Here is a 68700-nt window from a genome sequence, read left to right on the forward strand (position 1 = left end):
CTCCGGCCTATCGACATGTACTCCACGCAGCATCCACGTGCCAAAACCTGGTGGTCACTCTCTGTCGACGCCTGGTGCTGCCACGTGCCCCTCTCCAGCGATACCGCTTCCATGTGGAGCAAAGGTATGGCGGTCGAGCAGAACACCGGTCGGGAGGTGAATCAGCCGGGCAAACTCGAATGCCTCTAAGTAAAAAAGGTCAGCACAAGGTTACATGGACGGCCGGTACCGACCGCCTTCTCGCTGCAGCGCTCTGGCAAAGGAACTGTACTGAATGATGCGGAGAACAAACTAGGTCGGTCAGGATATATCCTACCATATATATATAGATTTTGAATCCAGTGAGACCACCCCCATCAGGTGAGATCATGAGATCCCATCTCATCCATTGATAAAGTTTCAATTGATGGATAGGATTGAAAGTCAAACAACAATTAAATAAGGATAGATTTGAAAGACAAAGACGAAAGAGTAATTGTATTATGGTTTTTAATTTTGGTTATATTTAAAATAGAATCTTACCAGAATATTAGGGAACCTATCAATAATAATATTTAATTATATTTTGTACATTAGTAATTTTAAATTATTGGGAATTTTACGGTGGTGTGTGCGTGGGTGTGGAATGGTGTGTGCGCTTTACTGTAACATGGCTCGTACACCATGGCGTGCTGGTTTTTTTTCATAAAATTATGCATTTCGTGATACAGGCATGTACATTTTGGTTTGTGTGTTACTAGTTTCGGGCGTGTGCGAAACGTATCCAAAAGAAAACAAAAATATACGAATCTAATTTGGGTATCGGCGTTTGAATTTCGAGTAGATAATCAGTGCGTAGTAGATATATTATTGGGCTTGTTGTGTTTTTTTTTTTTTTTTTTTTTTTTAAATTGTGGAAAATTTTACGGTGGTGTGTGCGCGGGTGTGGAATGTCGTGTGCGATTTCTGTAACAGGCCATGGCAAAATATAAAATGCACACACCATTCCACACCCACGTACACACCACCGTAAAATTCTCCATAATTTAAAATTTCAGATGTACAAAATATAATAATTATTACTATTGATAGAGTCCCTAATAATTTAAAATATCAATTTCCATTCATAATCTCCCTAATATAATGCTTAAGATTCCAACTGAATTATATCCATAATTAAACATATATCTACAATTACTATTTTATCCTTTTGATTTCAATATATCATTAATTACTTTCACAATCTCTTATAATCTCAACCATTCATGGAAAATGAATCAATGAATATAGTGAGATCTCATGATCTCATCTAGTATAGGGGTTGCACTAGATTCGAATCCTATATATAGCTTCCTAAATCTACTGAAGCGAGGAATACTAGGATCAAATGCAAGGTGCTGCCTGGTGAAAAATATTGTTAAATTTCAGTCATTAATCTAGTAAAGATCAGCACCCCAGAGTAAAGGAAAATTTTTTACAAAAAATGCGATGTCATTTTGATAATTTGTTGTGTTTTTGCATTCTATTCAAATCCTTAAAATCATAATAATATGCACTCAAAGGCATAGCAATGTGCACATGAAATGATAAAATGTGCAATTGAAGATAAAATATTATGCACACAGGCACAACATTATGTACTCCAAGGCAGAACTACATTTAGTAGGTTCTATAACATTTTGTACCATATTTCATTCTCAAAACATTATAATAAATATGTTTTTTGTATATTTGTTTCATTAGCCAAAAATATGCAATGGATTGCTAAAAATTATGCACTAGAACTCTAGAAGGCATAAAGTTGTTCACTACAAAGCATAACAATATGCAATGGAATTGTGTTTTTGCATTCTATTCAAATCTTTGAAGGAACAACAATGTGCATTGGAAGACAAAACAGTATGCACTCGAATGCATAACAATGTACACTCGAAGGTCAAAAATTGGAATGGAATTCTTTGTGAAAATTAAAAATTAGTTGTCCCAAACAATATGATCTATTGGTCAGCTTCCAACTCAAAGGCTAAGAAGTGTAGAATTCTTTTACCTAGGAGTTCATTCCCAAAACAATATAATAAATATATTCTATGTAGATTCGTTTCATTAGTCAGATAATATGCATTGGAAGGCATAAAATTAATTGTGCACTTGAAGGCACAATATTGTGCAATGGAAGGCATAATTTTAGAACCATAATTTTTGGACTAAGGTTCACAATACAATTTAAACCCTGCTCCGTGATATAACAATAGATTTAATTCCAGCTATGTCCCCCGAGTATGGTGATTTTCCACAATTAGTGCTCGACTTTTAATTTTGACAATTTAACCACCTGACTATCAAAATCTTTCCAATTGTGGTCTTTCCGTCAAATCCTGGTTAAGTGGGTGTTAATTTGAAGGGTAAAAGCGTCATTTCCCCTAATGATGATATATTTCACCTTCATTCCCGTCTGAATTATTATGTCCATGCCGGAAACGCTGCATTTCTTGACGAGAAATCCCGGGGAACATGGCCGGCATCCCTTCCTCTTTACTATCGTCGTTCCTTCCATCTTCTACCTCTTCTCCGGCGACACGACCATGGACCTCCGTCACTTTCCTCCTCCCTCCTCACGCCCTCGCTTCTCCCTCCCTCTTCCATCTTCTCTTCGTCGACGGGTCAGCAAGCAGACCACATGGACTGCGTTGCTGGGCGGTAATGACAGTAGATGGTGGCGATCGTCTGTAATGGTTGCTATCCGGTGTAACGGCGCGGTGGTGGAGACCACAGGCGGGATTTTTCATTCTTGGATGTTCATCAACTTCAGCATCACCTACTGCAAGTAAGTGCATTTTGCATTCTTGTCATGACTCAAGTTTGGATTTTTATTGTTTTTTTTTTCATTTGTTTTACGTATGTATGCAGAAGTGGTATGTGGGGTTGTTACGAATGTTGTCGCTGCTCTTTTCAAATGGTTAGTGTCGCTACAATCTGAGATGGAACCAGGTGAGAAGAGAAGCCTTTTAAGAATTTCCCCTTTTGTCTGTTTGTTCTGTGTAGCAGTCATTAAAGATCTGGTTTCCCTTGCCTTTCAAAGCTTTTTCCAGGAATAAATTTGAGAAAGGATACAATATTGAAACTATCTTTGATGAAAACAAATTGGGAGTTGAGTCATACTCTGTGGAGGATTCGTCGGCCGGAGAGGTCTTCATTTTAGATTTTGAAAACAACAACATTTACAAGATCACAACACTATAGAATTTGTTTATACACTTTACGGATGTGTAGCCATATAAGTTGTTTACGCCTATTTCTCCGCTTTGGTCCTCTTTTATATATATATATATATATATATATATATATATATATATATATATATATAAGGGAAGGGATCAGGTGCGGGTGCTGTTTCCCGTGCGGTTGTGCGGGTGGACGCATTAAGCATTACACTGGCGCACTTTAAGTACCACTACACACGCAAATTAAACACACAAACAAAATACATTCAGAACACAAACTCATGCACCTTAAGCACAAAAGTCACGCATCTTAAGCACACCCCTCACGCACCTTAAGCACAAAACTCACGCACCTTAAGCACAAAAACACACGCACCTTAAGTTTTAACAACTCACATTAAGTACACACTCACGCACATTAAGTAAAAAACTCACGCACCTTAAGCACAAGACTCACGCACCTTAAGCACAAAACTCACGCACATTAAGCACAAAACTCATGCACTTTAAAGTTTCAACAACAACTTACATTAAGTACACACTCACGCACATTAAGCACAAAACTCACGAACATTAAGCACACGACTCACGCACCTTAAATACAAAACTCACGCACATTAAATATTACACACTCACTTACATTAAGCACAAACCTCACGAACCTTAAGCACAATACTTACGTACATTAAGTACAAAACTCGCACACATAAATCACCCGCACAACCGCACGGGAAACCTTCACCCGCACTGGAACTTAAACCTATATATATATATATATATATATATATATATATATATATATATATATATATATATATATATATATATACACACACACACACACACACACACACACACTTGCCTGTAAAGGCCAGGAATCATTGGGCTCTCCGAGTCTCCAGAGACGGAGAGCCAAATTTCTGTAACTTTCTCTTTACAAATCACAAAGATCATAAATTTAGTTTATTTTCCGATTGCTTTCTTCTGTTTTTTTTGGGGGATTGTCAATTGAACATGGCCGTTGAGAATGCCACTCCGAAAGATGCAGGCGATAATGATGATTTTGAGGAACTGGTGTTACAGAGAGGGGGTTGTTGTTTCTAGCTTCCGTGTTTCGGCCGGCGCCTTGGAGCGTATCCCGACGTCGGAGAGCCATAAAGAGGATTGGTTGGCCAAGATTACGAGTTCACTAAGGGAAAGTACAGTTTTACCCCTAAAATAGACGTCCACTTAACCATGCATTGACAGAAGGACCTCAATTGGAAAGAATTTGACAATCAGATGGTTAAATTGTTCAAATTAAAAGTTGAGGACCAATTTTGAAAAATCATCATACTCGGAGGACTATTGTTGGAATTAACTCTATAACAATACTAACCTTGAGCTTGAGAGTAACTGAATGACTTCACAGTTTCGAGTGACTTTTTAAAGGGAGAAAACTACTCAGGTCCAATCTTATTGGGAAAAATCTATTAAATATTGTAAATTTATTAAATTTATTTTATTCAACTTAAATAAAAAAAAAATATTGTACTTGAACATAAATTTAACTAAATAACCATTGATTCACAGGAAAGCCAGCAACCACTACATGAATGTGCTTTCTATAATTCTATGTGAAGCTCACTATGAGACGACCTTTGTCGATAAAGGACTACAAAGAGGTAAATCAGTTTGAATTTCTCATAACTGACGGCTCAAACCAAGCTTGCCAATAGACAACTCCTCCCATGGAGAATCGAACTTCGAAACTTGTGATTACCAAACCAATTTGACCTAGGTTAACTAAATAACATTAATTTCATGGTCGGTGTCATTTTAGTAAATATTGTTAGAATATTTATTATTAATATTTTACTATAATGTATATATGATCCAGTAATAGGTCATATTGTGAATTTGTGATAGCTAGATAACTAGAATTTGAGTTGTACTAAGGCTTTGTGTTTCCTAATCCCTCCAACTGGTCAGAATATATGACTTAAATACACACACAAACACAAACATTCATCTGCTGGCTTATGTGTTCCTGCCAATTGTATTATCTATTAATTCTATTATCTACCCCAAGTGAATTTTTAAATTTATATCTTTTGCCATAATTAAATATTCTTACTAAATCCCGGAACGGTCATGAACTCAAGTAATTCTTTTGTGAGTTTTTGGACAGCAAGATGTTAATATATAAAACATGAATGTATACATAGTCTAACTATTCATTTAGACTTTTAATTAAAGATTTTACACATTCAACTATTAACTTAGACTTTTAGTTAAGACAAAATACTTCTTTTAATTGGCACTTGATACTTGGTAGTATTGCAAATGCAGGATTCATAGAACTAGTTTGCATAGTTTCTTAATGATTCATACAACATTAAAATACAATTTCTTTTATTTTTTTAACATTTCGCAATTAATTTGCTTATGAACAAATGTCTACTTTGTTGGGAGAATCACTTAAGCCTATTGACATTTCTTCATAATGAACTCACACGGCTTGGAAATTTAATTCACGTATGTCGGATTTGTACTCGAGAATATCACCATTGCCTTCAAGCATGCTAACAACGGTAGACATAGATGGCCTAAAGACTGGTGAAGAATTAGTACATAGCAAAGCTACTTCGAGCATTCTGAGTGCTTGTTCTTTGTCAAAATCGGAACCCAATCTTGGATCTATTAGCTCCATTAGGTTTCCTTTTTCTTGAAGAACAAGTGCCTAAAAGTTTTGTATAAATACAACAAAGCACAGGCAAAGTATAAGAATAGGCCACTTAATTTGAAAGGTATGCAATCTATGAATTATGATGAGTTTGGTAGTATATTTGTATCTCACCCAATCAAGGAGGCAAACGTAGTCATCGGGGCGGAATTTCATGTTGTTCTTCCCAGCAACAATTTCTAGCGCCACCACTCCGAAACTATAGACATCAGCTTTGAATGTTAAGTAGCCCCACAATGCATATTCAGGAGCCGTGTATCCTCTACAGCGGAATAAAAGAAGAGTAAATGTTTCTTTCAACCATAAGCTGATTTGGAATACAAAATGGATGACACATTGTAATAACATCTTACATTGTCCCAGCAACTCTTGTACTGATGTGTGACTTCTCATCATCGTCAAGTTTAGCTAAACCAAAGTCAGAAATTTTTGGATTGAGTTCCTTGTCAAGAAGCACATTGGCGGTTTTAATGTCTCTATGAACAACTTTTATTGTTGATTCTTCATGCAGGAAAGCTAATCCTTTTGCAATACCGACACAAATTCTTTGTCTAGTAGCCCAATCTATTTTCAGTTGTCGATCTTCTGGACCTGTAATTAACTCTTTACTCAGAATACTTATGTTTATCTTGATAAAATAAACTAAATCATCATGTTTCTAGTAGCATACCTTATATATACATATGGAAATTAAAATTAATGTCTTTGTTTAGATTGTTGGCTGATATTTTTTATTGTGACTAGCAGCTGAAATAATTAAGATTCGAAATTTAATTTACCAAAAAGAGCATTGGCAAGGCTATTGTTTTCCATGTACTGGTACACCAGCAGCAACGGCTTTCTTTCTACACAACACCCATAAAGTTTCACAAGGTTGGGGTGCTGCAAACATGAAATCATGCCTATTTCATTCAAAAATTCACGGTATCCTTGTCTTGATTTAGATGAGAGTTGTTTCACACTAAGCGAGTTGTTCATTAGATACCTAATTAAGAAGCGAGTAATATTGAATTCATCATTAAAAAAAGGGAAATTGTAAAAAAATGCCTCTATAATATGCCAATTATCAATGTCACCCCTGAATTATTAGTGGTGTAAATATTGTCCCTCAATTATCAAAATGGTGCATATATAGCCCTTCCCGTAACGGACTTGTGGTTCCCCATCGCTGGTACTTCGAATCGAGGGAGGGAAAAAACAACTAAATTAATATTTACTCCAACTTAACGGTGTCGTACACTAACGGGGAACTTGTCCGTTACGGGAGGGGCTATATGTGCACCGTTTTGATAATTGAGGGGCAACATTTACACCACTCATAATTCAGGGGTAACATTGATATAAACAAAATGTTAACTCACAGTTCTCTCAAGCTTGTCGATACAGAAATATTTTGAGGTATGGGTCCTTCAAAACCACTTGCTTGAAGCTCTCTGCCAATCATATATATATATATATATATATATATATATATATATATATATGCTTGTCAATCATAAATGATTTCAATTTTAAAGTGTTAGATTCGAACGCTTACAGGATTTGAAGGTTTTTCAAACTCGGAAAGCTAGGCAGTTTCCCAGTGAAGTTATTATTGCTGAGCCTACTGCATTGATGAACACGACAGGTGAGCTTAAAGTGTAGAAGAAACACGAAAAGAGCTTAGGAATATGGATGATGATTCCCTTACAGTTCTATCAGTTCTGTGAGAGCATTAAATTCTTTTGGCAATTCACCTGTGAGATAATTACCACTAAGAATGCTACAGAAAGAATCAGACAAGTGAGAATTAAACAAAAAATATAAATTCAGCCCATATATGATGAGAAAGATTGTTTTATTTAATTTGATTAACAAAGGCTTACAAGTGTTGTAAGTTGACAAGCTTCCCAAGCTCAGGTGGAACACTTCCAGTGAACATATTGTTCTCCAAGCTTCTGAAAGTTTATTTAGTTTGATGTTAGAACAAAACACAAGCAATAAGTTCCCATAATAAAAAGTTAAACGAAAGTTTAATTTAGTTGTGTAAATAGAGTGATAGGAGCAAGAGAACATACAAATATGTAAGAGATGTTATATTTCCCAAGTATTTTGGAATTGGTCCAGACAATCGATTCACAGTAAGAGATCTGCAAATTTTCACTTCTTTAGCATGGACAAGCAGATAGATGGCTTAAATTTATATAGCTTAGGTTATAATACACAACACAACTTACATAAATTCCAGTTTCATAGAAGCCCATTCAGGGGGGATTGTACCACTTAAGTAGTTGCGGGCGAGATCACTGCACAAAATACAACTAATAATCAAGCAAAGGATATCAACAAGAGGTGATTATTGCATAAATGTAGAAAGTGAGTGTTGGCACATTGTCTTGAGAAATGGTAACTTCACCAAGGCAGGAGGGAGGACACCTTGCAGATCCTGTCCTTTCAAATTTCTGTTTACACAACCATATAGAGAGACTATTAGAAACATGCGGGATGTGCTGTCCCGAAATTGGATAATCCAATATAATAATAGTAAGGTGTACATTGAATAAATTTGGTCTTAACGAATAAGTCGGTGGTTACCAAGTCAACAATATGACCAAGCGATTCTCATACTTAAATAGTCACGAGTTCTTTAATTCATCAATCTCATTCTTTTATTGTTTTTCTCACCATAATAACTTTTATATAAAAATAATAATAATAATTTTAATGTAGTAAATTAATACTTTTAAAATAAAGCATATTGCTTTTATTTTTTGGAAGAAAGGCATATTGCTTTTATATTACTTCCTATGTCTACTATTCATTGGTCAAACAATTATTTCTTTTTTTGCTTAATTTCATTAGTATTTTCTTATAATTTTTAAATTTGATGTTTTGTGTCTAATAGTACTTTTAATGTAGTTTCTAAATATATAAATTTTATATATGAATTCTAAATATTATTAAAAATTGAACTGTAAATAACTTCAATTAAACTTTATTATTGGAATCATACACATAAAACGAAACAGAAAAAAAAAAATCAAAACTAATGCTCATCCAATAATGCGTCGTTATATGGTTTAACGACGGATTTGGCCTGTTTAGCAACGGAAATTGTCCGTCGCTATTTTCGTGTTTTTTTGTAGTGATGGTGGATCAAGCTTCTGCCTTAATTGCTCTTTTAAAACAACCCAACTCAATTTGTTGGTCGAGCTCATATCCATTTCTTAGACATCTCACATATTAAGATGTATAAGATGATCATGTTTTTTTGTGTTCATTTAATTATTAATTCATTCGAAAAGAACTTTTTGTATTTGAACATTTGCATCAAAGGATTCATGGCAATATGAATACCTAGATAAGATTCGACCTCCCATCAAACATGTATATTATGGACTAAGATCCCGGCCGGGTCCATACGACAATTTGGACCCGCTGAGTAAAATGGATATTTTTCTTTGAGTACTATTGACCAATTGTTATATAGTGCACCAGGGCGCACAATGCCAAACATTATGCCGTGTAACCATGTGCACCATGCATAGTGCATACGGTTGCGAACGACGGTGTTTCACTATGGTGGAGTAACGGTGTCGTTAGTGACACCGTTTAACTCCACCAATCAAAAAAAATAAAAATTTTAAACTCCAATCGACGGGATTTTCACCATTTTTAGTGTGAATATATAATTCACTAATTCTGGATATATAGTTCACTAATTATAGATATATAGTTCATTAGATTTTGATACATAGTTTACTAATTCTAGATTTATAATTCATTAATTCTGAATATATAGTTCACTAATTCTGAATTTATAGTTCATTAATTCTGAATATATAGTTCATTCATTTTGTGTAGAATACACAGACGCAGCGAACTGTCATAAGCCAAAACAGAATACCAGTTAGTTACCTGTGTGGATATATAGTTCACTAATTCTGGATATATAGTTCATTAATTCTGGATATATAGCACAACATAACGCCGTTAACGGCAATCGAAAATATTTTATGATTATGCCGAACGCGTCGTTTTTAATCAAAACGCCGCCGTTTTTGCAACCGTGTGCACCAAGCATGGTGCACAAGGTTGCACGGCATAATTTGCCGCACAATGCATTGTGCGCCCTAAAAATCTCATTTTCCGTATGTATATAATTGTATAGTGTAGAATACACATAAACTCCTAACATAATACACATAATCTATCATAATACATAATACACATAAACTCTTAATATAATACACATAAACTCTTAACATAATTCACATAAACTTTTAATATAATACACATAAACTGTTAACATAATACACATAAACTCTCAGGGCGCACAATGCATTGTTCATCCTGGTGCACGATATACTTTGCCACTATTGACTCTGTTACATGTAGTATCTATTCATATACTTTCTCAACCAACTGAAGCCCAACCCATGACCTCCCATCAGGGAGAGTCACTTCATGCCACTTGACCACAAGGTCTTTGGCGAGTAAAATGGATTTAAAATGTCAAAATATATGAAACAATTTATAACTTTCATCTTCTATGTTTTTTTTTCAACTTGAACTTATTATCCTTGATGGTTTTATTGGAATCGGGTCCACCATAAACTGAGTATAGAGGTACAGAACAGGGAGAGGCCCAAAGAATTGGCTAGTAATAATAATGTTAGTGACAAGAGTCAAACCTAAGAGATAGGGTTGAGAGCGTATACCAGAGACCGCTAAGCTAAGGTGCTTGTAGTGCCAAAGACATGATGTCCCAAGAAGAGACAAGGCACTCCTATTTATAGTAGAACCCCCTATCACTGCACTATCCACGTGTACGGCTCTTGTTCCGCCTTCCTCACCATCCTCCACGTGTCCCACATCCACATGCCCACGCACCATGCCGCAACCCCCCCCCCCCCCCCTTTCTCTCTCACCACCAGCGCACCGAGGGCGCTGGACACGTGCTGACTGGGGGAAGCCAGCGCCATAACCGGTGGCCTCCTCCGACCGGCCACCTATCAACGACGGCACTTGCTTCCTTGCGCCGAGCGCTAGGGGGGGCGCCTGGGCGCAAGCTTCCTTATTAATAACGATATTTTGGATTCTAAGTACATAAGTTTAAAGTTTAAGGTGCATGAATTTAATTCTTAAGTTGCACAACTTTTTCCTTATGAATAACGACTTCTAAACTTGCATAACTTTTTTTCTTATAAATAATGCCTTTTTTGGATTCTAGGTGTATAAGTTTAAAGGTTAAGGCTTTTTTCTTATAAATAACGACTTTTTGAATTCTAGGTGCATAAGTTTAAAGATTAAATGCATTACTTTCCAGCTTAAGGTGCACATCAATTCTTTGATATATTCCCAATTCTTGAACACATACTTATGACCTCGGTCCATGCTACAACATGCACCCAGGTCCATATATAATACAATTTGCCTCAATCAACATATTAATAACTTTTTGAACATTAACAAGACATATACAAGAATAAACACTGCACATCTAACTCCATTCTTAACTATAACAATAGATTTCATAGTTATGAAACTTTAAACTAATTACAAACAACCAAGTACCTTGTGGTCCAATGATACCAAGTTGAACTCTTAAGTGAGAGGTTATAAGTTTGAAACAAAACAGTTACCAAAGACACTTCAAATAATAATAATTAACTGTTACATGATCCACCCCAAACTCACAGTTACCAAAGACACTTCAAATAATAAACTGTTACATGATCCACCCCAAACTCCTCTACCTGGTGCCATCCCTCCCTAATTGCTTTTTATACGGTTTTTAATAAGTGATAGTTATGTTCAATTTTGGATAGATGACAATATTTTGAGGCAAACTAAAAAGGAAAGTAAGACACATAAAATGGGACGGAGGGAGTAGTATATTGAGATATGAAGTTGGGTAGAAGGAATAGCTTACATCCTTAGCACATGGCAAATACCAGCAGGAAAGTTACAATCGCAAGTGAGATTATTAGTGTATAGAGGTGTATCTAAGCTTTGTGGTGCCAACCAGTTGGAGTTGTTGCCACAAGGATTTAGGCTAAAATCCCAATCCTTCTTCCCCACTTGATTAGCTATTTCCGGCAATTTATATCTTACACCACGGTGCGCGTTGCACTATGCGCCCAGATGCAAAACGACGCCGTTTTAATTATTTTTTTAAAAAAAATTTCCCGTCCCAGTGAATAGCAGTAGTTTTTTCTTAAAAAAAAGGGAGAAGTGTCAAATAGACCCATCTACTATTGCGAGGTGCTCAATTCACCCCACGAACTAAAATATAGTGTAATCAGCCACACTTACCAGCCAAATTTGTTCAATTAGCCTTTTTCGCAGGTTACCACCCCATTTGTGATGACGTGTCCCAGTTACACTTAGGTGGCTTGTTTACATGGCAAAAAAAAAAAAAAAAAAAAAAAAAAAAAACTCATCAATCAAGCCTGAAATTTAGGCAGAAATCTTCAATTTGCCTTCGACACCATTCAAGAAATTGGAGAAGCCATTGACGACCTGGTTATTACTTCTTCGAGCACCAGAGTACTCCATTCCTCACCTTTGATTGACACAATCGACATTCCTTCGAATTTCCTCACAATCACCTCATATTCGCCTACAATAATCCTCGATTTTCCTATCTCGCTCACTTGATTTCCAGAAATTGATTGTCGATCGTGGAAAATCTGCCTTGCATGTGGCCTATTCTGTCTTAGATCGAGATATGTATATTGATGTTAATAGCCTTGGCAAACCCTAGAAGATTGGGGGAGAAATGGTAACCTGATGGAGGAATCAGAAATAGAGTATTGTTGCTCAACTGCTGGTTGTCGATGGTGGGGGTGATGACTGTGAGACGAACAAGCGGTGGCGGCCTTCCGGGGCGGTGAGTAAGCTCTTCTAGAAGCGTCGGCCATTGGAATCCATGGGAAACTTCGAACGGCGAATGGCGAACGGTAAACGAGGAATCGGAACCTGCGGCCAACCGGTGGTTGGCGTTAATATCCTAGGCTATATCAATTACCAATTTCACACAGCAGCACAAATTTTCCAAAATGAGTTGGGAATACAGAAGGAACAAAAACACCAAATCAGAGAGAGTAAACACCATGAATTTACTGAATTCAAATGGGCAAAGATCAAATCAACAAAATCTGCAGGCACGTGATTTTGAGGTTTTAGAAGAGAAATGCAAATCCCCCACTACTGAGAATGGGGAATTAAGCAATTCGAGTCCAATCGCGCGATGTCTCTGCTGACTTCCGATCGCCCAATTCGAGCGACGTCAGTGAAGGTGAAAACGGAGCAATTATGGTGGGTGCGTTGATGATGAAGACGGTGGACGGTGGACGGTGGTGGAGGTTGACTGGGATGAAGGCAGGGGTGGTGGAGGTTGATTGGGACAAAGGCATTGCCATGTCATTAAATGTATTTCCAGGTCAACCTAGGTGGATGGGCAACCGGATACTAACTTGGAAAAAAAGCTAATTCAACAATTTTAAGAAGTTAACATGGCTAATTACACTATATTCTAGTTCGTGGGGAGAATTGAACACTTCACAATAATAGATGGATCTATTTGACACTTCTCCCTAAAAAAAAAAACCCGATGTTCAAGAATGTACATAATGTTATACTAGAATACACATAATGTTATACATGAATGTACATAATTATATAACAAAATATACATACTCTTTTTAAAAGATAATACACATAATCTAACATAATACATAATAAACATAAACTTTTAACATAATACACATCAACTCTTAACATAATACACACAAATTTTCTGATTCGGATGTACATAATTGTATAAAAAGAATGTACATAATTGTATAAAAAATACACATAACTGTATGAACCAATACACATAACGTTGTGAACAAATACACATAACGTTGTGAACAAATACACATAATCTCAGCAACTTCCTACCGCGCCTCCCAACACTACCCAAAACGACGTCGTTTTGGGAGACGCGCGGCGCACAGTGCTATGTGCGCCGTGGTGTAGGATATAACGATTGGCTATTTCCTTAAGTGCAATTACTTCCATATACATTCAACAAAAGCTACTTGTTAATAAATATGTAATTTGCATGTAATTTCATAATCACCCAGAAAACAACAGAGAGATGAGGCTCACATTCATCTTGAGGAAGATGCCCACTCTGCGCTTCAAGAAATATTGGATAGGAGAAGGAGAGTATAATTGGTACGAGGATTGTGAACATGGAGGCTGACATTGTTGAACTCTGGGGAAGATCAGTTGCAGTGTTTTTTTAATAGACTGAATTGTCAATGAATAATTTTTATAGACTCTGTGTGTGTCATTATGAGTGTTGTACAATAGTACAATGAATCATTTCATAACATGTCCCTCATTGGTCAAAGGAAAATGTTATATATACCTCTATTTTTATTCATAACTTTTACTCATATACACAAAATCTTGATCTAAACACTTGTCTTGGGACTCATATGAAAAAGTAATCTATCATAGCACCTCATATCAGGAGCAAGATTTGGAAGTACATGTAGTAAAATTTTTGCTCAAATAGATCACTTAACTACACATAAATATACAATTAGATCATCAACTCAAAAAAGATACAATTAAATTCATAAACCACATAAAATTGTGCAATTAAATCCAAATTGACATGTTTGACCGGTCATTGCTGATGTGACGGTTACTTTATTTAAAAATAATAATTTTTTTAAAAAAATTTACATTTAAATTATATATATAAAAAAATCTGATGCAAAGGGAATTGTTATACCATAGACCAGGGTTCATATTATATTGTGAACCCTGGTCCAAAAATTGTGTCCGCATTAACACATTTTGTACCTGTAAACAAATTGAAGGCACATCGTCTAGGGTTGTTAACGAACGGAACATAAACGAACGAAGGTTGTTCGTATTCGTTTGTTAAGGTTTTTTGGGTGTTTGTGTTCGTGTTCGTTTGCTAAGGTTTTTTAAAATCCTGTTCGTGTTCGTTTGTTAAGCGTTCATTAGTGTTTGTTAACATTCGCGAACACGTTCACGAACATGTTCGTTAACATTAAGTCATTAACAAACATGTTCACGAACATTTTCGTTAACATTAACAAACACGTTCACGAACATGTATGTTAACAAGCACGTTCACGAACATGTTCATTAATATTTGCGAACATGTTCGTTCACATTCGTGAATTCTTAATAACCAAACATATAAACATGTTCATGATCACAATTTGTTCGTGAACAATAAATAATCTATGTTTACTAAAAATAATCAAACAAGTAACACAACTACAAAGAGAATACAAACAAAATATTAAACGAACACTAAACGAGCTTGTTCACGAACATTATTAAACGAACACAAACGAGCTTGTTCACGATCTCTTAGCAAACGAGCTTGCAACTGTTCAGACTCTGTTCATTTATCAACCGTGTTCTAAATTTTGTTTGTTAATAATGTTCGTTTACTAAATGAACATAAACGAACGTTTACCGAACACAAACACGAGTAGTTTATCAAAAGTTTTGTTCGCTAACATATTTGAGCATTATTCCAAAATAAAATAAAATCAATATTGACAAAAAGTCAATGCCCCACACTGGGGTTCAAAACTAAAACCTCTCATTTGAAGGGCCACAATTATGCCGTTCAACCACAAGGCCTTTGACTTATAAATAGTACTTTATTTCCTTATATTTGTATACAGTACGTAACAGCCTCAACTGCCTTTGAATAAGCTCTGAAACCCATTATCATATCAAACATTTTAACACTACTATACGCTATAAGTTATTACTAGTAGCAAATGAGCAATTTTATCTTTGTATATTTGCATAATAGTCAGCATCATGTTTCGATTGTCAGATATTAGACTTGACCTTCCAATCTTTTACCCAACACAAATTTTATTATTTTAAAATTAATTAAATCTAAATCGTTGAGCAAGGGTGCATCGTGGAATCATAAAATCAAACTCATATTTCTTTGGAACACGCAATTATTATTTTTTAGCATCTTTAAAAGTTCAAAATTTTGGATGGTTTTTTCAGTGCCAAGTACGATAGACACTGAAAAGAGAGGCAAATTATATTATGCACCGCGGTGCATAATCGATTATGCACCGCGCGTCTTTTTTTTTTTTTTTTAAATGAAAATAAACAATGTTAGTTTCCGTCGTTTCGCACCCTTTTGCAAAAAGTAACTCTGTTATTCAGTGTCATTTTGTATACTGCAGTTTCAGTTTAACACAACTACAGTTTCATTTCGATATAACTATAGTTTCATTCGATATTTATAGACTCAAATATGTGAAAATGTTATTTAATTTTATTTTATATACACTATAGTTTCATTAAAACACAACTACATGATCATTTTGATATAATTACAGCTTCATTGTACAATATACACTCAAATATGTGAAATGTTATTCAGTTTCATTTTACACTGCAGTTTCATTTCACTATAACTACAGTATCATTTTGATATAACTGCAGTGTCGGTTTAGATATAATATAGTGTCAGTTGGTGTTTAATACACCAAACAAGCGGACTCCGTTAACTCTAACGGCGGGCCGTTTCTTTACTTAAAGAAATGGCGCCGTTTTTTACCGCGGTGCACATGCACCGCGGTCTATAATATAACGACCGGAAAAGAGAAGAGCAAAATTGAGGAAAAAATTTGACGAAAAATAAAAAAGCAAAAAATAAAAAAGTTATTTTAACTTTGCGCGTCCAACTTGCGTGTGCATTGCTGGCTTGTGTGGACCAAGTTGTATGGACTATATTTTGTATACTGTAAAATAATGTAAATTCAATACAAAAATAATGTACATTCAGTACAAAAATAATGTACATTGTATTCAGGGGATGTACATTATTTTTGTACTGAGTATACATTATATTGTATAATGTACATATAATACAAAAATAATATACATTTAGTATATTAAAAATGTACTTTTTGTTATGGTCCATATAACATTGTGTCACAGTCACCTAGCAACTCTTGATTGGACTCCATAAAATATCTTTGTAGAATAATATGGAAAATACTTGGTGTACTCTCATTTTAAACTCTCAACTTGTACTTCATCTCACATGTTCTTAATGTAGACGTTTTTCTGTGAACACACATGATAAAAATAAGAGTAATACTACATATACTCCCATATTGTACTCCATTTTTTACTCCATGCTTACATGTCATCTTTTGATTCATTCAAAGTAAGGTGGACCACAGTTTTTATTACTTTGTTTTCATCTTCCTCCAATAAAATTAAGACATGTGGCGAAAATTTTACTCCCTTAGTACATATATCATTTTCCTAAAAGTAACCAATCATGATTTGTCACATCAAGAAATATAAATGAGGGAGTAAAATTTTGGTCACCTGTTCAAGGCACGAAAATAGAGAGCAAAAGTTGAGTGATAAGATGGTGGTCATGGTCATCATTACTATGGCAGAGGTATTGTACTTGGGGTACAAAATGGTAACAGCATTCATTATATGAGAGTACAGTGTAGTAATGTAGCATGGCCGTATGACAATGACAAATCCATCAATCGATTGACAACAAAAAAAAATGAAGTTTCTTTTTTTTTTTTTTTTTTGAAGAAAAATGAAGTTTCTCTTTCTTATTATTAATCAGTAAACCAACAACCGCTCCCATAAAATCATAAATGTCTCATTTGGTCACCCCACTTGCTCAAAACTCGACAACCAAACAATAATGGCATGTTTGGTTCATCGTAATTTGGTTGTAGTTGAGTTTTTTTTTCTTTTTTTTTTTGAAAGCCAACTAATAAATAATTGTATTAATAAAGCAAAGTTGCAATAGTGTCAGGTGGGATTAAATCTCATGTCATAACCTGATCCTGAGTAAAAGCTAACGAAGCTAAAGCATGTGCATGTAAATTAAACGGCCTAGAAACATAACTTAACGAACAATAAGTAAATGAAGTCATCAGCGACCTACAATGGTCGACTGCAAGTCCAGCATATGACATAATAGTTGTTGATCCCTGGCATACGGCATTCCGTAGTTGCAAACAATCTGTGAGTAGATCCACATCAACCGTATTCCTTCCGATGAGCCATGATAGAGCCTCCTTACAAGTCATGGCCTCCGCCATAAAAGGTGAGAAGCAGGTTGGTAGAATTCCGTTTCGCGCCGCTATGAACGATCCATCCGGCGAGAGTAGGACCACTCCATAGGACGCCTCCCCCGTAGCATGACGGAAGCTTGCGTCGACAAAACACCTTGGCTTGGCGTGATGGGCATTCTCCGATCCGTGTGGTGCCGGCAGCGCGGGGTGGTGATTGGAGTGGCGGTATGACCCCATTGCCGCGGATGCTTTCCTCCACAGGCCGGCGGGACGTAGCAAAGATTTCTCCCACACGGCTGAGTTGCGACTCTGCCACAAGTGATAAAGAACCGCCACCAAAGTACCACTCTGTTCCTCTGTCAAAATTGCAAGCACGGCTGTTAGCCAGGCAAGAAAAGAATTGGTAATAATATTTGTGATAGGTAGGCCTGTAATATTCCAAACTAATTTAGAATAATCACAAGTAATAAGTGCATGCATAACATCCTCATTCATTACACCACACTTCTGGCATATAGGATCAATATCCACCCTTTTAACAATTAATTTAGCAGTGGTAGAGAGGATGTCACAAATTGCTCTCCACAGAAAAGTCCTCCACTTTGGTGGCACCTTAATTTTCCATATACTAGTCAACTTATCAAATTCTCCTGGCACATGGTCATAATTACCCATAATACTCCTGTAGACATTCTTTACTGAATAAATTCCATTTGGGTCCCCAAGCCAATACCACGAGTCATCATAACCAGGACTTACAGGGATCCTAAGTATACGATTGACATCCTTCGAAATAAATAAATCAGACAAAATATAGGGATCCCACATATTAGTATGCTCATCAATTAAGCCTGCCACTTTCGCATGTCTCAATTCCTCAGGCATATCAGTTTGAATGAGAGGGCTAGGATCATCTGGCAACCACGGGTATCTCCAAATTAAAGTTGTTTGACCATCTCCAATCCGTCTACGTACTCCTGCAACAACCATATCATGAGCCGCCATAATACTCCTCCAAGCATAACTTGGACTACTGCCGATTTTAGCATCAATAAATGAGGTAGCAGGATAATATCGGGCTTTATAAATTGATGCAACCAGAGAGGTGGGATTTGTAAGAAAGCGCCATGCCTGCTTCCCTAACATTGCCAAATTAAAGTTCCTGAGATCCTTAAATCCCAGACCACCATACTTCTTAGGGATACATAATTTATCCCAGGCTTTCCAGTGAATTCCCCTCTCTCCTCCATTTCCCCACCAATACCTGTTCATAGTCCTCTGAATTGACAAACAGACCGTGTCAGGTAGTAATAAAACACCCATTGAAAAAGTTGGCATTGACTGCGCCACACTCTTTAATAGGATCTCCTTACCTGCCTGTGATAGTAACTTCTTATTCCACGAGCCAATTCTTTGTTTTATTCTATCCTCAGTATAGGAGAACACCATTCTCTTATTCCTCCCAATAAAAGAGGGCAGCCCCAAATATTTCCCAAAATTGGGTGCCTGATCCACCTGCAAACACGCAGCCACTACATCCATGTCCTCCTCCCTGGTGTTCTTACTAAAACAGATACTGGATTTATGATAGTTTACCTTTTGCCCCGACAACTCCTCATATCTTTGTAGGCACTCCTTAACCACCGTTGCCTCCTGATTGTTTGCTTTAAAGAACAACATGCTGTCATCTGCAAAAAAACAAATGCGAAACCGGGGGCACCCCGCGCCACCCTACACCCATGTATAGAGCCAGTTATCTGAGCCTTCTGTAATAACATAGACAAACCTTCTGCACAAATAATGAATAAATACGGGGAAAGCGGATCACCCTGTCTAAGACCACGGGACGGTACCAACCTGCCACTATGAGCACCGTTAACCATAATATTATACTGCACTGTAGTAACACAATGCATGATCAGATTAATCCATCTTTCGTCAAACCCCATAACCTCCAACATTCTCCGCAGGAACCGTCATTCCATTCTATCATACGCTTTAGCCATGTCTAACTTTAATGACCACACCTTGTCCGACCACACTGCTTCCTATTCAAGTAATGTCCCACTTCCGCAGCAATAAGAATATTATCAGTAATTAATCTACCAGGAATAAAAACACTCTGAGATTCAGAGATAATGTCCCCCATCAGTGGTTTCATCCTGTTAGCTATTACCTTTGCCATAATTCTATACAACACATTACTTAAAGCAATTGGTCTCATATCAGCCACAGTCTCAGGCACATTCTTTTTGGGGATTAAAATTACATTAGTATCGTTCAATCCATCGGGGAAGATGCCAGTATTCAAACAATCTATGATAAACTCAAATACATCCCCTCCTACTATATCCCAAAACTGCGGATAGAACCCCGGGTTCAAACCATCCGGCCCCGGTGCCTTATCAGGGAACATCGCAAATAATGCACTTTTAACCTCATCAGACTCATAGGGACGCAATAAAGCATTATTTTGATCATTCGTTGCACGGGGAATAAACTCATCAAACATGGGATCCTCACACACAGAATCAGAAGAGGCAAAAATAACATCATAATAATCCAAAATAACTCTCTTCATATCATCCCCCTCCACCCAACCACCAGCATCATCTTTAATCTAGATAGATAATTTTTACGCTTACGAGCAGAGGCATATCTGTGGTAAAATTTTGTGTTCGCATCCGCACCACGGAGCCAATGTTGTTTGGCCCGCTGCCTCCAAAACACATCTTCCTGGACCTCTACCTGAGTTAGCATGGCTTCAAGCCGTCGAAACACAGCCAGGGAAGCCGAGTCCCTTCGGTGTCTCAACGCATCCTGCTCGCGCCTCAACTCCTTTATGCGGTCCCCAAATTTACTCCAGTGTTCCACACCCCACCGCATAAGCCTACCACCACAATATTGTTGACAATTCAACAAACCCCTGTCCTTTCCATCCTGCCAGGCAGATTCAACCACCTCCCTGCAACCATCATCATGAATCCAGGCCATTTCAAACCTAAATCCCCTCGGTCCCACTTGCCTGCGTACCATTGAATTGTAATTCTATGGAAGTTACAATTACGCCATTTGGTTGGAAGGAATTGCAATTCCTTCCAATTGTTGAATTAGAATTCATACCCCACCCCAATAATTCGGTGGTCAAAGGGAGAAAAAAATGATTGTGAAGACCTTTTTGCCCTCACCTTTGCGCAGCAGCTGGAGGCTAAATTATTTTGCTCAGTACGCAAGTTGCTTAACCTTTCATGCTGCAGTGGGTAAATTATTGTGTGGACCATGGTACACACAATGTTATGTGGACCATAACAAAAAGTACATTTTAATATACTAAATGTACATTATACAATATAATGTACACTCAGAACAAAAATAATGTACATCTCCTGAATACAATTTACATTATTTTTGTACTGAATGTACATTATTTTACAATAGACAAAATATGGTCCACACAACTTGTGTGGACCATGGTCCACACAATAATGATATCATTCTTAAATCTAACTCTCTCAATTTTATTCTCTCTAATATTACGGACTTTGATAAGTTATACTCCATCCGTCTCATTTCAATTTTTCATAATATTAAGTTTAGTATTAGTATACAGAATTTATATATTTAGAAATTACGGTTCATTTCTCAACCTACTAAAGTACAAAGAGTTGGTAACGCCTCCACTGAGGCTTGAACTCATAACCTTCCATATGGGAGTCCAATCGTGGTGCTGAAAGTGTTAATTTGACCCATAAATAGTAAGTATGACAGATAAAATGAGACATAGAAAGTATTTTTTATGTGGGTCTCAATAAGTGTCATGACTTTGTATGTGTGAGTAAAAAATGAGAATACACAGCACTTTCCTTTTAAAATCTCATTGTTTGATTAAAAGAAGTTTTTGCATTAATTTATACGGAGTACTTTTTAAGGTGTCTTCCCTCAAGATTGATGAAATAGGATTGGGTATTATAGATTGGAATATAGGATTGTCTATCACTAGAATACCACATTAATTAGTTGATTCTAGATATCATTTTTTTTTTCAAATTAAAATCAGACACCCTAACCAGCTGCCCAGTGTACCTAAATCCTTGAAGGAAATTGCTTTGTGAGTAGTCTGCACTCTGAGATGTTGGCCCTTCATATACTTGGGAGCAATACCAGTGCAGGATTCATAGAACTAGTTTGTACAATTTGCATAGTTTCTTAATGACTCATACAACTTTGACATATAATTTTTCGCTATTAATTTTCTTATGAAGAAAAGTTTATGAGAGAATCACTTGAACCGATTGGCATTTCATTGTAACAATCGCTCATTGCTTGAAAATTGAATTCATGTTGGTCGGAATTGTACTCAAGAATATCATCACGACCTTCAAGCATGTTGACTATTGCAGACATGGATGGCCTAAGGGCTGGTGAAGGATTAGTACAAAGCAAAGCCACTTTGATCATTCTGAGCGCTTCTTCTTTGTCCAAATCAGAACCCAATCTTGGATCTATTAACTCCATTAGGTTTCCATGTTTTTGAAGAGCAAGTGCCTGAAAATTGTGCATTAAATACCACGTAACACAACAGAATATAAGAATAGGTCACTTAGTTTGACATATATGTTTGCAATCCATGAATATAGTATTGGCATCTCACCCAATCAAGGAGGCAAGCGTAGTTCTCGTTAGGACGAAACTTCATGTTGTTCTTCCCGACAACAATTTCCAGTGTCACTACCCCGAAACTATAGACATCAGCTTTAAATGTTAAGTAGCCCCACAATGCATATTCAGGAGCTGTGTATCCCCTATCAAGAAAAATTAAAAGAGTAACGAACTACATTATCTTTCTTGAAGGATTCAATGCAAAAGGGCATAGAAAGAAGCCGGGAGATTCAAAATTTTGCCAGGAGTGATCAATTCAATCAATTAAAATGCAACTTTCACAACAGCAATAATGAAATTTTTAGAAACAAATTAAAGTTGTTTATGCATGTTGTAATAGGAAATTTGGGATATGAGTAAAAAATGAGGGGAAGGAGAAGACAGAGCTATAGTGTTAGGTTATAAAACTTACATTGTCCCAACAACTCTTGTGCTGACGTTTGTATTCCCGTCATCCTCAAGTTTAGCTAGACCAAAGTCAGAAATTTTTGGATTAAGGTCTTTGTCGAGAAGCACATTAGTGGCTTTAATGTCTCGATGAACAACTTTTACTACCGACTCTTCATGCAGAAAAGCTAAACCTTTTGCAATACCGATGCAAATTCTTTGTCGAGTTGGCCAATCTATATTTAGTTGACACTTTTCTGAACCTGTAATTAAATATTAACTTAGAATACTTAAAGGAAGATTATTATGTCTTATTGCCTTATGTCTTTTATTGACAAGTGGCTGAAATAATTAAGATTTAAAAATTTACCAAAAAGAGCATGGGCAAGGCTGTTGTTTTCCAAGTACTCATACACCAGCAACAACTGCTTCCACTCAATACAACACCCATAAAGTTTCACAAGATTAGGGTGCTGCAAACAAGAAATCATACTTATTTCATTCAAAAATTCACGGTGTCCTTGACTTGATTTGGATGAGAGTTGTTTCACGGCAATAACTGTACCATCCAATAATGTACCCTAGTTTTATACACAAGGAAAGATCCAACTTCATCAACATAATAAGCATCTATAGTAAGTGTGAAGGTAACTGATTATGAATATTCATATTTCTCGATACCTTGTAGACAGGCCCAAAACCACCTTCCCCAATCTTATTTGCAGCATCAAAATTGTTTGTGGCGGCTTTAATTTGTCTGAAGGTAAATAGGCCAGTTTGTAGATCAAGGCCTCGTAGTTCTGTACCAAGAGAATTACTTTTAAAGTACTGCATAAAAAAATATTTTGGGATGAATCATTTGCAAAGAACAAGCAAATATTACCCTTTTCCCGTGAGGTCTTGTTTCTAATGTAGAACTTCCACCAAGATAGACTGAGAATTACGAAAATAAGAGATAAAGAAGAAGCTACTGCAACTAAACTGAGAATTAAAGTCTTCATATTTTTGGGAGGCTCGAAATCTGCAGTTTTGTAGAAAAGGCATGAGAGTGAGTAAGAGTTAGATATCTTTAATTTCTCTGAAACTATATAGAACAATGAAAAATAAATCTACAAAATTGGCTAATAGTAGCAAAAAATATTACCAGATTCGACAGAAATGGCAGATATTAAAGGGCCATATGTTCCTTTACTTGGGGACGACGTTGTTCCTTTTCCAGCATACTCAAAGCGCACTTCTAGAGTTTTATCTCTGACAACTGCTCGAAATTGTTTAATCAAGGCTTTATCAACTCCTTGTGCTTCAGTTTCAATATTAAAATCCTTTAATTTCCTCTCGCCCTGTAGCCAATAAATCACTATGGTCAAATCCTCATCACCTAACCATTGGAGTCTATTTAAACTACAAAATTCTCGATTGACCTGTATATAAACATCAAATACGCGTCTTCCCAGACTTTGAAAAGATCTATTATCTCTCATAACTATCTCTGCAAAATGAAGTTTCACAGTATAGTTTCCATTTGCTAAACAACGTCCATAATAAGTCAAGGATAAAGGGGACAAGCGAGCTGTCTGGTAGATTTGAGAGTCTTTTTCCTTGATGACAGATGTATTTGTCGTTGTATAGTCAGATAGTCCTATGGTTTTATCCCAAAAATATCCGGTATTACTGGTTACCCAGTTCTCTCTATTGGAAACAAATTTTGCAAAGCCTGTAGAATCTTGATCTGCATCATAAGTAGTGTCACCAATCACAACATTGCCTCCACCACAATTGATGTGAAATGAATACCAATCTGCAGATTAAAAAAAAAAAAAAAGGCTTAAAAGTATACAGAGATATACAGAGAAAAGGCTTCTCATTGCTTATCACTTACCTTTCGTGCAATTTTTTAGACACTCGTCAATTTTTCTATACAAAGCCAAAAGTGGGATAAAGTTAGAAGTCTTTGGAGACTAAATTAACATTAAGAGTTTCACTATATTCATGGTTTGTTAGAGGATATATGTTAAAAAACTTACTCATTTTCTCCTCCATTATAGCTTTTGAACAAGTTTCTGATAGGAAAATGAGAAAACTAAATTAATCATGTTTGAAAGAACACTTAGGAGAGTACGTAGATGCATATTATAAGAGGCCAGAATCTTACAAGGCTTCCCGGTTGCAAATAGTTGTCGACGCCGAGTTCTCCTTAAAAGTATTGAAAGAAAGATCCGTGTAACTGCACACCATCTTTTCAATTATGTTAGTTATATAGCTAACTTCATATTCAGATATCTAATATTTAAGACTGAACTTACTATCTGGAATCTCGATTTAGAACCCATTGAGGTATTTGTCCACTAAGCGAGTTGTTCATTAGATACCTAGAACAGGTAGCACAAAATTCAACTTAGTAGTTTAGAGTGAGACACACAATTAACCAAATCCAAATATGAGACAAAATAACTAGAATCCTGATTAGCTTTCTATTAGAACAAAATGCCCAAATAGAAAGGAAGTTTCTTATGCATATTTGTTACTCACATGTACTGCAGTTTATCGAGACCCTGAAGGCCATCAATCCCTCCTTCCAGATTATTAAAACTCAAATCTCTGCAAACTCAATATATGTTCTGTAAGCATCAACTTTAATATATTCTCAGCCAAGAACGATCAAAAGAAAATTTAAGTTGCAGAAATTACAGTTGTTGCAAGCTTGTCATGTGAGCTATATCAGGTATTTTCCCAGAAATATTACACCTCCTCAACATCCTGCACCCAAAGTGATTTTTTGCGTAAATAACTTCACTTCATAGTAGAATCACTACTGAAAATTATGAAATTTTCGACCACCTGAAAGTGATCTTAAATCAAGTCTTGTTCCGACCACTTTTGGTATCCGGAAAAACCTTTGTTGCTATTTCCGACCACTTTTTACTTTCGACTTGATTTAAGATCACTTTCAGGTGGTCGGAAATTCCATAATTTCCAGTAGTGAATTATGAAACTTATATTAAGGTCATTTTTTAAAAAGAAAAGGCATTACTCACAGCTTTGTCATGTTTGTCGTGTACTTTAATGTAGGAAATCTGGAGACACCACCTCCGTTTAGGTCACTGATTCTACTGCAGATTCATGTTGTTCACAATTACATTTTAGTTTGCTGATCTTATTAAGTCTTAACCATAAAAGTTTCTGCTATATATAATTAAATCGTCAAAGGAAATCTTAACTCACAGTTCTATCAAGCTTGTTAGTACAGAAATACTTTCAGGTATCGGCCCTTCAAAACCACTTGCTTGGACCTCTCTGCCAATCATGCTTCTCATTAAAAAAATTATATATTTCATCCAAAAATTTCAATTTTAAAGTGTTGCATTTGAATTCTTACAATTGTTGAAGATTTTTGAAAGTTTGAAAGCTAGGCAGTTTCCCAGTGAAGCTATTACTGCTGAGCCTACTGCATTTATTTCCCAAGAGTCGATCGAGGATACACGAAAAGTGAGCATAAAGTATATATAGAAGAGACAACAAAAGATGTTCATAAATGAGGATATGCCTAATAATGCACTTACAACTCCTTCAATTTTGTGAGGGCATTAAGTTCTTTTGGCAATTCACCTGTGAGATAATTAGCACTAAGAATGCTACACAAATCAAAAATAAAGAAAGCATCAAACAAGTGAGACCCAAAAAATTAAAAATTCAGCCCAGGTGGTGATTAACAAAGGCTTACAGATTTTGTAAGTTTACAAGTTTCCCAAGCTCAGGTGGAACACTTCCTTTGAACATATTGTTCTCCAGGTTTCTGCAAATTCATTTGTTAAGTTGTTAGAACAAAACCCAAACAATAAGCTCCTCAGAAAAAAAAATGTTAAACAAAAGTTTTAATTGTGTAAATAATAGAGTGAGAGGAGCAAGGGGACATACAAATATACAAGAGTTGTTATGATTCCCAAGTATTTCGGAATTGGCCCAGACAATCGATTCACATTAACACATCTGCAAATTTTCACTTCTTTACCATAGACAAGAAGATTGCTTACACTTGAATAGCTTAGGTTATAGTACAAATTAAACACAACTTACATAAGTTCCAATTTCATAGAAGCCCATCCAAGGGGAATTGTACCACTTAAGTAGTTGCGGGTGAGGTCACTGCACAAAATAACACTAATAATCAAGAAAAGAGTATCAACAAGAAGAGGTGATTATTGCATAAATGTAGAATAGCCATGTTTGGTAACATAGTTAGCTTATCAGTCAATTTTTGCTTATTTATCCATTATTAGTTGTTTGACTTGTTCGATTAACAACAATCAATATGAATGTTCGATTAATTAGCTTTTTGTAACAGCTTATTGCTCCAAAATGTTAAAATTCAAAAAGCTGTTCAAAGTAACTTTTTCGATCAACTTTTTTAGAAAAGTCATTTTGCATGTAATCAGTTATCAGCTAACAATTAACTTACCAAACACTTTTCTACAATCAGCTAATGGTTGTAGTAGGCGCTAGGCGGGCGTCCGGGCAGCACCTAGCGCCTAGGTAGTCTAGGCGGAATCTAGGCGGTGCTAGGCGGGCACAAAAAAAATTTTAAAAAATAGTGACAGACTTGTAGTTTGACAATTTTAATGAGGTTGTTTTCAACCTTCAATCAAATAATACATCCAAATAAATGAAATAATGATAATTTATAAGTCATAACATCATAATAATATTAAAATCAATAATTAATGAAAGACGACATCGGACGAAATCGGTCAAAATCGAACGAAATTAGTCAAAATCAGACGGAATCGGTTAAAATCACGCCTAGGCGGCCCACCGAGTAATGGCCCACTACAACAAAAAATGGCACGGCATGGCGAAGCCTAGGCCGAGTTTTACAACACTGCTATTGTCAACTAGTCAAACCCACTAACCCAATCAGATAACAGCTATTTACCAAACACCCCCAAAGTGTAGGTTGGTACATTATCTTGAGAAAGGGTAACTTCACCAAGGCAGGAGGAAGGACACCCTGCAGATCCTGTCCCTTCAAATTTCTGCTTACACAAACAATAGAGACTATTTTTAGAACAATGTGTGATGTTTTATAGAAGAAAAAAAAAAAAAGGGAGAGTTGGGTAGAAGGAAAAGCTTACATGCTTTGCACATGGCAAATACCACCAAGGAAGGTGCAATCACAAGTGAGAATATTAGTGTACAAAGGCCTATCTTTCCCTTGTGGTGTCAACCAGTTGGAGTTGTTATCACAAGGATTTAGTCTAAAATCCCAATCCTTCTTCCCCAGTTGATCTGCTATTTCCTTAAGTGCATTTACTTCCATATACATTATATTCAACAAAAGCTAGCTGTTAATACATATATACATTCAACAAAAACTCATAATCATAAAGAAAACAACAGATTAGAACAGAGAGCTGAGGGGGCTCACATTCATCTTGAGGAAGATGCCCACTTTGTGCTTCAAGGAATGTTGCATTGAAGGAGAGTAGTATAATTGGTATAAGGATTATGAACATGGTTGAGTTCTGGGATGGGGATGGAAGATCAGCTGCAGTGAGTAATATATTTATTGTGCATAATAAATAAAGATAGAATTATGGAAACAAGAAAACAGCAGTTGACTATAAGTCAATGAGGTCTGTGCAAGTGGACCCAGAAATGACATATAGTTTGGTTGAGAATATGAGTTTTGAGCAAGATTCTATCTTAAACCTGCAGAATGATTATTTAGTATATAATAATATACAAATATAAATGTAAAAAAATTTAAAGTTGCAGGCTGCAAGCCTGCAGCATACTCTGGACTGCCGCACTGCCACATTGGGCAGTGGGGATGTCCTTTGTGGTACCGTGTTAGGTGGAGCAAGTGGCTTATGGGGTGACGTGATACCAAAGAAGAAGTTGTGATCCACGTGTTGTTTGAATCTCATTAAATATCTAAAATTTAAATAAATTTAAAATTTTAATATAAAGTAATAATATTGGGCATCTATTTTTTATGCATCGCGCATAAACAAAAATAATAGTATAAACATAAATGTACAATCCAACTATCAATTTAATAGTATAATGCAATCCAACTATCAATTTAGGCTTTTAGTTGATATGGAGCACATGCTTCAATTATGATAGATTTATCATTTAAAACTAAATATATATTTTTAGTGATTGTTGTGCCATTATTATATTTTGCTCTAACTTTAGAAGTAATTATATTTAGTCTCATGATGATATAACATACATATTTAAAAAAGCCACCCTTTTATGAGTTCAATTATCTTTATTATGTTGTGTATAAATGTGTTTTAACTTGTAAGTAGGTTTAGGAGATTAAGATTATGAAATACCATACTTGAGAGCATAAGAAAGCTTATACTCAAGTCTAGATTATTCGATAGTGTGTATTAGGTAAATCCAGTCTTGTAATCTTAATTGGTAAAGGACCACAAGAAAGTAAATTAATCTATGTTGTTCATAGTTAATTGGCGTAAACCAATAACATTAATAGACCACTTTTGCTAAATTGTAATTTATACAATTTACAAATATGTCAATTATCAATGTCACTCCTGAATTATTAGTGGTGTAAATGTTGTCCCTCAATTTTCAAAACATGTTATATATTGCCCTTCCCATGAATTAGTACAGTACATGTGGTTACCCGTCGTTTTCCTTGTTCAAAGATCACGTTTTTTTTTTCTCTATTTTTCTTCTTTGTTTGTTCTCCTTCTGCCGACATCAATGTTCCTCATTTTCCTATTAGGGAAGGGACAATATATGTCACGTTCTAAAAATTGATGAGCAACATTTACACCTCTAATAATTCATATGTAACATTAATAATTAGTATATTTATAAGGAACATAAATTACAATTTTCCCATTAAACTTATAATCTTGTTGCATGTGGTAATATTTTATATTCCGTACTGAGTAAATTTCTGGGAAATTTAGATGAATATGGCTCCAAGTCTTCCAAGTCAACAAATCAATAATTCATTGTACTCTCACCTTCCTTTACTTGCCAATAACCAATGAATACATCTCAATCTGCATGCCAGACGTGCATGAACAAAGAAATTAAAGGTAAAGTGGACTATAATTACTTATTCCCATCTAATTCATTAAAATGTACCACGAAATATTATTATTACTATTATTTTGATACAAACGATGCGAGACTCTGTAAAATATTAACTATAGCTAGTAGAAGCGAAGAGCAACCCTATTTGGGGTTTTAAATATTTTTTCAGGTAGAAAAAACTAGGCATTAAGTTTTTGACAAATAGAAAATTGAGTTTTACACAAATTTTATTCACGTGTAAGTATAAATTTTTAATGGAACCCACGCTAATGGAGAAAAAAAAAAAAAAAAAAAAAAAAACGCAAAACTTAGTTCGCGCGTTGGGCATAATATGCATGCCCAGATAGCACGCGCCTAGACCGTTTAGTTTTTTTTTTTTTTTTTCTTTCTTGAGAATCTTTTTTTTTTCTCTATTTTTCTCATTCCTCTCTCCTACTTGTCCCAGAAAAAAACTCCATAAAAAACCAAACTAATGTTGTTGCTAAGTTTTCTTTAGGGAATTAGAAGGAGTCAAGTATAAAAGTTTATTACCACTAATATAATTTTGATGGATGATAATCAATTTCATTTTTTTTTTTTTTGTGAAGGTATGTATGGGAAAGATTATATATGACGAGTTCAATCAATAAATTATTAGTAAGAAGTGAACCTGTGACATTTAGATACGATGTCACACCTACTGAGTCTCCCGACCTTTTGGAACTATAAATTTTTCAACAAGTTTGAGGAGGGTGGGGGCAAATACATATATTTACATATACAAGTATTTTGTACGCGCAATAACGATTAAATAATTCATGTTTAATATTAAAATATTGATAAATAAAAGTAATTAAAAAATTAGTTCAAATTATATTTTAATTTAAATAATAATAATTATATATACATACATATTAAAATTATTGACAATTTTTAGGAGTTGCCAACCCCTTGAAGGCCCTAATTGTGCCCATGTAACAAGCCATCCGACACTTGAACATAGACACCGCACCCCCAAAATTGTGCCCATGTAACAAGTCATCTGACACTAGAACGCACTGAAGGACACCCAATTACTTCGACACTACAAGAATTTCATCGCAAAAATAAATTTTACTTTAAATTAAATATTTTCACGAAGGAAAAAATAACCATCGCGATTTCTATCGACACTTCATTGGCGCAAAGATTAATGAGAGTATTGTGATGGGGACATGGGACCCCGGAAGGGCCATTTTAATCGGAAAGTCTTGGCCCAACTGCCCAAACGAGGTGTCTATCTGTATGACAAATTATGTTGTGGAATCGTGTCCACCTTGCAAGGTGGACACGGTTCTAAAACTGTTCATAATTATGAATATAGAGTTGCGAACATAATTATGAATATATAGTTCTGTAATTATGAATATAGAGATTCAATAATTATGAATATGAAGTTCAAAAATTATATTATGAATATATAGCTTTATAATTATGAACATATAGTTCAGTAATTATGAACATAGACTTCTGTAATTGTGAATATAGAGTTCAATAATTATGAATATGAAGTTCAAAAATTATGAATATATAGCTTTATAATTATGAACATATAGTTTAGTAATTATGAACATAGAACCATGTCCACCTTGCAAGGTGGACACGGACACACGGTTTCACAGCATAACGATTGCCATCTGTATGGGCTCCATCTGTTGTTGGCTCATTAAGAATAATGGAAATTTATTGGGCTAAGGAAATAAGGAAGCTTGGAGCAAGGCAAATTATATCGTGCACCGCGCATGAAACAACGTCGTTTTGTTTAAAGAAAAGAAACGGCATTCGTTTCTCGTCGTTCCGCACCCTTCCGCAAAAGTAACTCTGTTATTCAGTTTCATTTTGTATACACTGCAGTTTCAGTTCAACACAATTACAGTTTCACTTCGATATTTATAGACTCAAATAAGTGAAAATGTTATTTAATTTTATTTTATATACACTATAGTTTAATTAAAGCACAACTACATGATCATTTTTATATAATTACAACTTCATTGTACAATATACACTCAAATATGTGAAATGTTATTCAGTTTCATTTAATATACACTGCAGTTTCATTTCACCACAACTACAGTACCATTTTGATATAACTGCAATTTCATTTGATAATATAAAAATAATACATGAGGTAATGTCGTTTTAGATATACTGTAGTGTCAGTTTAGATACATTGTAGTGTCAGTTGGTAATTAACATACAAAAAAATGCGCGCTCCGTGTGGCAATGTTTCCATTACGAATCATGATTTTCTTGTAGTGCTAACTCAAAATCTAAAGAAGAGAAGAGATCTTGTACGTAGAAGTGTACAATTTGATGTTGATCTCACACTCCCATAATAATAATAATAATAATAATAATAATAATAATAATAATAACAATAACAATAACAATAACAATAATAATAATAATAATAATAATAAAAGTTTAGTTGATAATTTGAGTAATAAATACAAATTAAAATCTAATTATCTAAATATACATTATATATAAGCACACATGAAATTTGTTCAAAAAATTTATTGTGTTTCAACAGTTGAAGTACATACTTTTTGTGTTTGAACAGTAGAAGTTAATGCTTATGAGGCATTTCGCCTCCTTGTGGCCATGCATAGCAAATCCAGATAATAGCGGTCCTAGTCTTTACATCTTTAGTTGGACCCAGATTTTCAAAGTCAATCTTGCCCTATCAATGCTCACACATATTTTCTTCATTTTGTGTTGATGTGATAACTTTAACTTATTGAAATATAATTGAGAGTTTGTTCACTAAAACTAAATGTTGTTCAATAATTATAGTCATTTCTGTTGCAATTGTATTGTTTGTGCCCGTTGGCCTTTAGCTTCTAACCGGTGAATTGAGACAATGAACATGAAAGTAACGAGCAAAGGAAAATAGAGAGACAAACTAGATTGGACAAGGGATTCTTATTCAACATCATCACCCATGTACAAAAGCTACAACATATATATAATATACAAATGTAATAATGGGTACAATAATGATAAGCATAATGACGGACCGTTACATCCGTTATACTAATAATGTCCACTTAATGTATATATTTATAACACTCCCCCTTGGACATTATTTGTCAACAATCTTGCCTCGTTAAAAACTTGCTAGGAAAACCCTTTGGGAAAAACCTAAACAAGAAAAGAGTATAAGGTATATGCATATGGTATATTTGAATACACTCATGCCTCGTTAAAAACTTCACTAGGAAAATCACGTGGGAAAAACCTAGTTGAAGAAAAGAGTACATGAATTTGAAAAATCGTATATTATACTGATTGCCTCGTTAAAAACCTTAACTTAAGAAAACCTCGTGGGAAAAACTTAGTTAAGGGAAAAAGAGTACAACCATAAGCCTTCAAGGCATAATCTTCAGGATTTTGGGGGTTGTCTGTTTAAGTATTTGTCTTCAAGGCATAATCTTCAGGATTTTGAGGTTTGTCTATTAAGTATTTGCCTTCAAGGCACAATCTTCAGGATTTTGAGGCTTGTCTATTAAGTATTTATATACAACTCCCCCCATTAACATATCATACTCATACCGCGTTAAAAAACCGCACTAGAAAAACCCATTGGGAAAAACCTAGTGAAGAAAAGAGTACATGGTATGTATATGCTGCAAAAATATAATTATTAGTCCTTTTAAGACTCAATCTACAGGATTGACTCGAGTGAATATATACGCTACAAAAAGTGCAACTATTAGTCTTTTTAAAACCCAATCTACAGGATTGCCTCGAGTGAATGTACCTCCCGTCTCTCCCTGAAGATAACAATCTTCAAATTCTACATTACTTAAAGTAAAATCATTTTTTCAAAAAGGGTGTAGAGAAGGGGTATGGTACAATCTTCAGGATTGCCATTAGAATTTATCATATTTTATCATGATCATTTGGACCAATGAAATTATTTATAGTTTATATTTTGTTGCTCCCCCTAAATATAATAATTTTCTTTACCTACGCATATCAATCTTATGGATATTTTGTAGGTATACATTTGCTAATTTGTCACTGGAGCAAATCTTCTGGACAAATATTTTATCACTCTTCTGGAGTTCATGTGGATCAAGGTATTTTATACCATGAAAAACTATATACGTTTTTATTTGTCCCAAGTATGATGACTTAATGTCAAAAAGCATCAATATGAATATTTGTACCTTGAGTTCCTATTCCTTATTTCATCTCGTAACTTAAAAGTCGCTATGACAAAGCGAGAAAGTAATAACGAGATGATAATATACAAAATACATCTATAAGAACAAGTATTATCCCTTAGGCTTTAAGATCCTTAAAGCTTAAATTGATTTATAATATATCAATCCAAGTCATGGCGTTTAACATAATGCCAATATTCAAATGACTTCTTGAAAGATGTATTTTATACCTTAATGATATTAATTAACATCATTTCCTTTTCTTTCTAGGAGAATCACCAAATCACTCTTTACAAATTACAAAAAAGAAAATGCGAATTTGGGAATTTTCGGTCTCAAAGAAAAGGGTATTCAAAATGACGTTTTGAAGTATCGGACTTCTGGTCCTGAATCATCCTTTTAGGTTAAAATGGTCCTTATCTACTGCGGGAGATTATTTGGACATAGACTAAATAGTATGTGAAATTCCTTTTAAGGAAATGCTTGATCTACAGGTCGATATAATACTTGATTTTCCATCTCCTTTATTTTATAAATAAGCTCCTTAATAAGTACCTAATGGTACATATTCATTTCTATAATTTCCTTATTTTAAGAGGAAACTACTCAATCAATTGCTTCACTATTTTAAGTAAAATAAAGCATTTGTACTTCAACAACAAACATGTTGTGATATTTACTTTCTTTCATTTTTGAGAATTATAAATCCATCAAGGATTTTCAGATAAACATTAGTGTCTAATGACCCATAGTTTCTAGGTCATGACTTTAATAAGCTGCATATCTAGAATTATTCTGCCAATCATGTAGCGGAACTTTTAATAATATTCATCATGGGAGAGTATACTTGATTATGGGTTTCTGCGTTAACCCTTAGGCTACAGACTCGCTTTATATCTCACCACCTTATCATCCTTGTTTTTCCTTTATACAAACATCATTTGTAACCTGCAGGGTTAATACTCCAATGGTGTATAAAAGAAATATATTAGCGAGTTGAGCTATATATGCCTTTAATTGCTCTCTTTATATGTTAATCAATCTAGGTGCTTCTGGCACCTAGTTCTGGATCCAGATTGTCATATAATATGAGCAATTTTGAAGGCAATTGTGTTGTCGACAACTTATAACATTTTTCAAGAATTTCTCCCATATATAAAAAATAATTTTCAAAGTTAACCAGATTATAGCCATTTCCCGGATATTTATATCTGGTTGTTCCGCAATCCAGTATTATGAATATTTTTTGCACCTATAATTTTACTGGGTTTTTCTCGTCATCTGGACGATCATCTTAAAGAAATAAATTTTTAAGATTTTTCAAGAGCTCTAAGATTTTCAAGAGTGACAAAAAACTTTACTAGATCTAGTTGTTTGTCGATTCTTTATTTTCCTATCCCAATAAATCTCCCGTACTTCTGGCATCAAGGAGTATTGATAGATATATATGGTCCAATTTTGGGGAATATGTATGGGACCTAGTCACTCTTTTTATGAAATAGATTATTTGGCAAATATGTTTGATTTCTTTCTGAACTTCCAGTTCAGTCTAATTGGTACGTGGATTTAATTTTTGAAGATCATTTCATGAAATTTCTCGGCATTCCATTTCAATTTTGATCATATCTCCCCCTAATGCCGTGAACCGATCTTCATGCAGTCAGCGTATCCATCGCGTCTCTCTCAGGGGCTTTAAATATTGGAGACAATAGATGGAAGTTTAGATGGATACGCTATAGTCATTATGTAATAGATTGGACTGCATTCATAAGAATAGAAACGCAGATTAGGGAAATGTTTGTTTGAAAAACCACGTATTATATGTAAGGGGGAATAAGGATATGCAATGTGCCGAAATTTTTAGCATAAATATTGCATTTCCCCACCAAGTATCCGGCACATTGAAATTTTGAAAAATAATGGTTTAGTAATAAGTCATAACTTTATTAATTAGTTAAACCATTTAGGTAAGAGCATAAGGTACTTGATACTCCGCCTTAATGCTTAATGTCATATAATAATCGTCGAAAATGGACGAAGTTCATAGGATAATTCGAAAATTAGGCATTATCTATAAGATACTAGATCATATCCTTCTTTTTAGATTATGAAGAACGAGTAACATATGTCTACTCACCATATGAAGGATATTTGATCAAAGTAGGATATTTGATCGGATGAAGGCATTTCAATTTAAAAAAATTGATGGAGTAAAAGTGAAGCTCTACCGGAACCCACAAAGGAAACCTTATCAATAATTGCAGGAAGAAGTTAGATGTTTGTATAAAGATCTTCCAAAATAAAACATCACTGAAATGATGTTGAATGAAAAAGTAGGTCATCAATATAACCAACAAGAGCGTTTGCTTCAGGCAAGGCAACTTGATTAGATTCAACATTGTGATGGTCATTTAGGTTTCAACAAAATGCTTCGGGATGTGGCACGCACGTGATCGGTGCCTTTTTAACCAACAATTGAAGCATATTTGTTGCTGGACCAGAATTATGATCATATGAATGTGATTGTCGAGATGGATCATTTCACTGTTTATTCTGGTTTCGAGAGTTATTGTTCTTGCCACCTTGGTCTTACCTCTTCCCTGTCTTCTTCCTCAGCCCATCTTGGTGTTGCACAATTAGGTGACATCGTGTGCTTCGGGCACCGGTGCAGAACCAGCTGGGCATGCACTATAGATTTGCGTCAATATTTGGTTGTGCTTCTATACTCATGGGAGGAGGGTGGTGTGGAAAAGAAGACAAGGGCTCGCCAATCAAATCCGTGCCAGAAACATTCTGCTTACGCAACTTTAGTTGGGACACAATTTTGCGTATAGTTGATTTAGAATCAGGAATTTGATTTAAAGTTTTGAAAGATCAAGGTAAGGCAGTCTAATTGCGATTTTAGAAAGGACCAATGAATATGTGCTAGTCAAATTTATCCTTCGGGGATTTCTATAAGCCATAATGGTCCTTTGCAGGAAGGTATTCAAGTGGCGTAAGAAAATAAAGCGTTGGCTTTCTCGGCTGCGTCGTTCATGGATTTCTCAACGATCATGTCTTCAAAGTGACGTAGGATCGAGATAAATTTGAATATCAAGAGCTCGGATGAAATAATTACTCCCGTCCAGAACAAGTGTGGTAATAGTAGCCAGGATGTATAACTTTCAAATCTATGCATACTAAGTCTGGCTAAATCTGAAGGTCCACGTGTAAAGCATAATGCATAATAAAAAATATTATGCTAATATAACAGAATATGCATAGAAATTCATAAAATCATATGATCCAAATAAATTGCACAAAATAGCAATTTTAATTTATGAGCATATTCAATAATAAATTGAATGACAATTTGAAAGCAATATAATTCTCAATGCTTTAAAAAAACAAATTGCTGGCCCAAAACAATTTATATATACATATAAATCAGAATAAATCAGGCCCAAGTAAAATATGTGGGTAAATATACAGACGTTATGCCATGGAACCGTGTTCACCATTCATGGTGAACACGGTTAGTACACCGTTATCTTTTTTTTTTTTCTTAATTAATTGTGTGACTTTTCTTCTTTATTTTCACATTTTGCGGTTTCACTTTAATTTGAGGTGAACAATGATTTCGGACATTCATAAATTATGAATTCATGCCTGCACATTCACTTTGGAACCATGCCTACATATTCCCGTCCGAAATCACGGACATTCATAAATTATGAATCCATGCCTGCACATTCACTTTGGAACCATGCCTACACATTCACTTTGGAACCATGAGATTATGAATTTTCTGTTATAAGATTATGAATTTTCTGTTATGAGATTATGAATTTTCAGTTATGAGATTATGAATTCTCTGTTATGCGATTATGAATTTTCTGTTATGAGATTATGAATTTTCATTACATTCATAAATTATGAATTCATGCCTGCACATTCACTTTGGAACCATGCCTACATATTCCCGTCCGAAATCACGGACATTCATAAATTATGAATCCATGCCTGCACATTCACTTTGGAACCATGCCTACACATTCACTTTGGAATCATGAGATTATGAATTTTCTGTTATAAGATTATGAATTTTCTGTTATGAGATTATGAATTTTCAGTTGTGAGATTATGAATTTTCTGTTATACGATTATGAATTTTCTGTTATACGATTATGAATTTTCTGTTATACGATTATGAATTTTCCTAAAATTCATAATCTCATAACAGAAAATTCATAATTTGATCAAACGCGCGCCGTTAACTCCACATCCGCGAATTTTTTTTTTTTTTTGCCTAAAAACGACGCCGTTTTGCCTTGTGTTCACCATTCTCGGTGAACACGATTCCATGGCATAATTTGAGGTAAATATATCACAAAGATTGGCCCAAAATGATATTCAGAACTGATGCCAAAACTTGGCCCAATTAATATGTAGCAAATAAAATCCTGAGCCTGGACTTGAAGCCGTGGATTAGTGGATAGTTATGTTGTGCATCCGTATGCACCATGCATGGTGCATACGGATGCCAAAACGACGTCGTTTTATTAAAAAACGCGCGTCTCCCCTTTTAAAAAAATTCAGGTTCGATTCTCAGCAACAACATTATATTGTTCATTCATTCTGGAATTTTAGTTCATAGATTATGGAATTATAGTTCAATGATTATGGAATTATAGTTCATCGATTATGGAATTGTAGTTCATCGATTCTGAAATTTTAGTTTATAGATTATGGAATTTTAGTTCATTCATTCTGAAATTTTTAGTTCATAGATTAGATTATGGAATTATAGTTCATCGATTATGGAATTATAGTTCATCGATTATGGAATTGTAGTTCATCGATTCTGAAATTTTAGTTTATAGATTATGGAATTTTAGTTCATTCATTCTGAAATTTTTAGTTCATAGATTAGATTATGGAATTATAGTTCATCGATTATGGAATTATAGTTCATCAATTATGGAATTTTAGTTCATATGTTATTGTTGGGAATCAAACCTGATTTTTTTTAAGGGGAGACGCGCGTTTTATTAAAACTACATCGTTTTTGCATCCGTATGCACCATGCATGGTGCATACGGATGCACAGCATAATTTGCCTGAAGCCGTGAAGGTGCGCATATCTTAAAGATTTAGGTCCAGATTATAATTTTATATCATGCAATCCAACACATTCTCCCAAAATTATATGGAGTATTAGGTACGGAGTATTTTATTTTCGATCCACAGCCCCAGCCCCAGCCCCAGCCCCGATTACGCCGATAACCTCGTCGCTCAGGCGCTGTTCAGTGATGGCGCCGCGGCATGATAATCGGGTCGGACCCTAACACCGACGTTGAAACCCGATCTTCGAGATTTTCTTGGCGAATCAAACGTTTGTCTCTAATGGCGACTATCACCTCGCCCGTCACCTCCGCGAATTGGGGCTTTCTTTCCTTAGAACCAAGGCGTTACCCACGGACTGGATTCTCCCAGTCGTGAATCGTCTCGGCCTAGCCGGAGTTCCAATCAGCAACGGCAGGTCGTGACAGCAGCAAAACCATCGACAACAAACAAATGAGAAACTCCGGCGAGCTGGATTTTCCTCTTGCAGTTTCTGGCGAAGAGGACGGCGAAGAACAACCCAACGAAGCAACAGCTCTCCGGCGTTCCGTTATGCGATCCAGTGTCGGCCAATATCGCAGTCTCCATCGGCGGCGAACATGAGCAAAGCAGGTCGATTGCCAAAGCGAGAATCGTCCATAATCGCCGCAATCACCGATCGTACAGGATCCGGACATAAAACAGGTTTTGTTTTTATTAAAAAAAATGTTTTATTCTGATTTATTGGAAAACAAAATATGCACAGTATGTGCTCAAACAGTCAAAAGTAAATTGAGAAAGAGAATATATATATTCATATATGCACATAAGATTTCCGAAGTTTTATTCTAATATACACGATTTTTGTTTTTGAGATATTCTGAAAAATAATTTATCAAAAAAAAATATAATGCATATAATATCATAAAACATAGAATTGCACAGTATATATATACTACGGATGCAGAAGTATATATATATTAAAAAACATATAATCAAGTTTTTCATAAAATCACGAATGCATAAAGCATTAACTCATATGATTTTGAGGCATTCACAGAATAATAAGACAAAAAAAAAAAATTATAGGATTACCGTTCACCGGAGTTGAGCGTACTCATAACGTGTTGCAATTGTGTTGTTTGTGGCTTTGTGCCCGTTGGCCTTTAGCTTCTAACAATTGAATTGAGACAATGAACATGAAAGTAACGAGCAAAGGAAAATAGAGAGACAAACTAGATTGGACAAGGGATTCTTATTCAACATCATCACCCATGTACAAAAGCTACAACATATATATAATATACAAATGTAATAATGGGTACAATAATAATAAGCATAATAACGGACCGTTACATCCGTTATACTAATAATGTCCACTTAATGTATATATTTATAACAATTTCAAAATTATTTAACTAATAATTGTGGAAAGTGTAGAAGTTGTTTGGCTACATACCTGACTATTCAATTTTTATTGAGCCTACAAAATGTGAGCTACTTACATTTGTAATAAATGTGTTCGTGTATGTTGTATGTTGTTTATACCAAAACTATATATATATATTCATATTTAATTTGCTAGTAATTTTAAGATTTACTAACACTTTTTTTCAAGAAAATGGCAAAGGATGACATTCATAGTTTGATGTTTCATAAAGTTTTACTTTTTAGAAAAACTAGTATTTGTCCCGTGCGATGCACGGAAAATATGTTATAAAAATATACTCTATATGAGGTTTATTCATATATAAAATTTTTGTTATTTAATAATTATTATGTGTGAATTCCTATAATAAAATTATGAACATAAATATATTTACAATTATAAAAATATTTAAGGTGGGTGATTACTACAAATCTTAAACTATATTAAAAATTTAGTATATAGTATTTAATATTACAAATTTTTAAGAACTTAGTAAACTACAATAGTAATTGAATTACAATTTTAGAATCACCACGGATCAAATTTTTTAGACCTTTGAGATTTCTAACTCTAGATGTAGCAACATACAATTGACCTTTAAAGACCAAAATTACAAACTTAGTTCGAACATTGATTTTTTCTTCCAAATACTATCGAATTAAGTGTGTAATCAATAAAATATGAGAACTAATAATTCGAGAATATAATCTTAATATTACTAAGTCACTTCATGTCAATTAAGTTGGAGAGTGTTGTTGGATAGTATCCGATGAATCCACGAATAACGCATCGTTGTCTCCGTAGTCCTCAATATGCACATCAACAATCTTAAATATTAGGCCGCCTAGCTATGCCATATATTAATTTCAAACTTATGAACTTTGGGGTTGCATGCAATAAAAAGTATATTTTAAATATACTAAGGGTACATTATATATGTATGTAAGGTACTTTCAATATAAAAATAATGTATTTTTAATATATTAAAAATATATTTGATATTCATGATCCATACAATTATGTGGACCATCGTTCACACAATAATTTGCCAGTAGAAATTGAAATATAAATAAATAAATAAATAAATAAATAAATAAATAAATAAATAAATAAATATATATATATATATATATATATATATATATATATATATATATATATATATATATATATATATTAGAAACTGTCCGTGGAAATTATTATTATTATTATTATTATTATTATTATTATTATTATTATTATAATTAAAAATATTATTATGGTTTTGTGAAAATTAAATGTTGATAACAAAATTAAATGTTAATTATCAACATTTAATTTTCACAATAACAATATTATTATGGTCTTGTGAAAATTAAATGTTGATTATCACCATTTAATTTTCACAAGACCATATAGCTTTATTATATATAGGATAGGATAGGATGTTTCTCAAATTAGCTTATATATTACTCCGTAGTAAATATAGTTTCATGAGCTTTAAGCATATGATTACATATTATTCTGATTCTATAGACTATATAAATATCTTTAACCTTCATAGTTAAGTTCACTTGCTTTAAAGATGCTAATAATAATTTTGATTTTTTTTTTTTTTTGAAAACCACCAACAAATATCATTCATCAAGCAAATGAACAATAATCTCAGTCCCAAACCTGAGAAACAGTTGAGTTTACAACATCCGTTACAAGAACATGTGCAACTCAGGATGAGAGAATTGATTATTTGATTAACCGAAACCGTTACAAAGGTATAGTCCTAATAGAGATAGGAAGCTTAACCTAAGCTTACACAATAGGAAAAGTCCTATACAACAGGAATACAAAGTCAGGAAAGATAATAACCACAAATATATATTAACACTCAGTTCGCAAATCGACGAATAAAACTAATATGAGAAGAACCCGAAGCACTAAACAAAGAATAACAAGCATCATAAATTTAACCAATTAATATAAGAACCAAATTGCCTCATTCCCAGGCGTCCAAATTGCATGCAGCCATGTTGCCATTAATTCCGCATGATCTAACCAATCCTCCACCGGCAACACAACATGCAAAGCATGCCATACTCTCTTAGCATAAATACACTGTCCAAACAAATGCATCAAACTCTCAGGCTCCTGACCACAAACACAACAAGTTGCTATATCTTCTTCTTCTTTTATTTTATTTTTGAAACAGTGCTACCGTTTGATGCATGCTCAGACCTTACTATAAATGATTCATTGGTAATTATTATTATTGTTATTATTCCTAGCAAGTACAACGGTAGCACTGTTTCAAAATAGTCTACTATTAAACTATTTGAAATCATCTCGTGAATGTTTCACTCGTGTTTCCATAACCCTTGGTTGGAATTGCCTTCATAGTTTGGCCAATTGGCCAAATTATGAATGCAATTTCTATTAAGTGTTCTGGAAACACGAGTGGAACAGACGGCATCATTTCAAACAGTCTAATGGGCAAAATAGACTATTTTGAAACAGTGCTACAGTTGCACCTTGCTAAGATATAACAATTATTCTTGCTCTTCAATCGCCATTGATTCCATTCTCGGTATCGGTACAGTATGTTTTTCCTCACTCAATTCTCCGAATGTATTTATCAAAACACACTGCATTCAAACACTGAACTTATCTATCGCAGGCTGGCTTGATCTGGGGTTGTTTGACTGGCCCTCTCGACGCCGACAAACAAGCTAAGGCGAGCACCTTAAATATTTACTTCTAATTTAGTTACATAGTATGGCATTGAGAGATATGGTATGCATTTTTATGACTTTTGTTGTTATCAAGATATTACCTACGGAGTACCAGATATCTTCAGAATATATTTGCATTTCTGATTCTATCTCCTTTGATAATGGTTTAGAAGGTTTAGAGTCTATTCATTTGATAATGGTTTAGTTGTTTCTATGTAATTGTGTTGGAATTCTATAATAATAATAATAATTCTATTAGTTGCTTGGTTTGTTTGTTTATTTGTTTTTTTTTTTTTTTATATATAAGGAATTCTATAATAAAAAAATAATGCATTATTTTGCAAGCCACTAATGCATGGCAGTTTTAAGTTCTGTAAAGCTATTACATTGAATGGATGAGGTCACTACCGGTCGAAAGAAAATTATTAGGCAACTTGAGTGCTTTCGCAAGCCAATACAAAACAATTAATCATTTCATGCTATGAAATATCAAATGGATAAAAAGTAAAATCAAGAACTAGAGTATGAGCCACTGAGTAACCTATCATGGAATCTTTATGCTAGCTCTACCATAATGTTTCAAAAATATAATGATAGATCGTACGTTAATAATATTTAATGCCAAAAAAATTGAGGATTAAAGCAAAAATTCTGAACTGAGAGCTTCAAAATTGATAATTACTTGACCAATAGCTGCTAAGACAACTGAGAGAACTCCTACTATTGGATAAATAGCTTTATAAACAACAATCCTGCCAAGAACTCCCGGCACCATTCCACAGGCTGTTCCGTAATACGGTTCCTGAATGGTGTAATCTGGGAAGAAGCAAGGCAAAGTGCCCAAATCCTTAAAATGGAGAAAAATACATCTGACTAGTCCCTAGCCGTGGCGGAGCTACAATGGAGGCTGTGGGAACAGCTGCCCCACTCACCTACCACATATATATGTCTATATATTAAATATATCAAAGATCATCTAAAGGTTAATTTCACTTGGATGGTAAAGCAGGATGTACTATGAAATGGTCTACAGTATTAATTTTTTTTTTTTGGCACTTTTTAAATATTAATAGTGAGAATTCTAATTGGACTTTTTATTTGTAACATTGTGTCTTCTTCTCTTTTTTTTTTTTTTTTTTTTTTTTTTTTTTTTTTTTTTTTTTTTTTTTTTTTTTTTTTAAATACTAATAGTGAGATGAGTGATTTATAATGTGTTTTCCATTCAAACTATTTTATCTAATTAATTATGTTTTATATTTTATTTTAAATATTTTTTTATCTTGATGTATTTTTATTTTTCATCTCTAGTCAATAATATTTATGACTTGGTGTCTAAGTGTTTTATTTTCTTTTCAAAATATCTCCTTAGCTTTAATCTTTCGCCCCCACTGGGAAAGATTTCTGGATCCGCCTCCACCATTGGTCCCTAGATAATCTTTGCTTCTTGATTTTTGTTCAATCTTGCTACTCGGAAACGTCGTTAATGTCACCACTGCTCGCCGCCGGTTCCTTGCTCGTAGACGCAGCTAATCGACCATGCACGCTGTAGATGTTGCCGCAACTCACATCGTCAACCAGAGAGTGGTTTTTTGTCGTTGTTTAGCTAGGTCGCCAAGATTTGTGGAGGTTTGATTGGTCGCTAGAGAGAGCTGAGGTTTGCGGTGGAGAACAGATGGGGAGGATGCGTCGAAAAATCTAGGGTTTTGGTTTTAATTCAAGAAACAATAGGCGACTAATTTACTTATAAGAGTGGCGAAAAATGACTATTTTTTTAAAAGTGACTTTTCCAAACTGTTCACTAAGTACAACAGATGCTATATGTTTTATAAAAAATTACAAAAATGTCGTTGTGCGTGTTTTAGTATCTCTTTTTCAAACAACAGATGCTAATAGCCTTTTTTTTTGTCAAACATGTACTTCTAATAGTGCCTCTAGGTTGCTGTCCCTGATGCCTTCTATCTCCCTTACTTCTACTTCTACTTCTCTCACCACCCCTATCAGCACTCCTCCCCCTCATTTCCTGACTTCTTCCTAAATTCCCCTCCTAACTCCATTTCCTCCTGCAAAGATTCCCATTCTACATAACTCAGCTGAGTAGCCCTTTCATACTCTATTTTTTAAATATACCCACTTGTCTTCCTTGCCTGGCCTATTAGAGAAACCAATGAATATTTCTTCAATCAAAGGCTTTAATAAATCCACCCCTACTTTCACTCTTGCGTAGCTTGATCTTGTATAGTTAATAGTAGCAAAGTTTGGTGCTAAAAATCTTCCAATTGGTTTGCTCAATTGTTTCAAAGACACTGAGTTGAACATATTGCCACTCATTTTAGGTAGCCTAACTCACACAGGAGCTAGGCCAATTTCTTTTTCAGTGCAAAAACCTAGAGTCCACATAAAAATCCTCATAGGGAAACTCTCCTCCATCCTAATTTGTTCCCTCATTAACATATTGAGGCAGTCAATTTTCTGAGAGAATGGTAGAGAAATGTGCCTAGCATCCATACATACCTGTGTTCTAGCCATTTCAATTTGGTTGCCTGGTGTTTGGATCCGACATCCTCTCTCCATGTTCTCATGATTCTTCAAGGACGATGGATCGCCTGGAATCACCGAGCCTCTTTCGCCAAAGATACGCCCCTTCTGCTTCGGATTCAAAGTGAATCACAAAAGATAATCCCCTCCATTCCTCAGTTTGTTTATGCGATTTCGCCCCTGCAAGAGGTAGGCAGCCATCTCCCCCAATCGACTCCATCATTGCTTTCGCAACAACGTGTTGAGTGGGGAGGTCCACGATCGCTTCCGCATAATTAGGGCTACGTTTAGGGTTTAGGGTTTAGAGCTTAGGGTTTAGGGTTTAGAGCTTAAGGTTTAAGGTTAGGGTTTAGGGTTATGTTTAAGGTTTAGGGTCATGTTTAGGGTTTAGGGTTTAGGGTTATGTTTAGGGTCTAGGGTCATGTTTAGGTTTTTTTTCTAGAAAAAAAAAACATATGTTTTTATTGAATGGAAAATAAGATGCAATACCTTAGGCCCAAAAGTCACCTAAAATAAGAAAATAATAAGCCCATAAGTGACCATACAAATCCAATTGTTATATCGTGCACCACGGCGCACAATGCATTGTGCGCTCCAAAAATCCCATGTTTCGTATGTATATAATTATAGAGTAGAATACACATAAACTCCTAACATAATACACATAATCTTAACACAATACATAATACACATAAACTCTTAACATAATACACATGACCTCTTAACATAATATATATACATAAACTCTTAACATAATACATATAAACTCTTAGGGCGCTGTTATGGGTTCTGCGTCACAGGCTTGGTAGAATTACAGAAAAACAGGATAGAAAGAAAAGAACAATTGTGAGAAGGATAAGCTGGGTTTGCTTGAGTTCCCAGAACTCCCTTAGACCCTTTTGGGATTAAATTTCTCCTTCCTTTTATTGAAATAGATACTCCCTTATATAGGGCAGTACAAGGATTCCAAAACTGATCTAATTACTAAAACTAAATTAGGAAGCTTTCTAATACTCTAACTTTCTAAACTATAATATAGTAATAAGCTAACAACTTTCTAAACTATAATATAGTAATGAAATAAAACTAACTATAGTATGGTAATGAAATAGAACTTCATTACTGCAATTTCCCAAATTACAGCTTCTCTTCTGATCTGTTTCTGCGAACATAACCACGCCCCCAGAATGCATCATTACTCCCCTCCGGGACAACAAACTTGTCCTCAAGCTTGAAGTTCGGGTATCGGCTTTGAAAGTCTGGTAACTGTTCCCACGTTGCATCTTCTTCCAACATCCCTTGCCATTGTACGAGAACTTCACGACTACCCCTATTGACTCGACTTTTGAGGATGGCTGCGGGCTGAAGTACAAGACGACCTTCATCCGATGGGGGTAGATGACAAACTACTGTTGGCAGTGCACCTTTGAACTCTTTTAGGACAGACACATGGAAAACATCATGAATACGTGATTCTGGTGGAAGTTCCAGTTGATATGCTACTTGCCCAATTCTCCGTACCACTTGAAAGGGGCCATAAAAGCGTGGTGAAAGCTTAGTCATTTTCCTCTTGGCAATGGAGCGTTGGCGATATGGTTGCAGCTTCACCCAAACCCACTGTCCTGGCTCAAAGGTTACTTCCCGGTGCAATCTGTTATATGTTTGTTCCATTCTAGACTGCGCAAGTTGGAGATGATGTCTTGCATCCTTGAGGATCTCATCTCTGCTTTGCAAAGCATCATCCACTGCATCTAGTTTAGAAACACCTGGTTCATATGATAACAAACGAGGAGGTGGTCTGCCATACACCACTTGGAATGGGGTGGTACGAAGAGCAAAGTGGAAGGATGTATTATAACAATACTCCACCCACGGAAGCAATTGAACCCATTGCCGAGGGTGCTCACCCACCAAACAGCGTAGGTACATTTCGATAGTTCTATTAACTACTTCCGTTTGACCATCCGATTGTGGGTGGTATGCTGAAGAGAAGTTAAGCTTCGTCCCGCTAAGAGTGAACAATTCCTTCCAAAAATTTCCTGTAAATGTTCTGTCCCTATCACTCACAATTGACTCTGGCAAGCCGTGTAATTTGAAGACATTGGCATAGAATGCTTGTGCCACAGTAAGAGCTGAATATGGGTGTTGTAAAGCCATGAAGTGGGAATACTTAGAGAAGCGATCTACGACCACAAAGAGCACTGATTTGCCCCCAACCTTTGGCAGCCCCTCCACAAAATCAAGTGAGATATCAGCCCATATTTGGTGAGGGATCGGAAGTGGCTGGAGTAGCCCCGCGGGGCGGAGATTTTCCCATTTCTGTTGCTGGCAGGTAGAGCAATTAGAAACAAATTCGCGGACCATTTTATTCAGCCCTGGCCAGATAAAGTCTCTGCGGACACGGTGGATAGTTTTCTGCACCCCCTCATGGTTGGCGCTATGGATTTCTTGCAAAATTCGCAGACTGAGGTCTGAGTTTGGGGGAATAAAAATTTTCCCTCTATAAAAAACCAATCCTTCCTTCAAGAACCACATTTCCTCCGTTTGATGGTCACAGTTTTGGACGAATGGCTTGTACTCCTCTGAGTTACGCACAGCAAATTTAATGTCGTCTAATAACTTTGAACGCAGCAGGGATATGGTCAAACATTCTTGTGTATCCTGGTGCCTTCGCGATAAGGCATCTGCCACTACATTCAACTTCCCGGGCTTGTATTCTACAGTAAAGTCATAGCCCAATAATTTGCTCATCCAGTGCTGTTGTGGGGAAGTTGTAAGTCGCTGTTGCAGAAGGAAACTCAGGCTGTAATGATCTGTTCTAATCACGAACTTCCGTCCCCAGAGATAGTGCCTCCAATTCCGGACTGCTAGCGATAAACCAATCAATTCTTTTTCATAAGCTGGAAGCTTCAAGTGATGATCTGCCAACTTCTTACTGAAAAATGCTATCGGGTGCAGACCTTGTTGTAACACTGCCCCAATGCCACTGCCTGAAGCATCACACTCGACAACAAATGGGAGTGAGAAATCTGGTAAGCTTAATACTGGTGCTGTTGTCAATGCGCGTTTTAACCCCTCAAAAGCCTGGGCAGCTTCTTGGGACCAATCAAATGCATTTTTGCGTAGCAGATTCATTAAAGGAGCTGCCAAAACTCCATAACCTTTAATGAATCGACAATAGAATCCTGCTAACCCGAGGAAACCGCGAAGGCTTGTTGGCGAAGTTGGAGTTGGCCAATCTGCCACTGCTTGTACTTTGTCACCATCAACAGATACGCCATGATCATGGATGATATGCCCAAGATAACGAACATGGTCCTCTCCGAAGACACACTTCGACCTTTTGAGAAACAAGTTATGCTCCTGCAAGCATGAAAGAACCATCTGAATGTGTTGCAAGTGCTCAACCCATGTAGCACTATATATGAGAATATCATCAAAAAAAACTAATACAAACTTTCGTAAGAAGGGACCAAAGACCTCATTCATTAAAGACTGGAAGGTCGAAGGGGCATTAGTAAGCCCGAAAGGCATTATCAGAAACTCAAAGTGGCCATGATGGGTTCGGAAAGCTGTCTTTTCCACATCATCTGGATGCATTCGGATTTGGTGGTATCCTGACCGAAGATCAAGTTTGGTAAAGAATTTTGACCCATGCAGTTCATCCAGTAACTCATCTATCACTGGAATAGGAAACTTGTCTTTGATGGTGCAGTTATTCAATTCTCGGTAATCGACGCAAAATCTCCAAGATCCATCTTGTTTGGTGACCAAGAACACAGGGGATGAAAAAGGAGATCTGCTTGGCCGAATTATTCCATTTTTCAACATGTCCGTGCATTGCTTCTCAATTTCATCCTTAAGTATTTGTGGATAGCGATAAGGACGCACCACTACAGGATCTGTCCCCGAAACTAGAACAATTCTGTGGTCACACTCACGGACTGGAGGTAGAGAGGAAATCTCTCTAAAGAGTGCATCAAATGTGGTTAAAATACTGTCCAAAGCTGCGCGGTTGGAAAGTGGTTGGAGTGTATGCAATTCCGGACCAGCAGTGTAGTGTTCACCCAACCAGGAAACTAGCCTCCCATTCAATGAAAATCGCATTGTTAATGTGTGAAAATCCCACCAAATAGGTCCCAATGTACTTAGCCATTTAACTCCCAAGACGACATCAAAACCTGCCAAAGGAAGCACATAAAAATCTGCCAAAAAGCAATCAGATTTGTGGTGAACCAGCACTTGCTCGCAGATTCCAGAACTTGGGAGGTGTTCCCCATGTGCCACTGCTACTCGCATGCCTGGACGAGGGCTGGTTGCAAGTTCCAAAGACTTGACAGTGGTAGCATTGATAAAATTGTGGGTGCTGCCTGTGTCAATTAGTGCAAGCAATGGTTGACCTGCAATCACTATCTTCAGTTTCATCATCTTGCCCGTAGAGACTCCTGTGATGGCATTCAAAGAGATTTCTGCCATATCTGGGGCTGCTTCCTCAGAGTCTAATGGGCCATCCTCATCACACACATTCAAAATGCAAAAGAGATGCTTACAACGATGGCCGCGAGACCATGTTTCATCACAGTTAAAATAAAGGCCTTTTGCCTTGCGTTCTTCTTGCTCCGCAGGTGTCAATCGACGTAGCGGGGGTGGCTTAAAGCTTGGTTTAGGTGCTGCTCGGGGCTTTGTAACTGTGATTACTGGGCTGCTCGGCAAAGAAGAAACCAGATGAGGTGGTTGTCGAGCCACAGTGAGACCCAATAATTGGAATTTCCTTGCAAAATCACGGGTTGTATTCACAGCTTCAGCCAAAGAGGCTGGCTTGCTACGCTCCACATCAATTCGTAAGAGCTCGTCCAGTCCCGCCGTGAATAAATCAACTTGCTGATCAAAACGAACGGAGGTCGCACGAGCCAACAACGTCTGGAAATCCTCCACATACTCATCAATATGCCTTCCTCGCTGTTTCAAATTGGCTAACTCCCCCAAAGGATTGTTGCTACGTGGCGGCCCAAAACGCAGCTTGCAATATTCTTTAAACAAAAGCCAAGAAAGGGGAGGTTCATCCCGCAGGACTTGATAATACTACAGTTGTGCTTCACCGGTCATGTTGAATGCTGCAAGGCCCACTTTTTCTTGTTCTGGAGTATGGGTTGTATGGAAATAAAGTTCGCACCGATGTAACCAGATTAAGGGATCCTCCTTGCCCGCATATTGGGTTCATCAAGCTTGGTAAACCGAGATTGAGGAGGTGTGTTGTCCACCGCAAAATTTGCATTTTGAACTTCGGATCCTGCAGGTGGGGTTGTTGGTTGCTGGGCTCGAATATAGTCCGCCAATAATTGTTTCAACTCTTGAACTGACTCAGAGAGGTCTGTGAATTCCTCCCTAGAGATTGTGTTACTGGAAGAACGATCGCCCATGACGCCGGCAACGGAACCAAATGTTATGGGTTCTGCGTCACAGGCTTGGTAGAATTACAGAAAGACAGGATAGAAAGAAAAGAACAATTGTGAGAAGGATAAGCTGGGTTTGTTTGAGTTCCCAGAACTCCCTTAGACCCTTTTGGGATTAAATTTCTCCTTCCTTTTATTGAAATAGATACTCCCTTATATAGGGCAGTACAAGGATTCCAAAACTGATCTAATTACTAAAACTAAATTAGGAAGCTTTCTAATACTCTAACTTTCTAAACTATAATATAGTAATAAGCTAACAACTTTCTAAACTATAATATAGTAATGAAATAAAACTAACTATAGTATGGTAATGAAATAGAACTTCATTACTGCAATTTCCCAAATTACAGCTTCTCTTCTGATATGTTTCTGCGAACATAACCACGCCCCCAGAATGCATCAGGCGCACAATGCATTGTGCAGCCTGGTGCAAGAGATAATTTGCCTTACAAATCAACATAGGATAAGATATAGCCTAATCTAACCAAAGAGGCCCAAAAGTGACCTTACTAAACAACACCATGGGCTAAAGTCTAGCCTAGACTAACAAAAGGCCTAAGCCTAACAACAAAAGGGACAAATTAAAAAGCCTAACTCAAATGAAATTAAAGAGGCCTTTATGCATATGGCCATTCGGCCTTCCTCTGCTAGCACTCTAGTAGCCCAATCACACACTCCAGTCCACTAAGCAGCACAACACTGCCCTTTTCCAGGCCATAGTCGGCCATTAAACCAACCCAATCCAACAAAATTCATTTAATCCACAACATGTTCATCCTTCGCCACTTCCATTTAATCAAAATCCAATTCAATATTAAGCCATTCCACTCCAAAATCTATTCAAGCCCAGGGATAATCCTTTTATTCGGCCCAGACTTAGAGACCGTCCAAATCAATTCACACATCCCAAATTCATAAATCCTGCCACCCCAATCTAAATCTATGCCCACCTCATTTCCACATTACCATGCACCATAACATCTTCTACCAAACCAATCACATGTTTAGTGTTTAGGGTTTAGAGTTTCAGATTTAGGAATTACGTTTAGGGTTAGGGTTTAGGGTTTAGGGTTTAGGGTTTAAGGTGATGTTTAGCGTTTAGGGTTAGAGTTTAGGGTTTAAGATTTAAGGTTTAGGGTTGAAATATGAAACATTGCTAATAACTAGTGTGCCAAATGCCTAAAAATCTGATAATTAGCAACCAAAAAATTTAATTAAAACTGGCCCATAGTAGACCTCACTTCACACGAGCCAAGCCCTTTATGCTGAAAAATCCAATAGACCAGGCCCAACATGGGCTAATCATCGCAGCTGCATTAAACCGCACGGCCCAAGTAGGCTACCATAATCTCCAACTCATAAGGCCACAATATTAATACGACCCAACCATTAATTCCTGAATTCAGCTTTTCCTCAACCCATCAAACTACTCCAATATTAATTCCACAACATAATTAGGCCCAAACATCTAACCATTAATCCACCCAAATCATGCATTTCATGACTTTAATTAATTCAACACCTTCACACTGCTACAATATTAACACAGCACCTCCTTCAAATTATTCAATCGCACACTGCATCTTCCTTATTTCTTCATGATTTCACACGGCCAAGCTGCAAACCAGACTATCGAACAAGTCAACAGCTCATTCCAGCTACTCAAGCAACATCAACATTCTATTGGTCATCAAAATTCTAATAGCCCGATTGCTCATCAAAGTAACCTTCCGACCATCTGCATATATATAATCCCACCGTAGGTCTATGTAGCAATCCACAACCCACCACCGATGATAGGCCATACTTTTCCTTAACTGGACTCACCTCAATCTTGCTCCTCATAATCCTAGCCGCCTCTTTCATCGATTTCACATCATAATCCTTCCTCCCATTCTTCCATATTTCTTTGGTAGCTATAGCCTTCACCTCTGTCATAGTTTCCCCGACCACTGCCGCAAACACCACATCCTTATCAAAGCATGCATCCACCGTTTCATATCATTCTCTTAGATCTACTTTTTCCCAATCCTCCTTCCACTTCAGTTTCTTTTTATTCACTGACTCATTACTGCCTTGAGACTCAACTACTCCAATATTAATAGCCATCACAGCTTCTTTGCCCTCCCCCTTCGCCATGTTGTTTGGAGGTGTCTCCTCCACCAGAAAATCCCCTCCTTCCTTTACCATTTCCAGCCTACCAACCCCTTCAATTTCTACACCCCTTTGGACCTCTCTAGACCCCCCCCCCCCCCCCTGTCATAGTTTCTCGGACCACTGCCGCAAACACCACATCCTTATCAAAGCATGCATCCACCGTTTCATACCATTCTCTTAGATCTACTTTCTCCCAATCCTCCTTCAACTTCAGTTTCTTTTTATTCACTGACTCATTACTGCCTTGAGACTCAACCACTCCAATACGAATAGCCATCACAGCTTCTTTGCCCTTCCCCTTCGCCATGTTGTTTGGAGGCGTCTCCTCCACCAGAAAATCCCCTCCTTCCTTTACCATTTCCAGCCTACCAACCCCTTCAATTTCTACACCCCTTTGGACCTCTCTAGATCCCCCCCCCCCCCCCCCCTTCATTGCCACCACTCTCGATTCCCTTTCCAAAAACTACTTCCACCACCACTTTCCTTCTAGACTCCTCTATAACTTCCTGAACCTTATCAACACCTCCTTCCCTCCCCAACTTGTCTCTGTTGAGACTCTTCCGCCGGCGAATGACCAACCTCCATCGAATGTCCACCGTTCCCAGCGGTATCCGCGACTCTCTCATCCACAACCGCCTCAACACCTCCACCATCCAGATTCCTCCGTCGACACACCGTCACCGTGTGACCCTTTCGAATTCAATCCTCTGCCCAAAACCTTCTGATTCTCCTCATCCACCTTTAATTTCGATCCAAATCTCCTCAACGGCTTAGACACATTTATTTCAACCCTAGCTTTAGCCACATTTGGCCTTGATATACGCTCAGTTGCCACATCCAACATCAAAACTCTCCCAATCAGAGCAAAAATTCTAGATATCATTCGCAAATTAAAGCGATGCTGCGGCAAATTAGGTAAAGAAATTCATACCATAGTCATCGGCGAGTCTCTGTCAATTCTCCATTCCGGCGTCTACTTTGAGAACCATACGTGGGCTCCTTCCACCATCGTCTGGTTCCTCAACCAAGTTCTTCTACAATCGAATTCCAACGCGAATCGCATCAATATCATTCTTCTATTTAGCGATCCAATCTGAACCGCACCTTCCAGACGGAGAATCGCCCTAAAATTAACCCTAATGACCTCCAACATAGGCCTCTCCTTCGCAAATCAACATATATCAAAGTAATATTACTCTCAATCGTAGCTAGGTTCTCCCATTCACTTGCTGCCACGTACAATTGACAATTTTAAATGATTAACCTCTGTATTTCCTTCCAAAATTCCAGATCAGGCTTCCATGTGAGTGGGTTTGGGATTTAGGGTTAAGATTTAAGGTTTAGGGTTTAGGGTTATGTTTAGGGTTTAGAGTTTAGGGTTAACGTTTAAGGTTCTATGTGAGTGGGTTTGGGATTTAGGGTTAAGATTTAAGGTTTAGGGTTTAGGGTTTAGGGTTATGTTTAGGGTTTAGAGTTTAGGGTTTACGTTTAAGGTTTAAGATTTAAGAATTACGTTTAGGGCTTAAGAAATATGTTTAGGGTTTAAGGGTTAGGGTTTAGGGTTAGAGTTTAGGGTTTCATTTAGAGTTTAGGGTTTCATTTAGGGTTTAAGGTTTAGGGTTATTAGGACTCTATCATCATTAGTGTTCGTTATCTATTATTATTAGTAATTAGTGTTCGTTACCTATTATTATTAGTATTCGTCTTGTAATAGGTTTACTATTCACTACTATATATACTCTTGTATAGACTCATTATTATTCATTCAGATATATCGTATCCTCATCTGGTATCAGCAGGTTTCTCTCTCCTCTCTCTAATAGCGCACCTCGGATCTGATGACGGCTCTGTTGGTAGTTCTGAACGGACCGTTTCCGAGGCCGCGCTTGTCGCACCGCTGCAGTCAGGGGTGCCCTTCTCTTCGGCGCATCACTTCGTCTCAATCAAGTTGACATCCCGCAATTTTTTGTTTTGGCGTACTCAGCTTCTTCCGTTCTTGGATGGCCAAGGGTTGTTGGGTTTTGTCGACGGTACTTCGGTATGTCCGCCGATCACCGCGCTTGCCGTGCCGCCTGCCGAGGGAGCTGTTCCTGCCATGCCTTCGTCGGCTTCGTCTTCCGCTGCTCGGAGTGCATGGCTCCGTCAAGATAAGGTCGTGCTCTCCTTATTAATCTCATCCTTGTCCGACGAGATGATGCACCTCGCAATCGGTAAGTCCACTTCTCGGCATTTGTGGTTGGCAATCGAACAGGTTCTTGGTTCGACTACACGGGCTCGTGCCCTCCGGTTGGTGGGCGAGTTGCAAGGATTACGGCAGGGGGATGCTTCGATCCCGGACTATCTTGGCCGTGCGCAGGTGCTTATCGAGGATTTAGCGCTTGCCGGTCGTCCAGTGATGCTAGAGGATCAGAATATGTATATATTCCGAGGCTTGCGGTCCGAATATCGTCCTTTGGTGGCGTCGCTCACAAGGGGTGCTCCGGTGTCTCTGCCCGAGCTATCCGATTTTCTTGTTTCGTAGGCTTTTATATGTGCCGATGATGCTGGTGATGTTGCTGCTGCTCCGGTCGCCATGGCGGCTCAGCGAGGTGGAGGCCGTTCAGGCGGGCAGCAGCGTGGAGGCGGCAACCGCGGCCGTGGTCGCGACAAAGGGCGTGGCCGTGGTCGTGGCGGTGCCGGGGCTATCCAGTGCCAGATCTGCTCCGGCGAGGGCCATTCGGCCGCTTCGTGCTTTCGTCGGTACGATGGAGCTCCGGGGCCGAGAGCGCATGTTGCGTATCCTGTGGATGATGCGGCTTCGGTTAGCACTCAGCAATGGTTTCCCGACACTGGTGCGTCGAACCATGCCACCCCAGATCCGTCTTTGATGTCCTCGACGGTCTCTTATAACGGTCCGGATCATCTTCGTGTTGGTGACGGTAAGTGTTTACCTATTGTTGGTACTGGTTCGTCTTCGGTAGCCTCTTCTAAAACACTGTTTCGGTTGTCTGATGTTCTTTTTGTTCCTGGGCTTTCTGCGTCTTTATTATCCGTGCAACGGTTTGCCCGTGATAATAATGTATTCTTTGAATTTCACCCTGATTGTTTCTTTGTGAAAGATCGTTCAACCACGGAACTTCTGTATAGAAGGCAGGCTTCGGGGGGTCTCTATTCTTGGCCTGTTTCTCGTTCGAGTCCCGCTGCGTTAGTGGCTTCGCGTGTCTCCTCTGACGTTTGGCATGGTCGGTTGGGTCACCCTCATCCTCGTGTCTTGCGACAGATTTTGAATTCGTATTCCATTGATTCTAGTTTTAGTAATAGTTCGGTGTCATGTCGTGCTTGTATGCTTGGGAAATCATCTCGGTTTCCCTTGCCTCGTGTCAATACTACTACGTCGCATGTTTTAGAGCTTATTTATACTGATATTTGGGGCCCAGCGCCTTTTCTTTCTGTCAGTGATTTTCGTTATTTTGTTTTGTTTGTTGATGACTACACACGCTATGTATGGTTTTATCCTATGCGATTAAAAACTGATGTGTATGCTATCTTCGAGCAGTTTCGGTCACTAGTTGAGCGTTCATATGGTCGTAAGATTGTCTCTATACAATCTGATTTAGGGGGAGAGTATAAACGGTTGCACCGTACTTTCGTCTCTTTGGGTATCAATCATAGGCAATCTTGTGCCTATACCCATGAGCAGAATGGTAGAGTTGAGCGTCGGCATCGTCACGTTGTGGAAACGGGTCTGGCTCTCTTGGCTCAGGCTTCGGTTCCACAGCGATATTGGGATTATGCCTTTGAGACTGCGGTCTATCTCATCAATAAAATGCCTACTCGAGTTCTAGACAATGTCAGTCCTCATTATTGTTTGCATCATTCTAATCCTTCTTATTCCTTCTTACGTGTGTTTGGCTGTCTCTGTTATCCTCTGTTGCGCCCGTACAATCGTAACAAGTTGCAGTATCGGTCATCCCCGTGTGTGTTTCTTGGTTATCCGTCTTCGTTTCGTGGCTATCGTTGTTTAGATCCTGCTACTAACAAGGTATTCATTTGTCGTCATGTACGGTTTGATGAAACCGTATATCCGTTTGCTTCTTCTATGCCTTCTCAGGTCTCTAGCTCTCGCCCGGTTGAGCCGTGGGGTGTTGGTGCCGTTCGGGTTGGTGTTGGCTCCGATGTTTGTCCCACTAGACCTGATCCTCATCCAGAGTTGGACGCAGATTCCGGGGCTGCCGCAGCTAGTTCAGATTCTCGCACTGTGACTGCTACGGCTCCGGAATGGGCGGTCTCGGGTGCTCCTACTGCGCCCAAGCGAGGCCGCCGTACGGCGAAGCCTGTTCAGCCTCGGTCTCATGTCATGGCAACCCGTTCTCAAGGACCGACGCAGCATGTGGCTCTTATGACTGTTCCTGAACCGACTTGTTATTCTCAGGCAGTTCGGTATCCGGAGTGAGGCCATGGATCTTGAGTTTAATGCCTTGCTCCAGAATCACACTTGGCGTCTGGTTAGTCGTACACCTGGCATGAACGTTGTGGGGTGCAAATGGGTGTTCAGAACGAAGCGCAAGGCCGATGGCACGATTGAGCGGCGCAAGGCCGATGGCACGATTGAGCGGCACAAGGCTCGACTGGTCGCAAAGGGTTTCAATCAAGTCGTTGGGCAAGACTTTTTGAGACTTTCAGTCCTGTTGTCAAACCCACCACCGTGCGGCTTCTTCTCTCTTTAGCCGTTTCTCGCGGTTGGGTCATTCGGCAGTTGGATGTTCACAACGCCTTCCTCAATGGTAATCTTGCAGAGACAGTTTACATGAGACAGCCGCCCGGTTATGAAGACCAGTCACGGCCGGATGATGTGTGTTTGTTACAGAGGTCACTCTATGGTCTTAAGCAGGCTCCTCGAGCGTGGTTCAATAGGTTGCATGCTTTCTTGGTGTCGGTTGGTTTTTCACCCTCCAAGACTGATGTTTCTTTATTCATCTATACTCGTGCCTCTATTTGTTTATATTTGCTTGTCTATGTTGATGATATCCTTGTTATGGGGTCTGATGCTTCGTGTGTTACTCGGCTTCTTACTGACTTAGCCTCGGAGTTTAAGATTCGTGACATGGGTGCTCCGTCTTTTTTTCTTGGCATTGAGACGGTCTCCAAGGATGGTGGTTTGTTTCTTTCTCAGCAGCGATACATGCGAGATATTTTGAGCCGTGCAGGTATGGTGGACTGTAAACCGTTGGCTACTCCGGTTCCTGTGTCCCGACCTTCTTCTGATTCTGTGGTTCCCTATGCGGATCCCACGCAGTATCGCAGTCTTGCTGGGGCTCTACAGTATCTTACTGTTACTCGTCCGGATCTCTCTTTTGCCGTGAATCGGGTCTGTCAGCATATGCACTCTCCAACCACTGAGCATTGGGTTATGCTCAAGCGTGTTCTGCGGTATGTAAAAGGAACTCTGCACTTTGGTCTTTTTATTCGTCCTTCCTCCTCTGTTGCGGTTCATGCCTTTTCGGATTCGGACTGGGCTGGTGATCCAGCTGACAGGAAGTCTACTAGTGGTTTTGCGGTTTTTCTTGGTGGCAATCTGATTTCCTGGTCTTGTCGGAAGCAACGCACGGTTGCTCGTTCGTCTACAGAGGCTGAATACAAGGCTCTAGCTGATGTGTCTACGGAGGTCACCTGGTTGGTTTCTCTGTTGCACGAGCTTGGAGTGTCATTGGCTGCTCCTCCCACTCTCTGGTGTGATAATTTGGGTGCGACTTATCTCTGTTCCAACCCGGTGTTCCATGCTCGTACGAAGCATGTGGAAATTGATTACCACTTTGATCGTGACAAAGTGGCGAAGAAGGAGTTGCAGGTTAGCTTCATTTCCACAAAGGATCAGCTCGCTGATGTGTTCACTAAAGCTCTCCCTGGTCCGCGTTTCTCTACTCTATGTGGCAAGCTCAATGTTGTTGCTAGTCCACCTTGTGCTTGAGGGAGAGTATTAGGACTCTATCATCATTAGTGTTCGTTACCTATTATTATTAGTAATTAGTGTTCGTTACCTATTATTATTAGTATTCGTCTTGTAATAGGTTTACTATTCACTACTATATATACTCCTGTACAAACTCATTATTATTCATTCAGATATATCGTATCCTCATCAGGGTTATGTTTAAAGTTTAGGGTTTGGGGTTATGTTTAGGGTTTAGGGTTTCATTTAGGGTTTAGGGTTATGTTTAAAGTTTAGGGTTTGGGGTTATGTTTAGGGTTTACGATTTAGGGTTATGTTTAGGGTTTAAGGTTTTATTTAGGGTTTGGGGTTATGTATAAGGTTTAAGGTTTCATTTAGGGTTTAGGTTTATGTTTAAAGTTTAGGATTTAGGGTTATGTTTAAAGTTTAGGGTTTAGGGTTTTATTTAGGGTTTAGGGTTTGGGGTTATGTTTAAGGTTTCATTTAGGATTTAAGGTTTAGGGTTTAGGTTTTTATTTACAATTTAAAGTTTAGGGTTTCATTTAGGGTTATGTTTAAGATTTAGGGTTTCATTTAGGGTTTAGGTTTATGTTTATGGTTTAAGGTTATGTTTAGGGTTTGGGGTTTCGTTTAGGGTTTGGGGTTTCGTTTAGGGTTTAGGGTTTCGTTTAGGATTTAGGGTTTAAGGATTAAGGTTTTATTTAGGGTTTAAGGTTTGGCATTATGTTTAGGGTTTCATTTAGGGTTTAGGTTTTTATTTACGATTTAGGGTTTAAGGTTTAGGGTTTCATTTAGAGTTTAGGGTTATGTTTAGGGTTTAGGGTTTGAGGTTATGTTTAGGGTTTAAGGTTTAGGGTTAGGGTTTGAAGTTTAGGGTTTCATTTAGGGTTTATGGTTTAGGGTTTAAGGTAAGGTTTAAAGTTTGAGGTTTCATTTAGGGTTTAGGGTTTAGGGTTTGGGGTTTCATTTAGAGTTTAGGGTTTAAGGTTGAGTTTAGGGTTTTATTTAGGGTTTAAAGTTTAGGGTTTCATTTAGGGTTTAAGGTTTAGGGTTTAGGGTTTAAGGTTAGGTTTAGGGTTTAGGGTTTAAGGTTAGGTTTAGGGTTTAGGGTTTAGGGTTTCATTTAGGGTTTAGGGTTTAGGGTTTCATTTAAGGTTTAGGGTTTCGATTTCATTTAAGGTGGGTTTCAGTTTCATTTGGAGTTTAGGGTTTAAGATTTAGGGTTTTCATTTAGGGTTTAAGATTTAGGGTTTTCATTTAGGGTTTAGGGTTTCGATTTCATTTAGGGTTTAGGGTTTTGATTTTATTTAGGGTTTAGGGTTTAGGGTTTCAGTTTCATTTAGGGTTTAAGGTTTAGGGTTTAGGGTTTAGGGTTTCTTCATTCATGGTTTAGGGTTTAAGTTTCATATCGGGTTTGAGGTTTAGGGTTTCATTTATGGTTTAGGGTTTGAGGGTTTAGGTTTAAGGTTTCATTTATGGTTTAGGGTTTAAGGTTAGAGTTTAAGGCTTAAGGTTTAGAGTATGGTTTAGGGGTTAAGGTTATGTTTAAGGTTTGGCATTTAGGGTTATGTTTAAGGTTTAGGATTTAGGGTTATGTTTAGGGTTTAGTATTTAAGTAAAATTTAATATGTACTTTTGGTAAATCAAAGATGTTGTAGCTACACTTTAATTGACTAAAATAAAACACAATGGCAAGGATATTCAAAGCCTAACAAACAAATTATACCAAAATATGATACACAATCCTTAGGTATACTTCCAGGAAAGTTGATCGAGACGAAACTCACTTAAATACTAACTCCTTAGACAGAGTAGTGTTGCAAGGGAACTAGTAGCAACAAGACTTTTAAGTCAGTGTCACAAAACTAGTATTCTTCCCCAAGAAACTTTCCTAAAGCACGAGCGGAGTAATAACCGAAAAGTAAGTATATGTAAAATCTAACTTTGGGCATTAATTCATATCTAAAAGGCTCTAAATTTATTCCTAAAGAACATGCTTTAGTACTAACCTCTATTTAGGGTTTAGGCTCTAAATTTATTCCTAAAGAACATGCTTTAGTACTAACCTCTATTTAGGGTTTAGGCTCTAAATTTATTTAGGATTTCGAGGTTAGGGATTACGATTTAGTGTTATGTTTAGGGTTTAGGGTTAAGTTTAGGGGTTATGGTTTAAGGTTAAGTTTAGGGGTTATAGTTTAAGGTTAAGTTTAGGGGTTATGGTTTTTTTTTTAAACGCTAACTTTATTATTAATAATAATAAAGAAGGGCAAGAAGCTCATACAAAGTCTGAAGGTCGAGGCCACACATAGCCCAAACCAACTAAGCCAACAAAGTAAAAGAAAAGAAAATAATTACATCAAAAAAAGCTAAAAAAAACTAAAGCCTAACCATATAGGCAAACTAGCATAAGCTACATATACTAAGGCCTAACACTTAGGCTCAAAACTGAAAAAAAAGTGAAATCAATGAAATCATAAATGACATAGAACCAGCGACAACCACTATATAGTTTAGGGGTTAGGGTTTAAGGTTCAGGGTTTAGGGTCAACACATGGCCTTACAACCCTTAGACTTCATGCTATACAATCCTTTAAAATTGACAATACATAACCAAAGCTACTTCAAAATTTCCAAAGCCTCGGCCAAACTCAAACTCTCATCTTACAAGGCATCACTCAACACACATACATGGTTGGTTCGGGTTTACAGTTTAGTGTTGGGTTTAAGGTAATGGTCACACTATCGGCACGATGGGACCAAAAAACATGGCTTAGGAGGCAAGAATAATAAGACTGGGAATTGTCACACTACCAGTAATGTCCTCACCGAGGAGGTCATTTTCACCAAGGATTTGAATTAGGTCTGCAACCGAGACTAAATTGTCAAAGCCACAGAAAATTCAATTGCCAAACAACATTTATATAATTCAAACCATTCAACACAAAATTAATAGAATTGTCCAAAACTAATACAAAACAATAAACTTAATCCAACACTAATTTAGGGGGGCATGCAACATGGCATATAGTTCAATTAATAAACATTTAAGTTTAATATAAATTTTAATTATTCATTCTAAACAATTATTTTAAAAGAAAATCGATCATAAAAGTTATTTTAATAATAGTATGGGTAGAAAATGCTAATAGACACAGCATCACAAGTCCAAAATCCTTGCTAAAAATACTTTAATTAGAAAGAAAAAAATTACCTCTTTGTGAACCTGGCTCGAGGCATTATCCTCCGTTCTAGGAATTTCATCAGAGTATTATTTGCATCTAAAGAATCACCGGTCTCTTGAACCTCTCCCTTAGCCTTGCACTTTGTTTAAGTAAAAAATAACAAATAAATAAATACATCAAGAAATAAATAAATAAATAAGAGAATAAGAATAAAAAAAAATCAAAAATCAAAAATAATTAAAAGGAACGTACAATTGCTGAAAAATGGACTACTAACTTGAACAAGGCAACAAATTAATGCTTATATACAGAATTTTGATGCCCAAAAGGGAAGGAAACTCACTCAAGAATATATTCAGATTCATGCTTAAAGTTTTTCAACCCTGCTTCAAACACATTACGTGCCACCTACATGAATACACAAAAATTATAAAATACACGAATTATAAAATTATAAAATACACCAAAAAGAAAAGATAGGAGATGAAAGGGTAATATTAGAGGTTTTATCACAAAACTTTAATCTAAATTAATTTTAAGTAAGCTGCAGCAATGTCAAACATGAATTTACTGGTTTTGAGACACTCCCAAAACATAAAAACAACCAAAAAAAGTTCCAGACCTCATTTAAAACTTCGCATCCTTGTTAAGACAGAATTCCATGATTGCCTGAGCTACACAAAATGATAAGTACAATTTGGAGATTTGCGTGCATCAAGAAAGTACTTGCGAGCTGCTTCAATTCCTTCTGTCCTCCTTAAGAACCAAATAAACTGCAATACTAGAAACAGTGTGTAGTCAACGAAGAAGAACCTAGAAGAAGTAAGCTAAGAAGTGTGCGGTAAAGAAAACAAATAACTTAGAAAATTTCACTATAAGAATTTAATTTACGAAGACTATAGGAGTCTTTACTTCTCACCACCCACATCTGCTTCACCAGATCTTTGCTAGGTGTGAAAACCCCTGTTATTTTTTACCCCATTATCATATATGTTTCTGTTAAGGATTCAATAACTCCATAAATACATAATCTACAAAGGCATACCAGCAACAGATTGCCCAAGAGCAGTAAATAGAGGCACCAGTGAGTGTAGCCAGATCAACTATCTGCATGGTTAAACACTTAAACACGTTATTAACAGTTATGCTGCAATCTGCCATATACATATAGAGAATATAATGGTGGATTTAAGAGCATTATCTCAGCACTAGAAAGATATAGAAATCATGAGTTCTGAAATATATGATGTATGGTATGACTAATGGTTGCAGATAGATATCTTTTCTACTCCCAGTTTGCAGGCATATACTAAAGCATCTGCAAGTACAAGCCCCCCTTCAGCATTAGTGTCTGTAACCTAACAAAAGAATGGATCGATAACACCCAACACGACGATATAATCAGATCAAGATACAAAACAACAGTGCTGCATAAGTTACCTCAATTCTCTTCCCATTTGGAGCTGTGACAATGTCTCCAGGCCTCATGCCTGTCCCGCTAATCATATTTTTCGCACACTGGAACAATGAAATGTACCTGCCATATCACAATAGTTTCACAATAAGACTTACTTCCACTCCAACAGGTTTTATTTGGCAGATAGCTTTTGTATAGTTATGCAATTCTGGATGTATAGTTATGAAGTTATGGATGTGTAGTTATGCAATTTTGGATGTATAGTTATGAAGTTATGGATTTTTTTTTTAAGTCGACGTCAAAACGACGTCGTTTTTGCATCCGTGTGCACCATGCATGGTGCACACGGATGCACAGCATAACGCTCCATTTATGGGGGCATTCAACATGGCATATAGTCCAATTAATAAACATTTAAGTTTAATATAAATTTTAATTATTCATTCTAAACAATTATTTTAAAAGAAAATCATAAAACTTATTTTAATAATAGTATGGGTAGAAATGCTAATAGACAGCAGCACAAGTCCAAAATCCTTGCTTAAATACTTTAATTAGAATGAAAAAAATTACCTCTTTGTGAACCTGGCTCGAGGCATTATCCTCAGTTCTAGGAATTTCATCAGAGTATTATTTGCATCTAAAGAATCACCGGTCTCTTGAACCTCTCACTTAGCCTTGCACTTTGTTTAAGTAAAAAATAACAAATAAATAAATACATCAAGAAATAAATAAATAAATAAATAAGAGAATAAGAATAAAAAAATCAAAAATAATTAAAAGGAACAATTGCTGAAAAATGGACTACTAACTTGAACAAGGCAACAGATTTGATGCTTATATAACTCACTCAAGAATGTATTCAGGTTCATGCATAAAGTTTTTCAACCCTGCTTCAAACACATTACGTGCCACCTACATGAATACACAAAAATTATAAAATACACGAATTATAAAATTATAAAATACACCAAAAAGAAAAGATCGGAGATGAAAGTGTAATATTAGAGGTTTTATCACAAAACTTTAATCTAAATTAATTTTAAGTAAGCTGCAGCAATGTCAAACATGAATTTACTGGCTGGTTTTGAGACACTTCCAAAACATAAAAACAACCAAAAAAAGTTCCAAACCTCATTTAAAACTTAGCATCCTTGTTAAGACAGAATTCCATGATTGCCTGAGCTACACAAAATGATAAGTACAATTTCGAGATTTGCGTGCATCAAGAAAGTACTTGCGAGCTGCTTCAACTCCTTCTGTCCTCCTTAAGAACCAAATAAACTGCAATACTAGAAACATTTTGCATTGGCATAAGACAACAGCCTAAAAAAAGTACCAGCAGAAATAAGAAATAAATTAACAAATTAGAGATCCAAATATTCAATGAAAAGTAAATAATGGCCAATGAAACCAGAAACTAAAAAATTCCAGAGTCTGGGGGTGATCAAACATGAACCAATTAGTATAGTGTTGTAGTTCAACTCAAAACTTTCGAATGCAAAATATTCACTTCAAACGACACAACTTGAGATGGATCAGAATTGAAGGCCCTCTATCTAATCCTATGCTTAACACTGTCATCCCAGGATGACTATGAAGAGGAATGACAGAGGAAGGAGGCATGCAGAATATTCAACTAACACACTTTCAGTTACAGATAACTCGATAAAAACCCAGTAAAAAAAGATTTGAAACACTTACAGAAAAACTATCACACTCATGTAAATGCAGGTACTTGATAGTTGGCATTGACCGAAGATTTTCATTACGCAGACGCACAGTACCAGTCCAACTTTATCAACTATATTAAATACTTCACAAATAAATTCTCAACCATAATTAATACACAACCTAACCATAATATAAATAAAAAATATATTACCCTTACTTTAGGAGTCTTCCAAGGGCATCCTCCAAAGCTTCTCACCACCCACATTTGCTTCTTCAAGCACCTCCTTCACCAGATCTTCGCTAGGCGTGAAAACCCCTGTTATTTTTTCCCCCATTATCATATATGTTTCTGTTAAGGATTCAATAACTCCATAAATACATAATCTACAAAGGCATACCAGCAACAGATTGCCCAAGAGTAGCCATATCAACTATCTGCATGGTACTTAAAGGTGTTATTAACAGTTATGCTGCAATCTGCCATATACATATAGAGAATATAATGGTGGATTTAAGAGCATTATCTCAGCACTAGAAAGATATAGAAATATACATGTATGGTATGAATAATGGTTGCAGATAGATACCTTTTCTACTCCCAGTTTGCAGGCATATACTAAAGCATCTGCAAGTACAAGCCCCCCTTCAGCATCAGTGTCTGTAACCTATCAAAAGAATGGATCGATAACACCCAACACGACGATATAATCAGATCAAGATAGACAACAACAGTGCTGCATAAGTTACCTCAATTCTCTTCCCATTTGGAGCTGTGACAATGTCTCCAGGCCTCATGCCTGTCCCGCTAATCATATTTTGGCACGCTGAAACAATGAAATGTACCTGCCATATCACAATAGTTTCAGGATATGAGGCAGAGGCAATCCATATGTGCAATTTTAGTGAATCAAAACAAAGATATCCACACACAATAAGACTTCCACTCCAACAGGTTTTATTTGGCTGATAGCTTTTGCTGCACCAAAGACTACTGCAGCACCTGCCATGTCTTTCTTCATTGATCTCGATCGAGGAATTTGCTCCATCAAAGGAATTTATTCAAGAACTAATAACATAGCAAGAAACAGAAATGTAGTTACTTTACTAAGATTTAAGATCCATCATTCTTCACAAGCTTTAAGTGCAAAGTTACCTCTTCTTTTTGGATTGCATTGTTAGTGAGGCAAAACCAAAGCACTTAAATCATCGATTACCTGTCAAAAGTAATTCCCTTTCCAAGTAAAGCTAGCTTGGTTTTGACCGATCCACTCAAAGGCTTATAGCACAAATGAATGAAATGAGGAGGATTTGCAGAAGCTGCAGCAACACCTAAGAAACATCGCATTTTCAATTCTTTGCACTGCTCAACATCCAAGATTGTTGCAGTAAGACTATCACTGTACAAATAAGCAATCTTTTTGGCCTCTTCGGTAAGTACCCCTACAGCATAAGAAATTAAGAATCCACATATACAGATGAGAAAAATTCACTAGAAAACGAAAACTAAAACTAAAAGATCAGAAAACCAAGAAAAGATGAGCAATATATAAAGTTATGGTCCTGAAACTACTAACCAGGGGTTAGTACATTGGCAGGTGCATTTACAAGCTCTTTCCCAAATATCACACCAGAGCTAACAACTTCTGCATATTTCAGTTTCTTTTCAATCTCAGGTCCAATTCCAAGGCCAAGGATCTCAACAGACTTGAGAGTGAGAGTCTTTGGCTCTGACTTAATCCTGTTATCTTCAAAAGTCCCCGACACAATTCCTATGACAATTCAAGATATTGTACCTAGTTTGATGTCTCAATTCAGAATGATATATATGACAATAAAGTTTGAGAGTCTTTGGCTCTGACTTGAGAGTGAGAGTCTTTGGCTCTGACTTAATCCTGTTATCTTCAAAAGTCCCCGACACAATTCCTATGACAATTCAAGATATTGTACCTAGTTTGATGTCTCAATTCAGAATGATATATATGACAATAAAGTTTAAGCTACTTGGGAAAACAGGTACCGGTTGCCATTGCAGAGGCAGCACTGAGCTTTGATTCCACCGAGAGGACTTCAGCCGAAGCAAGCGCAATAGCAACACTACTTGCCTGAGCAGATTTAGTAGCTGCAGCAATAGTCTCACCGAGAGTACGGTAAGCAAGGTTGAAAAATATTTGATACTCTAAAGATAAATAAAATAATAGCATTACCAGAAATTGCTGCCGGGTGTTTCCAACCACAAGATACCTGTCAAAAATGAATCATGTGAGACCTATAGTCACACAAAACATTTACAATTTTACAGATATATATTTCTTTGGTTACATGACAGGATGGCCATACCTAAGTATGTGATTAAGATTCATCTAGATTCTCCCTTGGATTTTAAAACTAAGTTCATGCACAAATACACCTCAGTTGATTTACATTCATTCTCCCATCTTCCTGGGAAGACAAGAAAGAACACACCCAGTAAAGCAATTTTTTTCCCAAAATACTGTAAATCCAGATGAGATGGGATTCATTATTGAATTATTCCAACTCGGTTTTATATACCCAGTGTGTAATTTTACCACAATTTCAAAAATAAAAAAGATTTTTTGCTTTTGGAATTATTTGTTTAAGAAAAAAATTTAATAAAACATTGCAAAAGAAAATTGAAAATGACAGAAAACTTACCCAAGAAAACCAAGAAACCATTTCAGAAAACCAATTCAACTTCATTCCATCACCAATTCACCATCCGGTACAGTCACCATTGCAGAAAACCAAGAAACCAGGAA

General features: G+C 36.8%; 2 protein-coding genes and 1 pseudogene across 6 annotated transcripts; all 3 read right to left on the reverse strand.

Moving 5' to 3' along the window:
- Nucleotides 1–5467: 5467 nt before the first annotated feature.
- Nucleotides 5468–28620, reverse strand: LOC109192310 (probable LRR receptor-like serine/threonine-protein kinase At1g07650). 5 transcript variants are annotated; one of them, XM_019342917.1, is made up of 25 exons: nucleotides 28510–28620; nucleotides 28217–28394; nucleotides 28046–28117; nucleotides 27162–27230; nucleotides 27003–27074; nucleotides 26809–26880; nucleotides 26648–26719; nucleotides 26464–26532; nucleotides 26310–26381; nucleotides 26123–26197; nucleotides 25776–25844; nucleotides 25617–25685; nucleotides 25391–25456; nucleotides 25240–25311; nucleotides 25112–25147; nucleotides 24967–25001; nucleotides 24509–24885; nucleotides 24232–24427; nucleotides 23971–24108; nucleotides 23769–23887; nucleotides 23640–23668; nucleotides 6705–6886; nucleotides 6279–6516; nucleotides 6040–6187; nucleotides 5468–5922 (listed from the first exon to the last, which is right to left on the reverse strand). In XM_019342917.1, the coding sequence occupies exons 1-25, from the start codon at nucleotides 28595–28597 to the stop codon at nucleotides 5692–5694; spliced, it is 2844 nt and encodes a 947-aa protein (XP_019198462.1). In that variant the 5' UTR covers nucleotides 28598–28620; the 3' UTR covers nucleotides 5468–5691. The 5 variants fall into 5 exon arrangements, with proteins under 5 accessions (XP_019198462.1, XP_019198454.1, XP_019198436.1 ...); XM_019342909.1 differs by having other exon boundaries at nucleotides 6705–6854; nucleotides 23608–23668; XM_019342891.1 differs by lacking the exon at nucleotides 6705–6886 and having other exon boundaries at nucleotides 23458–23668.
- On the reverse strand, nucleotides 7268–14248 carry LOC109192366 (probable LRR receptor-like serine/threonine-protein kinase At1g07650). The gene is made up of 10 exons (XM_019342975.1): nucleotides 14065–14248; nucleotides 13951–13967; nucleotides 11840–12000; nucleotides 8295–8366; nucleotides 8142–8210; nucleotides 7983–8054; nucleotides 7791–7862; nucleotides 7616–7687; nucleotides 7463–7531; nucleotides 7268–7358 (listed from the first exon to the last, which is right to left on the reverse strand). The coding sequence occupies exons 1-10, from the start codon at nucleotides 14162–14164 to the stop codon at nucleotides 7283–7285; spliced, it is 780 nt and encodes a 259-aa protein (XP_019198520.1). The 5' UTR covers nucleotides 14165–14248; the 3' UTR covers nucleotides 7268–7282.
- A 34166-nt stretch (nucleotides 28621–62786) lies between the features above and the next one.
- The window catches only part of LOC109192514, a 6231-nt pseudogene continuing 317 nt past the window's right edge, over nucleotides 62787–68700 (reverse strand).

This window comes from Ipomoea nil, unplaced genomic scaffold (assembly GCF_001879475.1).
Source record: "Ipomoea nil cultivar Tokyo-kokei standard unplaced genomic scaffold, Asagao_1.1 scaffold0211, whole genome shotgun sequence".
NCBI classification, from domain to species: domain Eukaryota; kingdom Viridiplantae; phylum Streptophyta; class Magnoliopsida; order Solanales; family Convolvulaceae; genus Ipomoea; species Ipomoea nil.

Excerpts from the sequence above, each read along its gene's own strand:
- LOC109192310 (XM_019342884.1), bottom strand. The coding sequence starts at position 28,597 with ATGTTCATAATCCTTATACCAATTATACTACTCTCCTTCAATGCAACA. Across the intron at positions 27,231-28,045 it reads TTACCCTTTCTCAAGATAAT|TGACCTCACCCGCAACTACT; the intron begins GTACCAACCTAC and ends TATTTTGTGCAG. Across the intron at positions 23,351-23,457 it reads CCTTGCCCATGCTCTTTTTG|GTTCAGAAAAGTGTCAACTA; the intron begins GTAAATTTTTAA and ends ATTTAATTACAG.
- LOC109192366 (XM_019342975.1), bottom strand. The coding sequence starts at position 14,164 with ATGTCAGCCTCCATGTTCACAATCCTCGTACCAATTATACTCTCCTTC. Across the intron at positions 7,863-7,982 it reads ATAACATCTCTTACATATTT|AAGCTTGGAGAACAATATGT; the intron begins GTATGTTCTCTT and ends ATAAACTTTCAG. Across the intron at positions 7,688-7,790 it reads CTTGTCAACTTACAACACTT|CATTCTTAGTGGTAATTATC; the intron begins GTAAGCCTTTGT and ends TTCTTTCTGTAG.